We start from the raw sequence: 72,089 nt of genomic DNA, 5'->3' as shown, positions 1-72,089 counted from the left end.
CTTTGGGTGTGATGTTGACGTTTAACTATAGCTTGTATAAAGATTATACAAATATAAAATATGGTAATATGATGGTGTCAAAAGTAAGATGCCAGTTACTAAAAAGCACTGCTGATCGTGAATTTGTGCTATAAATCAGCAGACACCCCCTGGCAAAGAGCTCCCAGTCTTTGATTGCAAACTGTAGTCTGGATTTTTTTTAAATCAGTAACTAAGTGACATAGCACTTTGTCTTCCAAATCCCCTACTTATCGTAAGGCTGAGGTTTTGTTATGCAAATCTTTAGTCAGAACAAAATGACAGCAGTTCCATAAAAGAATAAAAGGTCTTGTTTTCAATACAGAGTCCATAAAACTGACACTGCAGTAATCAAAGTGAATACTTACATGAACAGTTATGATTATATCACATAAGGCACCTTTAAAAGTCATATTTCTCTCTCACTCTTTCTCTCCCAGCAAAAATAATCCAATTGCAATCAAAAATATTCCTTTATTCTGAGTAAATTGGGTTTACAATGTTACTCTGCACCCTAAATTGAAAAGGCAAACAGCGTTTTCTTTTGAAGACCTGCACATGTCTGAGCTTGACGGCACGATCAGGCATTTGGAAGGGATGCTGCACTGACAACCAAACAATCAGACTGCCAAAGCCAGAATGGCTTTGGTAACCCATGAATGGATCAAGGACAGTGATCTTATTTTATCTCTTTCTTTTTTAAAAAAAAAATCTAGATCCGAGGAATATACTGACAACATATTAACAGGCAGCGATTTTGCTGTGTTTCTTTCTTGTCCTTCCAGGAACCCACTGACATTCTTTCAACATCTAAAAATGTTATATCTGGTTAGTTGGATGCAGAAACCTCAAGACAAATTCAATAAAAAGAAAGAACTTGCATTTATATAGTGCCTCCGCTACTTCAGAACATCCCAAAGCACTTCACAGTCAATTAAGTACTTTTTTAAAGTGTAGTCACTGTTGTAATGTAGGAAATACGGCAGTCAATTTGTGCACAGCAAGGTTCCTCAAACAGCAATGAAATAAATGACATGATAATCTGTTTTAGTGATGTTGATTGAGGGATAAATGTTATCCATGACACTGGGAGAACTCCTTTGCTCTCCTTCCAATAGGGCCATGGAATCTCTTATGTCCACCCAAGAAGGAAAATATGGCCTCAGTTTAACATCTCCTCCAAAAGATGGCAACTCCAATAATACAGTGCACCCTCTGCACTTACATGTAAGCCTGGATTATGTGCTCGAGCCTCTGTAGTAGAGCTTGAGCCTCTGACCTCCACACTTATAGGCGAGAATGGTACCACTGCACTCAGGCTGATGCAGGATCAAGGTAATAGGCCTGGGTGCCTCACTTTTTGAGTTCAAACATAAATGGTGTAAATAATTGTTTTTATCGTTTGTTCTCCTTTTCTCCCCATCACTCCTGAAGGTAGTGATTCGGGTTAGTATATGGTTCTAAACGCATCAGTAACCCCTTCTGTATCTCACCCAAATGGTCATTCTGCATGTGCAAGTCGAAACAGGCTGTATTGACAGGTTATTTTTCCGCAGGGGGCATCACAGGCAGGTTCTGCTCCTATACTGAGCTGTGGCTCAGTCTGCAGCACTCTCGCCTCTGAGTCAGACGGTTGTGGGTTCAGTGCAGTATTGAGGGAGTGCTGCACTGTTGGAGGTGCTGTCTTTTGGATAAGATATTAAACCGAGGCCCCATCTGCTCTCTCAGGTGAATGTAAAAGATCCCACAGCACTATTTTGAAGAAGAGCAGGGGAGTTATCCCCGGTATCCTGGCCAATATTTATCCATCAGTAAAAAAAAGCAGATTATCTGGTCATTATCACAGTGCTGTTTGTGGCACCTTGCTGTGCACAAATTGGCTGCCACATTTCCTACATTACAACAGTGACTACACTTCAAAAGTACCTCATTGGCTGTTATGTGCTTTGTGATGTCCTGAGGTCATGAAAGATGCTATATAAATGCTCGCCTTTCTTTCTTTTTACTTGCCCAACACTAATTCATATAACATTTCCAGCAGGAGTCACTGGTTAGTGATCAGGAGTACAAATCTGGCTGTTTTTTGTCTTTCGTCGCTCAGTAGCACTGAAGCCAATTGCAATGCTTTACCAAAGCTTCAACATCATTTAGAAGCAGCTCTGCATCTCACTCCAAACTATAACGTATGACTTTTCACAGGAATGTATACATTCTAGAGTAGATTCATGATGCCTGATCCAAATCTTTGTGGTATTAGTAGCATTAGCTTATTGCTGGGTTTGATAGCTTCTATGTAATCCAATTCTTACAATAAATTCTCCAGAGGTTTTAGCCTGAATGATGAAGTCTGATAAGATAGGGTTTTCTATCCATTCAAGAGGGAAGGAGTACACGGTGGGCATCCTGTATGACCTCTGTTGCAAAATATCTCAGTAAAAGAGTAATTATTTGACCTGAGGCTTGTTTCTCCTATTCACAACATGCCTAAAGTTTGCACATTTCAGGTCAGAGATTGATGACTTGTGGGAAATACAATTCATGTGAATGTCAAAGTGTTGTGAGAAACCCCAAATTGTAATTCAGAGCACAGATTAAATGAATTTGTATTCAAATTTTCTTCAATTTACCACCAATACTCTATGAAGGAGTACAGTATTTTATGGCATAGTCATGACACATTCATGTCTTGTCAAATCGATCTCCATATCCTTCCTTTACAACGTGCCTCAAAACATAGCTGCATTGACACGTCTTTTGGCAATGTATCTAATTACAGTGCAGGTTAATGTGAATTCTTTGCCATCAGATAATTACACTGTTAAGAGACAGTGCATTGGCTCCAAAATGATTACTTGGATATAGATTAAGTATTAGCAAGCGCACAGTTAACAGGAATCCACTGCAGTCTGCCAGGTGTTCTGTATGATTTGTTAAAAATAAAGCTTACGAGTTCGGTCCCATTCATAACATTTTGAAGAGAACCCACTTGACCTGCCAGCTGATGTAAGTTATTAGATGATTTAAGAGCACATATTCCTTCATTTCCATATCTTCTGTAATGGATGTGAATAAAGAAGTTTCTTCCACAACCTCTCCTGCATTTGTTTTGTAGCTCATCTTGCTCATTTGTAATTGTCTGTATACACTTCTGCCCTTAAATTAGGGAGTAAGATATTGGCAGATGAACACATACTTAATGCGATTGCTTAGAGTTGCTCTGCTATTTCAGCAAACATGATAATCTATTCAAAATAAATGGGTTAACAGTAACAGAGAACAATTTCAGGTGAATGTCTTAACTATTTGTCTGTTAGTATCCAAGGTATAATATCAGGGGCCTTCCCTTTCTATCCAGCATTCCATTACAACAACAACTTGCATTTATATAGTGCCTTTAACATAATAAAAATGTCCCAAGGTGCTTCACAGGAGCATCATCAGACAAAATTTGATACCGAGCCACATAAAGAGATATTAGGACAGGGCCTGGTCACAGAGGTTTTAAGGAGCATCTTAAAGGAGGAAAGAGAGGTAGAGGGGTGGAGAGGTTTAGGGAGGGAATTCCAGAGCTTAGGTTCTAGGCAACAGAAGGCACGGCCGCCAATGGTTGAGCGATGGAAATCAGGGTTGTGCATGAGACAGGCCATGTTCCATATATTTTACCTCAGACAAGAAACAGTAAAAAGCCACTGCATTAAACTGGGTGCTTCAGATTGAATTCACCTTTCAATGTCAAGGCATTCCACAGCATCCCACTTCTGGATCTTCCAACACTTTGATATTTTAGTAAATTAATACTGAACCATAGCTTTAAAGGGGCATCGTCTTCGTAAATGTGTTTGACAAAGAAAGGAGACCCTTCCATCATTTTCGCACAACGTAGTCACGCACAAGTGACGCAAGATGCAGCTCAACAAAATTTATGTCAGCACATTTTGGGTTTGCAAACAAATAAAAAACAACAGGGTTGCCAAATACTCTTTTCATGAATATGGTGTTCCTTTTCAGCACAGACCAGTTGAAGTTGCCACTTTGCTCACAGCTGCCTGCATGTTGCTTGTGTCCTGTCCTGTCTTGTCAAGATGATCCCTAATGGTTCAAAAACTGTGAAATAAATTCCCTCTGGTGTTGTGAGAGTTTTGCTCTCCTACTGTGTGCAGTAGCTGCTGTTTCTTTCCAGCTCTGGCCAGTCTTGGATCTTCATATAAGTGCCATTTTAAAAAGTCAATAACGCTCTGCTATCTTACAGCTCTAATGTTTTTTACATTGAATAGTATCATGTGCACTTCTGTTTCTTTTCCAATTCTTTTCCATTTCCCTTCTGATTCAAACTCAGGTTTGGCTCTGTGGGTGATGGAGCTCTGCTGGGACTACACCATACTCTGGCAGGCTATATGACTGTAGGGGCTACAACAGCCAAAAAGCAAAAAAGAGACTTGCATTTATATAGCACCTTTCACAACCTCAGGATATCCCAAAGCACTTTACAGCCAATGAAGTACTTTTCTTTGAAGTGTAGTCACTGTTGTAATGTAGGAAACACGGCAGCCAATTTGCGCATGGCAAGCTCCCACAAACAGTAATACGATAATGATCAGGTAATCTGTTTTTGTTACATTGATTGAGGGATAAATATTGGCCAGGACACCGGGGATTAACTCCCCTGCTCTTCTTCGAAATAGTGCCACCTGAAAGAGCAGACGGGGCCTCAGTTTAACGTCTCATCTGAAAAGTGGCACCTCCGACAGAGCAGCACTCCCTCAGCATTGCAATGCAGTGTCAGCCTAGATTTTTGTGCTCACAAGTCTCTGGGGTGGGACTATGAACCCACAACCTCCTGACTCAGAGGCGAGAGTGCTACCCACTGAGCCAAGTCCAATCCAGTGCTCACCTGACGTCCATACAAATATTTTCCAGCCGGAGTAACTGGACAGCAATCTGGAACAGGAAACCGGTTGATTTTTCTCCTCCCTGAGCCAGGAATGCTAAATCTGAATGCAGCAGTGTTACTGCTACCCTACCTGAGATCAGGGGCTGGATTTTCATTGAGGAGGCGTGTAGGAAGCGGGACTACAATTTTCAGGGTTGTAGTCCCGCCTCCATCGAGTTGTGGCCAACCCACGCGATTTTCACTTGATTGACCTTGTTGGGCTCGCCCAGCGGGCTCAGCAAGCCAATTAAGGGCCACCCAGCAACAGATGACATCACAGATTGACATTTCATCTGTCAAAAGCTTCAAACAGCTGTCAAACACTGACAATCTGTACTCCAAGTTAATTCCTCTCAGGCTGATTTAGAGATCTCTCCAAAACAGAAAGCTGAATGCTGCAACTTTTGACAGCTCGCGGCCATTCTGCTTTCTGTGCCGGTGAGATGAGGGACTCCCGAGACCTGAAGGAAAAGAAGGCTGTAAAGGTAAGTAAATGTAAGTAAAACTTCTTTAAACACTTTACACACCAAACACACTTACCTCTGAACTCATGCACCCATCACTCACCTGAACACCGGACATCTCGAACCCTCCAAGCCCTTCAGCCCGACGGTCCGCCTCGCTAACTTGGCGCGGTTTGGAGCCATCGGGAATCCCACACTTCACCAATAAAAATAGGGATTAGGCTAAAAACTGCCTGTTAACTACCTGTTAACAGGCAGTTAATTGGCACTAATCCCCTTCCCGCCTCGGGGAGGCGGGTATCCAGTACAGGTCGGGTATCCGCCTCCTTTGAAACTGGCATGGAGGTGGGTTGGGGGCGGGATGGGTTCGTGCCCCCCGATTTCGAGATTTTAACCCCCCACACGCCTCCAATCCCGCCTCCACGGCCCAGTGATAATCCTGCCCCAGGTGTCTCAGCATCAACTGGGGATTGAATTTTAGACCTTGGTCACTCTGCATGCCTCAGTTCCACACTGGACAGTGTGTTTTACCAACTAAACCACTGGGTGAGTGGAGTAGCATAAATTTATACCAGTAATAAACTGTAACATGCTGTGACTATTATTTTCAACCGAGTTAATTATCACTTGATAAACTCACAGTAATTGCATCACCCTCATTAATTCTTTAGTATGGCCATCACCACGCATCAATAATACATAACATGCCTTAACTAATGTCCCACTGCTGGCAAAAGGAGACTGACACTGGAATAAAATCATCCTCATTAAATCCATAAATATATCCTTGATGCCTTATTTGTGTGCACAGTAAAAGAATTTTTAGGAATATCTCTGTTCACCTTCAGTATAAAAACACAAAGAGGTGCTGATGATCCTGAGTCAATAGCAGCAGCAAGGCTACCAATTCTTTTCTTGTCAAAAAACCTTCTCTGTGTCAGCTAACTCGCTGGCCACTTACTGCAGTGCATGGCTAGAACACATTGAGAAATCTTCATTCAGGTCATGCAAATCTTCTATTTTGCTGAGCTGCTGGGGAGCAGGCGAATACTAATATTCAAGTAATTTAACTCTCGTGACTAGAAGGTTTAATGAGTTACCACCAGGATGACATGAACTAATCTTAAAGGTTTTGATGACCTTTTAATTTTTTTCTTCTCCCCACCCACCGCTGTTTTTCTGACAACTTTCTTCTCTCCTCTTCAGAAGGTGCTGATTCCATGCTGCGGTATAGTTCCAGGGGCAAACCTTGACCTTTTGTACCCCTGCCAAGTCGCAGTTATTCATTGTGAGCCTCAACAACATGCTAGCACACTAGTCGACCAATCCCGTTCAGCAAGTAGAGTACTACAATTGGCCTTTGTGCCCTGGGTTCAGGTGTGGGGGGTGGGGGGAGGTGCAGTTAAGGTTGACCTAATTGATGTCTTTAATATTAAGAAATGTTTTGATAGAGTAGACATAGAGAGAGTGTCTCCACTTGTGGGGAAGAGCAAAACTAGAGGCCATCAATATAAGATAGTCATCAAGAAATCAAATAGGGAATTCAGAAGAAACTTCTTTACCCAGAGAGTGGTGAGAATGGGGAACTCGCTACTGTATTGATTTCTTTGTGGGTTCAATGATGAGACATTTATGAAAGAGAATGAGTTTTAATCTAAAGTCTGTTCAACTCTTTTATACAGCTTTTACAGGAGACACGATGCTGTGATGCATCTAGAACGAAACCGAAACTAAACTAACTGCCTTGCTTCTCTCGGTCACATGCCCTCTGCTGGTCAGGCACAAGCAATCAATACATGCAATCATGCTATTAAGGCATCATAATCGAACAGGCAAATACCATCTCTATTTGCTGATATCATTACAGCTACCACAGGGAGTGGTTGAGGCGAATAGTATAGATGCATTTAAGGGGAGGCTAGGTAAGCATATGAGGGAAAAGGGAATAGAGGGTTACGCTGATAGAGTTAGATGAGGAAAGATGAGAGGAGGCTGGAGTGGAGCATAAATGCCGCCATGGACTGGTTGTACTGAATGGCCTGTTTCTGTGTTGCATATCCTATGTAATTCTTTATAATATTCACTGCCTAAGCTTGAATCTGAAGAATGGCCACTCGAGTGAAGTATTGCAGGAGCTGACAGGGCCTGCGTAATTGTATCCCAGCAAGAGCCAGTCGATGTTATCTTCTCATGGTGCTGTTAGGGAGCAATTAGTGAGGAGTGCGCCAAAATATGGCCTGTTGGGACCAGGAGATGCATACCAAACTTGCTCTCAGGCCTAAAGAAGGTGCCACATGGGCACACTTCAGGGCGCAATTTTGGTTGCAGGCATCCATGCTTCCAGGAGAAAGTCTGGGTGCTTCCTGGGCCTTAAGGCAGCAGCCCTATTGAAGGGCAAGCACAGTTAAAGCCTCATTGGAGAGCCAGTAGGGTTTTTTTAAATCAGGTAATGAGGCAAGATTATTGCCTGGGCAGTTTCTGATGAAGACTAGAAAGTTTTTCATTAATGTATGTGTGCCAAAAGCTGTAAATTGCATGTCGGTGGTGTTTATGTTTATTTATAGGTTCCATCTCCTGCGAATGAGTGTGTGTTGCTGTACCATGGCAGCGATATTCCAAGTCTGGACACCCTTACAGTTTACTTTGGAGGGTGTTGCTGTGGTGCCAATCAGTAGGTGGAATGTAGGGACATGTGTGAGGCTTGTTTCTTTTATCCAGGTGGCATGGAGCAGGTGTTCCCTACTCAGGGTAAGGGAAACAGGTTTTTGTAACTCAGGAAATGCCCAGGCAAATTTCTTCAGAACTGGTAAAGGGGGCTTGTGGTCACTGCCCCTTGTCTGCCTCCAAATAACCCTAAAGGCTGGTGGCACAGTACTGAACACAGCCTCCATCATGAATTATCAAGGAATAGCAGCAGTCAAAATCAAGTTCAGAATTAGCAAAATCAATTATGCCAAAAGTCATTGGGCTGGATTTTCATTCAGGAGTCGGGTTGGAGGCGGGACTACATCTTTCGGGGTTGTAGTCCCGCCTCCATCGAGATGCGGCCAATCCACGCGATTTTAACTTGATTGACCTTGTTGAGCCCGCCCAGCGGGCTCAGCAGGTCAATTAAGGGCCACCCGGCAACAGGTGACATCACAGACTGAAATTTCATCTGTCAAGAGGTTTTGACAGATGAAATATCAGTGTTTCACAGCTGTTTGAAGCTGTCAAACACTGACAGTCTTACTTCTAATCTGAATCCTTCTCCACAGACTCAGTTAGAAATCTCTCCTGCACAGAAAGTTGCAGGCTGTCACTTTTGACAGTTTGCAGCCATTCTGCTTTCTGTGCCGGTGAGATGAGGGACTCCCCGAACCTAAAGGAAGGAAGGCTGAAAAGGTAAGAAAAGGTAATTTACACTTCTTTAATCACTTTAGACAGACCAAACACACTTACCTTTGCACTCATCACTCACCTGAACACCGACATCTCGACCCCTCCGAGCCCTTCAACCCGACGGCCTGACTCCTCTAACTTGGCATGGTTTGGAGCCGTCGGGAATCCCACAGTTCAAGCTTAAAAATAGGGATTAGGCTAAAAACTGCCTGTTAACTACCTGTTAACAGGCAGTTAATTGGCACTAATCCCTTCTCACCTCGGGTAGGCGGGTCCCAGTGCGGGGCGGGTACCCGCCTCCTTTGAAACTGGCATGGAGGCGGGTTGGGTGCGGCATGGGGTCGGGACCCCCGATTTCGGGATTTTAACCCCCTGCACGCCTCCAATCCCGACTCCACGGCACAATGAAAATCCTGCCCATTGTCTGGCAATATCTGCCTATCCCCTGAGACAGACAGAGGGTTATTTTGACTTTGCCCAATAGTGTAAAACAGGCACTATTGGGTCAGCCGCCCATTATACCTTGCTCCTGATTTTCATTTGAATTGACTTCAGCGGAAATAAAAATTGGGAGAGATGTGTTATGGGTAGCTGATCCACATAGCTCCGAAAAGTCAGCCCTGAGAACATAGGAAGGAACATAGGAACAGGAGTAGGCCATTCAGCCCCTTCAGCCTATTCCGCCATTCAATTAGATCATAGCTGATCAGTATCTTAACTCCACCTACCCGTAACCCATAATATCTTTGCCTAAAAGAAATCTACCAATCTCAGCTTTGAAACTTCCAAATTGACTTAGCCTCAACAGCTTTTTAGAGGATAGAGTTCCAGATTTGGGATCAGTGGCATGAGGATTTTCTGGGAACAGTTTGCTCCTGAACTGCACCTGGTGTTATGTGAGGAAGTTTGAGTGCAGATGTCTCTGCCATTCATTTGCATGTCAGATTCAGACGCCAGAAAAGCTATAAAGGAAGTTCACGTGATGTGCTGTTGAGGAGCAAAATGGGAGCGAGAGATTTCCTAGTTTTCCTCTGCATTTAATTCAGCATTTTAGATGCTATTTGGGAGCAAAGTAGTGGAAGAATCAGCCCCTCTTCAGGATGGGGAGGGAAGAAAATTGGCAAAAAGAATCAATAAAAATCTGTTTGACTGTGGAGAACCACTGCAACTCGGTAGAATATCAAGGATTGTACTACATAATTTCATAGTTTGTGCTCACAGCAGACATCTACCTAAAACAGCCAAAGTCTGACTTAGGAATTGTCATAACGATATGTGAGTTTGAAACTATGCTTGCTTATCCATCTCTGCTGGCCATACTTAATGAATAATGCCCATTGGCAATCTGAGATTTTAGTGTAATGTTCTTTCTACATTGCTGTACTTAGGTGGCCAGGAAAAGAAGTTTCAATGCACCAAGAGGAGTAACGCTTTTTGGAAAATGAATAAATAAAAGTCAAATTTAGCCATTAGCTCTTCAACAGGTCATGATGGAGCTGAACTATCAGCTATTTACAGTCCCAAGGGTGATAATTATGTATCAGCAACTCTAGACTTGCCTCGCTCTCCAAGAGGTATGACCTAATGCTCTATGATTATGGCTCCACCGTTGAAGTGGAGAGGAGCTAAAATGGACTGAAATCAATTACGTTCCTTACATCTGGTTCTCCATAAAGCAGTGCTGGTTCCTAAAGTGAAGTAATTAGTTCTTGCTGAACTTCTCAGATCCTAGATCTCAAAACTCAGTTTCCTTGTCATTCTGTGCACCACAAAGAGATTACGAGATGCATTCTGTTTGTGATCCAATTGCATGAATTTTGAACTCGTTACCATTCCAGCAACATTTAAAGTCGGCAACTGTGGCAGGGACAGTAAAAAAAAAAAATTGGCCAGGGTGCTACATAAATGAAATCTGTTTTGAACCACATAAATGGTGTCACACAGCGCTGTAAGAATGATCCTTTTCTGGCTATGAAGTTTCTTATGCATTTCACCAAAGTGTCATTATTTTAAATTGTGGGAGAACAGGATTCTCCAGAGCAAAGTTTTTATTTCAGCAGAGTGGTATCATAGCTCTATTTTTCCCTGATGTTTCAATGCACTGAGGGGTTATTACAGACCCAGTATTTTCTGGAGAACAATAGTAACTGAGCATAGGACTGATGTTAGAAGGTTCCTTTCATGTAAAGAGTGATCAACATATGGAATGGGCTTGTGGGCGAGGTAATGGGGGCAAAAACACTGAAATCATTTAAGAAACAGAGGCTGTGATGGGAGACTATAGGCTCTCTCTGGGTGAATGAGCTACAATTGAATCAATGAGCTAATATTGGATGAATGAACTCGTGTTGGATGAATAAGCTAGGATTGAATCATTGAGCTAAAATGGGATGAATAACATTTCCTTCTATGTGTCTACCTTATGATTTGAGAACATTCAGTCAACAGAATAGATTGTAATTGTTGGGCGAACTAAACTATATGATACATTTAATTTTCTTTGACAGCACCTCCCCAAGCCATGCCATCTACCACCTAGAGCTACAAGGGCAGCAGGTGCATGGGAACACCATCACTTCCAAGTTCCCCTCCAAGGCACACACCATCGAGACTTGGACATATACTGCCGTTCCTTCAACGTCGCTGGGTCATAATCCTGGAACTCCCCACTTCACAGCACTGTGGGAGAACCTTCAAGAAGAAACTCTGCAGTGGTCTGCTCTTAAGACAATTAAGATAAACAGCAGCAGAGGAAATGGAAAATAAAATATCCTTGATTTTATTTTCAACCGAACAGATTTAAAATGGCTGAACATTTGATTCTTATCTTTTTGTTTCAGGACATGCACATTCTGAAACATGCCAACAATTTAGACGATAAAATCGTGCAGTCAAGAACTTTAAATGCTAGGTCAATAAATTTCTCACATTTTTTTTTGAAACAAAGGCTAAATTAGCCATTTTGTTCTGCTCAGTTCTCAAGGGGAATTGAGTACATGTTTAAACAGATGAAGAGAAAGCGCAACGGGGCTTGTGAAATATTTACAAACACCAGGATTAAGATGGAATCTTGTTCCAAATCCCAAGGCAATGCAGTTACACACATTCCGCTATTTACTTAAGGCCCGCGCTGCTTCGATTCACATTCCCATTCTCAAACTTCACAATCAATTCAACCCAGCAGGTGGCTAAAGAACAGAGTCCAAATTAATCTGTGAAGTTTCGGAGAGAATAGAATACATTCACACCGAGCACAGCCATCTGAGATCTGACCACAGCACACAGACCATTTTGTTTACTTTGGAGCACGAATAATAGGTCCAGTGGCCAGTCATGCTTCTTAAAAGCCTCCACTGAAGCTACTTTACAGTGAAGAGATCAGCCAGCCCGCTAGCCCTCAGTTGTGAGAGGATCATTATCTGACCCAAAGTTTACTACTACCAAGGGTAGTCCATGGGCTCTCTAATTAGGGAACAATTACATTTTATGGATAATAAGACAAGGCTGAATACTTTTAATACCGGGTGGTATAATTATAGTAATTTTATCTATTCCAATTATATAGAGAGTAAACACTAGCTGGGAGTATGTTCTGTGAATAATGTACAGTTATGCACATTGGAATAGGAAACAGGAAACATGTTTCAAGTCCATTAACACAGGCGTGATTATTGAGCACAGAGACGGTGGTGGTAAAATTAAAATTCAATAGAGGCGCATAATGGGCGGGAGCAGATCGGCCGCCCATTATACATCCGCCCAGGTTTGCTTTTCATTTAAAGAAAGACAGACGTGCATTTATATAGCGCCTTTCACGACCACCGGACATCTCAAAGCGCTTTACAGCCAGTGAAGTACTTTCGAAGTCAATGGAAAGGACAATCAGTGGATGTATAACGAGCTGCCAATCCTGTTTTGCACCCCCGCCAAAGTAGAATTTTTTCCTCCCTGTGACCAACAGGATTAATCAAATATTGGGGCACATCTCAAATAAATCAGAACAGGCTCTTCTAAACTTGTATCGTTCTCTGGTGAAACTAGTTTTGAGGAGATTACTTTGAAAAACATTTATGTGTTAGAAAATATCATAGGGGAGTAACAGAATGATTCCAGGTTAGGACCCTCTGAACTGAACTTGTAAAGATTTTATATAAGCATTTACAGATGTCCCCTTACTTGAGTAAATATTAATGTTTCATAACAGTTTCCGTTTGTAGTTTAGAGACATTCCTTAACAATCAGTATTAAACAATGGCCCAGAAATTCAGGTCGGGGGCTTCCCGCGGGTGCAAGCCCCCGACCTGCACTTACCTAGCGCGCCGGCCATTGAGCTGTGGGCCCCCGTGGAATTCCGATCCAGGGTCTGCTCCAACCGCCGGTGCGCAGTGCTTGCATATCCCAGGGGTGCAGTTAGTTTGATACGTCCCCTGGGATCACATGGGCCATGGGGAGCCAATCGGAGCAGGGAATGCTCCATTCATAAGTTTGACAGGAAGAGCTGTCAAAACTTATAAATACTACAGGCCCCAAAACATCACTAAATCTTCAAATAAATTTTTTTTTAAATCACATTTTTTAAATAAACTATAAATTACATGAAATAACTATTTTAAACAATAATTTAAATTTTTGAAAAAAATAATTTTATTTTCTAACAGGGCTAAAAATAAATTTACCTTTCCTTAAAGTATTTAAAAATAATAAACCTGTGGAAAAAATGTTTTAATTTTAATTAATTCACCACTTACCTTGTAAAAAGCATGCCTTACGCCTGCTTTTTAAATGTATAACTTCTGGAGACTTACCTTCCTGGGAAAACCTGTAAAAAAAAACGTAAGTTCGATGCGTACGTGCAGCCTCTCCCGCGCACGCATTCGACCTCTGAACCCCTGCTTTCAGGGGAACGGAAGTACCGGTTTCCCGCGCATGCGCAGTGCATGCAGGAAACCGGCACTTCCATTGGGCCTACGGGTGAGTACCCCGTGCGTACTCACCCGTGGAGACCCGAATTCCTGGGCCAATGTATCAGGCAACGGATTTGATGCAGATTCTGTGTTAGGGGACTGATGCTGCTTGCTTACAGAGGCTGGATGGAGCTATATAGCACGGTGGCATAGTGGTTAGCACTGTTGCCTCACAGCGCCAGGGACCCGGGTTCAAATCCGGCCTCGGGTGACTGTCTGTGTGGAGTTTGCACATTCTCCCCATGTTTGCGTGGGTTTCCTCCCACGGTCCAAAGATGTGCGGGTTAGGTTGATTGGCCATGATAAAAAAATTGGCCCTTAGTGTTAGGGGGGATTAAGTACATGGGGTTACGGGGTTAAGAGGATAGGGCTTGGGTGGGATGGCTGTCGGTGTAGGGACCGGGTGCTAGGGTTTGGATGATCAGCCAGGATCTCGTTGTATGGCGGAGCAGGCTCGAAGGGCCGAATGGCCTACTCCTGCTCCTATCTTCTATGTTTCTATATACAAAACGGTTTTAAAACCAAAATCAAGTTAATCTTTTTCTTGCATTGCAGTGAACTTTAAAATAAGTTCAAAATCAAGGCAATGCTGATACATATACTGCAAGTATTTCACATGCTTTCAGGAATGGATAATGGTTTTGCAAACACAGAGGTACAAATGAATGAGCCTCAAGCTAGGCTCGAAGTTAAAAGGATTTGTTTTGCGTGAACGATATGTGGAAGGCTCCCTTTAAAAGTAATGCATTTTGTCCTGATTAACATTTTTGAAAAGGAAATAGATAAATATTTAGTTAGCAATGGGGTGAAGGTGTAAGGCTAGAGAGAGATATCTGAATACTTTATGGAACTTCATGGTGCTTGAGTTGCTGTGATCAAAGAAGTGTTATGCCATCAAGGGCAAATAGTCAGAATAAACAAGGCTAAGTGGATATTCTGGTTGTTTTACCTGTAGTGGGGCAAGGGGAAGCATTTTTGAACCTTAACTCAGGTTCAGTAGAGTCCATGATGGAGTGGAAAAACAGACTGAGCCTTTCCTCATTCCACACTTTCCTATATTCTAAAGAGGCTGAAACACACCCATGCACATAGTGAGAACAAGGCTGGAATGGTTTACACAGTCAATCAAACCCAGACATTCTACGCTAGATTTCAATAATTATTCCAAGAATTTACTTTTTTTTACATGATATGCAATTTCAAATTGTTTATCTTTTTGAAGTTTCACCTCTGAGCTTTACCATTAGAGAGTTCAGGTGTTTGTTTATTCTGACCATCACAACCAATGAGGTTTTCAACGCACATCACAACATTTTACAACGATGTGACACTAGGGAAAGCTTTATGATACCAGGCCAGCTGTCAAAAGGAAAGGGTTTGACTGACAAATAACATACTTTGTTTTAGGAATATATTGCAAATATACATTTTACAAATTATGAAAACATTGTAATCCTATTTCCCCCCACAATATAAAACATAACTGACATCAGTGAGCAATACTTCTCGTGAATGCTTTCAGCAGTCAACATAACTGAGCCTTTTTACTACATTACAAGTCACCTGGAAGAATTACACCTCACCTGTGACAACTCTTCAGTCCTAATAATGTTGATGGAAAAATCTGACTGCTGCATTCCATGGAATGGTGCAGTCAGGAGGTTTGCCTCAGCATTGGCAGTCCACAGCAAACGCAGACAGTATGGATAACCTTGGGTTTTCCTGGATAGATTGGGAGTCTTGAAAGTATACATTTTTTACCTTCTGTTATGATGACAGCCTATGCTTTATGACATGATCAGGCAACAGGCTCTGGTCATTGTCCAGTGATATCACCATTGGAAAATAGGAACAGGAGGAGGCCATTCAGCCCCTCAAGCCTGTTCTGCCATTCGATTAGATTATGGGTGATCTGTATCTTAACTCCATCTACCCGCCTTGGTTTCATAGCCCTTAATACCCTTGCCTAACAAAAATCTATCAATCTCAGTTTTGAAATTTTCAATTGACTGAGCCTCAACAGTTTTTTGGTGAGAGAGTTGCACATTTCCAGTACCCCTGAATGACCTAGCTCTAATTTTAAAGTTATGCTCCATCCCGCTCAGCTCCGCCCCCTTATTCTGGACTCCCCCACCAGAGGAAATAGTTTCTCTCTCTATCTACCCTATCAACTCCTTGAACACCTCAATTAGATCACCCCGTAATCTTAATCCAATTGGAAGCCTTGGGCCAATGGGATTCTGCGGGTGCTCAACTGGTTAAGGGAGTAAGTGGCTGAGCCATGGTGACCAGGATCAATCCTTAGTGTATGCTCTCTTCTTCTTCTTAGGCAGTCCCTCGGAACCGAGGATGACTTGCTTCCACATTAAAAATGAGTTCTCAGGTGACTGATGAGTCCAATGCGGGACCTACAGCCTCTGTCACAGGTGGGGCAGACGGTGGTTGAAGGGGCGGGTGGGTGGGGTGCTTGGGTTGACGTGAGCTCCTTGCGCTGCCTGCGCTTGGCTTCTGCTTGCTCCCGGCGAAGAGACTCGAGGTGTTCGGCGCCTTCCCGGATGCTTCTCCTCCACTTTGTGCGGTCTTGGGCCAGGGATTCCCAGGTGTCAGTGTATGCTCAGTTAGCTGATCTCAACCAGGACATCAGTAGGTCTCAGTATCCTGGGTTAGGGAGGTTAAAATCAGCTACAGTTCTGCCCCGAATCACTATTTAATTACCTCTGCCTGCATGCACCTTCATGAGAAGAACTGAAAATGTTTCCTGATTTTTACAATGCCTGACAGGACAGTCCCAATCTTCCTGCCTCTACCACTCTGTCTGGCTAATTATTCCAAGCATTTATCAATCTGAGTAACTATGTCCTTCCTAATATGTCTGGTATCTAATAGGAGTTGTGTATCATTTCTACCAGAGGGTTCTCCTTGAAGGTTACTTCTTCATATTCAGTAGCTAATTGGTAAGGTAAAGATGAGAAACACTAGGAAATCCACCCAAAATAAAAGTGAATTAAAAAAAATCTTTGTTTTACATTATTTTAGAACACACAAGAAAATAAATATATGAGCATTTATCCCATAAAACTCCCTCGGGTGTCCAAACTCAGGAATGTCTGAGGATTTGTCTTTGTGGGCTGCATAGGTGCATATTGTGGAACTTTGGGGCCACATATAAAGTTCAAATCCATGTTCCCATTAATTTGAATACTTGTCAATTGCTGACACTGACACATCTAGGTTTTCTCATTTAGGATTTATCCACCAATGAGGCGACAGTGTTAAAAAGAGTCCTTTCTAAACCTCCATCTCCACAAAATTCAAACAGTGAATAGGAAATATAAGCACAAATAGAACTCAGTCACCTCAAAGATTGTCAGGGCTTGGGGACTGTGAGGCAAGTTGGACACTTCTCCCTGTCACAACATCCAATTATAACTGAACAACCCTTGCGTCTACTACGCTGCCTGCTTGATTATTCCAAACATTTATCAATCTGAATAAAGACGTTCTTCCTAATAAGTTATAAATGCATTTTTCACTCATTTCCATTTATGTCCTTTAGTCCAACTTGCTTGGCTTACTTTATAATGGTAATGTCGGTTCTTCATAGCTATGCCATTTATCCTAATTCAATAAAGTTCCCCTTAATCTCCTTCCTTCTAGACGGTAAAACTCAACCTTCTCTAATCTTTTCTCATAGCTCATTCTTTTAATGTCCTTTTCTTGTTCTTCTCTGTATCATTTCCAGTGCAGTTATATATTTTTGTGGTGTTGTGATTAAGACAGAACACAATACTTCAAATATTGTCTTACCAGTCTATGAGAAAGTCTTTCTTTAGAGTTGTTTTCTACTGTTCTGGGTATTAATCCTAGCATTCTATTATTATTTTAAATTGTTTCCCCACATTGTCAAACACTGAAAATGATGTGTCTACTATGATCCCCATGTCCTTTTTTGAGTCTTCCTGTGTTAATTATATTATTTATATTACCCATATTTATCACCCATATTTATTCAACCTATATACATTACTGTTATCAATGTTAAATTTAATTTATCATTCATCTGCCCAATCACCTTAACCAGGAGAAAGAAAACAAGACACTTTCTCAACTGTTATGTTTGAGACTGAGAATTTATAGAGAAATCTGCATTGAGGTCCTGAATATACAAATGGCTAGAGTCATCACTCAGATGGAGTAAGAATTACAAGATATCACCTGCTTAGTCACCTTGATGTTCCTCCTGCTCTTAATTGTAGCCATGATTTGAGGTGTAATTTGGTGCCAGTTCAGATGACAATTTGGTGTGACTGGTCAAGCCAAAAGTTAATTCCAACCTTTTGGGTGACGGAAATAAGAATCATGATAGCCCAAATTGACAAGTTATTTAGCATGGGCCTTTCAGTGTTACTTTGACATTTAACATTGAATCTGGAAATCAAGTTGCTGGAAATCCTTCCTTAGCTTGCACTGAAGATCAAGGAAAGGGCTTTTCCACTTCCTGGAGTGACCAGGCACATAATACTGGAGATGTAAACATGCTATCTTCACACTGTTGGCAAACAGTTTCTAATTCCCACCAACTTCAAAATGGAAGACAACACTTTTAGGTCTGTCACAAATTCAGAGACCAGTCACATTACTTGATTTCAGAAGATTACAATTGAAGAGGTAAACTGGTTATTTATCTTAAATTATAATTGCAGAACTAGAAGATACTAGTCCAAAGATTGTCTAACCTGAACCATGAAATCAGATCTTTTCCCTATCCCTCCAGTATGGTATATAGTTAGAGAATAGACTCCTAGCAAAAGCTATCAAAGTTATCTTGACTAAGTCCCACGAAAAGGAGTTGGGATGAACATCTGATTAAAAGCAAGACTGAAGTTTTTGAAGATAAGTACGGACATCACTGATCAAACATTTGATGAAATACAATAGTTTCTGTACAGCAGGAGCCATGGAAATCTCATCTATGGAATGTGATCTGTCATGGTTGAATATTATAGATTATAAAAGCGGTCTGATATCCCTTCAAATTTCTACCATTTCATTACAGGAATTAAGGAGAAATGTCAGTTTTATTTTCTTGGGCTTTCTACCAGTGGTTACTCGCCTTCCTCAGGAGATTAAATAAATTGAAGAGAGTCTGTGATGTGCATGTTATACACGGTCTCTTATAAGAAGTAGCTATGATGGACATATAGGCCATTCCTTGTTCCTTTCTGGTGTATAATCCTCTGACTATTGTCTAGCAGACACAGGAGAGAGAGGAAGAAAAAAGAAGGCAAAATCTAAGTTGAAATGGTCGAAGCATATTTCTCCAATAATTAGGGGGGCCTTCCGTATTACATGAGTTGTTTGAAATCATGTTACACAAAGACACGGTGGCATAGTGGTTAGCACTGTTGCCTCACAGCACCAGGGACCCGGGTTCGAATCCGGCCTCGGGCGACTGTCTGTGTGGAGTTTGCACATTCTCCCCGTGTTTGCGTGGGTTTCCTCCGGGTGCTCCGGTTTCCTCCCACAGTCCAAAGATGTGCGGGTTAGGTTGATTGGCTATGATAAATTGACCCTTAGTGTTAGGGGGATTAAATACGTGGGGTTACGGGGATAGGGTGGGATATGTGTTGGTGTAGGGGTTACAGTGATCGGGTGGGATATGTGTCGGTGCAGGCTCGATGGGCCGAAATGGCCTCTATCTGCATTGTGGGGTTTCTGTGATTTCTGTGATTCTGTGACTCCTGTGCTTTTCAATTAAAACAAACAGGCATTTGTCTCACAGCCTGAGCTGCAATAACGTCACTGCATTTGTTTCAATGATGTCAAGAGTTTAGCTCGCCGAGGTCTCCTGTGAAGATGTTCCAGAATGGAGATGACAAAAAATATTCACAAGGGCCTTGAGTGTACTCTGCATCTCTCTGAAGTGAAGAGTCAGAAGAGCTTCGCTGCTGATCTGATTAAATCTCCAGCACACCAAAACATGTTGCTGGCAGTGGGAGTCACTGGGGGTCATTTTAGCAACCCCCACCCCCTCACAATGGGTGGGAGATGGTCGGAGGGAGGGGGGTGGGGTCGGTTAAATCGGTAAATATGTGAAACCCAACCCCAAACCGCTGCAAATGCGTCTATTTCCGGTTTAACTGCAGCAGGTTTGGGGACGTCCAAGTAACCCGCTCTGGAGAGGCGGGTCAGTAATTATAATATTTAAATGAGGCTCCGCTCCTCAACCATTTAAATTTAACGCTTTTTAATCAGGTAAGAAGGCAAATGGTATGTTGGCCTTCGTAGCGAGAGGGTTTGAGTACAGGAACAAGGATGTCTTGCTGCAGTTGTACAGGGCCTTGGTGAGACCACATCTTGAGTATTGTGTGCAGTTTTGGTCGCCTTATCTGAGGAAGGGTGTTCTTGCCATGGAAGGAGTTCAGCGAAGATTCACCAGGCTGATACCTGGGATGGCAGGAATGACGTATGAGGAGGGATTGGGCTTGTACTCGCTGGAGTTTAGAAGAATGAGAGGGGATCTCATTGAAACTTATAAAATTCTGACAGGACTGGACAGACTAGATGCAGGAAGGATGTTCCCGATGGTTGGGGAGTCCAGAACCAGGGGTCATAGTCTAAGGATAAGGGGTAAGCCATTTAGGACAGAAATGAGGAGGAATTTCTTCACCCAGAGAGTGGTGAACCTATGGAATTCTCTACCACAGAAGGCAGTAGAGGCCAATTCATTAAATATATTCAAGAAGGAGTTGGATATATTTCTTAAGGCTAAAGGCATTAAGGGGTGTGGGGAAGAAGCAGGGACAGGGTACTGAATTTGGATGATCAACCATGATCTCATTAAATGGCGGAGCAGGCTCGAGGGGCCGAATGGCCTACTCCTGCTCCTATCTTCTATGTTTCTATATTTATCCCGACTCCTTTTCAGGATAAATAGCTGCAGCCGGCGAGAGATGCCGGCTTGAGCAGGTAAGTGCTTTTTAGAGCACTGCTCATTGACCAGGAGGTGCAGGAGGTGCATTCCCCCGGCCTCGCAAACAAACCTGCTGGTGCGATTTGCTACCCTGCCCATGATTTTCCGCCCTCACCGCGATCTGCCTCTTTCCCCGTGATCTTCCGTAGCCCCCACGCCCCCCCCCCCGTGTCCTTCAGAACCCTCGCGCTCTGTCGACACCCCTCCCCATCTAGCCCCAATCTCTTCCTCCCGCCCTCCCTCCTTGCTGCCATACTCTGAGCACCCCCCCCCCACACACTATGCCCCGACCTTCTCTGATTACTGCGGCCTTTTACTGCTGCCTTTCCCAACCGGCAGCCAGACAGCCTATCAGTCGGGCCGGCTGCTAGGCGGGAAATGGTATTAAAAAATACTAATGAGGTCCTGCCGTTAATTTCGACAGGGCCTCCGTGTTCTCGGCATTCCTGGGTGTCCCCCCACAAACATGTGCCCTTGCTCCCTCTCCGCCTCCCTGTAAATATCGGGGCCACTATCTGTGTTTTGGCCTTCTTTCCTATATTCACTGCATTATGTATTGCCAAAGTCTCTACATGCTTGATTTGAATATGACATTGCGCCATACTGTTTTCTCCTACCATAACAGCAGCTAACACAAATGTATTTTCATTTACGAAACAAAAATTACGAATTATAATTAACTGCTAGTGATTTCATAATGGACTTGCACTCAGTGCGAAAGTACTCCCCTCGTCATCATGCAGTCTTCATCTAGAACAACACATTAGGCCATATGTTGTATTTCAGAAGTTGGATTTCAGTATCTGAGGAATAGGCGTAATGTGCAATCGCCTTTTTCCCCAGGTACTCAGCCTGGTCTACTCAGAGGAACACTGCATTCTCTTTACCCAGAGTGTGTTTAGAATGTGGAACTCGCTACCACAGGAGTAGTTGAGGGGAATAGCATAGATGTTATTAAGGGGAAGCTAGGTAAGTAGATGAGGGAGAAAGGAATAAAAGGATATGTTGATAGGGTGAGATGAAGTAGGGTGGGAGGGGGCTCGTGTGGAGCATAAACACCAGCATAGGCCTGTTGGGCTGAATGGCCTGTTTCTCTGTGTATGTGTAATTCTAAGCACTCTTGTAAAGTCAGCTAAATAGGATTCATTGCATTGCCAGGAGGCACGATGACCAGACTACACAATGTCTGAATTTGCAGAATCTGCAACCTGCATGGAATTTACTTTTTATTAATTTGTGGCACAGTTATTTTTAATGCACATAACCCCATTTCTATATTTCTGTCATAATTAGGATACCCTCTGGCAAGTTGTTTCACTAGCCTGCTGGAAGCAACTGGATTCATAACTGTGATTTCTTGCACCCAGCTTCCACATCTTGGAGAAGCCATTTTTGGAAGGCTTCCAATGGACAATGAAAAATTATGGAGCAAATTGCATGAGGATGTTCTTGCACACCTCCTCTAAACTGGTTGCAAAGAAGTCTGACAGAAACCTGGGAAAATAAAATGGGATTGGAAAGGGGGAGAGGAAGACAAACTAAAACAGTTACTGAAAATTCAATAAAAAGCATATCGTAATATTTGTACCCAGGATAGGTTCGACTAAATGTCATCAACAATTGTGAATGTAACAAGGGTTATCATAACGCTTGAAACATTTCACATGTAAAATGCACATTACCTATTTATTGTATGCTTTCTGTAATAATTGCGACACATTGTAGCAAACGTGGGCTGGTTTACTGTCCTGTTCATGGTACAGATCGAGTACCCCTCACTATTCCCTTTGAAGTTGTACAATTGTTTACATGCCTGAACAGAGTCAAAATATGCCTTTCTAAAATCTGTAGCTGCACGCAGGGGTATTGTCTTCCTCTGCTCACTAATGTTAGTGCAAAAGTTGGCATAAAGTGAAGCAACCTGCACTTTTGCAGTAATCAGCGGGCACCACTAGATGTTGCCAGTCAGTCCTGTGACCACTGACACCTATTGGCAGAAATTGGGAATTGCAATATTACCACAATCCATTGGTCCATTCACAGAAGTCTTTTAAATGGTCAAGATTCACCCAAACCCCTCCGACAACGACAATTCAGAAAAACAACATTGTATTTACAGTATGTGGAAAATCACCATCATTCCCGTAACTGTGGTTGGGATCCTCCTTTTTAAGACATGCCTAAAAACTATCCAGATTAGGGCATTGTGGAGAATTGAAAGACAGAAAGATTATTTTCCCTCCTCTCAGTCCTCTTTCCCCGGAGGTGTCACTTAACGTTTAGCATGTGCCCCAAAGATAACAACATTTCTCAATGACATTTTTTTCAAAAAGTAAAATGAACCTAAAACTCCTTGGCAGTGTGGCAGGAGAGACTGTACCTTAAGAATAGCATTTTTAAAAATCTGCAGCGGTAAAATAACACAGAGTTCAGACCGGCAAGGGACAACAGATGACTAAATTGGCTGGGGGCTCCCAATAGCCGAAGCCCGGCTCTGACAGTCATTGTGATTTAAGTGACACATATTATCGGTCAGTGACAAGATATGCCATGGTAGTTTCGTGCAGCAAGACACCCTAATGCACTCGAACACAGTAACAGTGCACGGCCCATATCTAATTCACCCTTATCCACAGGAGGAAGAGAAAAGAAGTAGCTCTGACAAAAGGAGGATCTTCATTTCTCCACACAACTGAATTGCATCGCATCTAACAATGATTCATTTCTGTTTTCCCTGCAGGAGGCCTGAACAGAAGATTGACATCATGCAACAGCCCTGCTTGCATTTGCCTTTAAAATTGTATCACTACAACATCTTGATTTGATCAACATCACTCCATAAAGATATAATACAAATAAATTGGAACATCATACAAATATGCGTCTATATGCAACCACAAATCAGCATGTCATACAAACATATTTTCCAGCAATCTGTCTCCCAAGATATTGCTCCAAGGGTAACAAGAGTAACTGATGGTGTCTTCAGCTTTGGGCACTAAAAACGACTAAAGGTTATGTTTGCAGTATGATGAACATTAACTATTCTTGAGTGGTTTCATCATATGGCAGAAAATATTGCTTTCCTCTAACCTTAGGCTACGTAGAACTCAGCAGTGCAAACACAAGGGTAGCTGTTAGTCAATAATCAGTCCACCAGACAGAAGTCTTTAATCTACATCTCCTGACAACATTCAGGGATGACAGCCTGCCTCTAGGGGGAGCTGGTGTTCAAAGCGCAAAGCTCTTTCCACCACTCCGATTATTAATGTAACCCCAGGAAGAGCTGTGTGCTGGGAGCAGAAAATTAATTAAGTGAAGGGTTTCACCTACAGTAAGGAGCGTACAAAGCAAACAGGCTTCTTGTGCAGTTCATTCACATCCTACCTTCTTTGCAATCTGCTCCAGCAGCGCAGGTCAGGAATGTTTTCAGATGTCTTCCTTAACTGTCAATGAAACTGCTTTTATGGAGTAGTTACACAAATGCTAGGGAGCACAGCAAGCAGCCGCTGCAATTTGGACCGGCATGCTGACTGTGCGCTAACCCATGTTGACTTCGTTTGTTATTTTGATCATTTTAATGAAGTGCCAAGTTTGTTTTATTCGTTCCTGGCCAGCATTTATTGCCCATCCCTAATTGAGGTGGTGAGCCGCCTTCTTGGGCCGCTGCAGTCCTTACTGCAAAGCTCCTGTTTCACAGAAATCACAGAAACCCCACAGTGCAGATAGAGGCCATTTCGGCCCATCGAGCCTGCACCGACACATATCCCAACTGATCCCCGTAACCCCTACACCAACACATATCCCACCCTATCCCCGTAACCCCATGTATTTAATCCCCCTAACACTAAGGGTCAATTTATCATAGCCAATCATCCTAACCCGCACATCTTTGGACTGTGGGAGGAAACCGGAGCACCCGAAGGAAACCCACGCAAACACGGGGAGAATGTGCAAACTCCGCACAGACAGTCACCCGAGGCCGGATTCGAACCCGGGTCCCTGGCGCTGTGAGGCAACAGTGCTAACCACTATGCCACCGTGCCCTCAACTCTCAACTGAGCATTAAGCAGGCTATCGGACAGAGTCAAAGAACTTCACCAATCATAATATGGAAGGCTACTGTGGGAATGGAGACATCAATGTTACATTGGATTTAATTTACGTGGAGCAAAATAAGAACTTTGTATCAGTTTCCAGATGAGTGAAAAGTTCCACGTGGGAAAAGACTTTATGAGCTTTCCCAGTATGAGTCATAAATGGAAGTAGACATTACCAGTTATTTACAACAGTGTAATATGATAGTGTCTTAGCTAAGGCTTAGGTATGTTGGACAAGCGGCAAAGTATACTGGGGTAGCTGTTGACTGTGCAATAGTGCAAAACGGCTGATAGTGAGTCGGCAGCCCGTTGTACACCTCTCCCGATTTTTATTTCAATTGACTTCAACTCGCTTTCACCCGCTTTACACTATCGGACAGAATCAGGATCTACCCCATTGTCACGGCCCAGGATTCTGTGGCCCCTTTTTATTCCACGAATAGGACTCAAGACAAGTTGCCTTGAAATACTTTTGAGCGGAACTTTGCCTAAAAGCCGTTAGCTACACCAGACAATCCCACGCTGATCTGTCAATTCAGTGGCAGTCAAAATGTGTTTTAAATGTGGGATTAACCATTTTTCTAAAGCGTTTCCACACAATGGCCCATCCGTCAACAATGTCTGGTCATTCAGGTCTTTGGAACCTCAGTGGCGATAGGTTTCTTTCATCACTGCTGGCTTTTGAACAGAGGCTTTTTAAAAATCGATACTGACTCCAGAAGTAAAACAAAACCCGAGAAAAGCTACAAAAGGAGTAAAGCAAGAGATAGGCTGCAAATTGAGAAGGCAACATTACGACTGAGAAGGCGAAATAACCGCTGCAGGACAGATATCAGATCGAATATACCTTTCAACATTAAGTAAGAATCACCAGTGACTATTGCACGTGGGTTTTTATTTTGTAACTGGACACAAACTGAAGTTGTGCTGATTGTACCAAGTGATTTTTCATCATACCCAGTCTGCTGTATGTTTTGTCTACTATGGAATAAAGCAGTCTATGAACCTCTCCTGGTGTTGACTCACTCCGCCTTCGGAGTGATGAGAAAATAAATGCCGGATTTTGCTGTAGCAGGGCATCTAATGATGTCTGCCGTTAGTTAGACCTGCCCCAGCACCCTTCAGATCAAACCAGCTGATAGTGCGAGCTGCTAACGGCGCAGAGAGGGAAACCTGGCGTCTGGGACCTGAGTGACCAGGCAACAGCCTTGGTATCTCCTTCACCAATCAGGTTAAGGATTGGGAACTAAACAGGGGAAGGACGGAGAAGAAGGGTAAATTAGAGTGGGTGAATTCAATGCCAAATCAAGAACAGAAAAATAAATAGAGGGAGGAAGAAAGATTGCCCAAAGAGAGAGAGAGAGAAAAGAGACAGAATGGAAAAGTAAGAAAACAAATGTAAAAATTTTAAATTTGACATTTTAAAAATCTAAACTAATTTACAACCTGAAGGCATGAGACTCCACACTTATAATAGTTAATTCTCGGTGCCAGAGCGGTTGATTGGCAGCCATTAACACTTAACACATTGTTAAAAGGGTAATTAGGCATGTAATTACTAGCCCTAAATATCTGTGGTGGGTTTAGTTTGTATCTATCGCCCAAATACAGCATCTTCACGACATTCAATGCCTGTCAATGGTGAGGCAATCAGCGAGATACCGTTTTCGTGAAGTTAACGGCGGAGCGGTGCACCTCGCACAGCAACTTTTGGATATTCGCATTTAACCACGCATCGACTCCTCGCCTGAAATTGCTGTACCATTTACCCATCAATAACGGCAAGCACCATTAGGCTCACTGTTATTTTGACAGCAAAATCTGGCCCATTATGTTCTCAAAACAGAGATCCACTCCATATCATAGGGGTGTTTCACTGTTCCCTTGCGGGTCTCACGATTGTGCTACCAGATACAGGACAGTGGGTAACCAGACTGGTTAAGGGAACAACTGACACCATTGAACCTGAGTAGATACCTGTGGCAGACCAGAATTTGTAACAATATTTTATCATTTTTTAAATATTTAACTCTTAAATTTAAAAAAAACTAATCTAATGGTCTCCGAAGGAAGTTTTCTTTTGATGGACTTTGCTAAATCATATTAAATGGCTGTCTGTGTCTTATAAAGGGAACAGTGTATACTTGGGAGAGACGACAACATAGAAATCTAATTGGTTAATTTATAACCATTGTCTAAAACTCAACGTGAAATTACAGCCTTGAGATCGTTACAACAACTTTGCATTTGTTTTTTCAATGTATGTTTTTGTGCCAATCCAGATGAGGAATATCAGTACAGATGACTTTTGATTTCAGGTGCCTGGTGTCAGCATCAAGTATTCCTTAGCCAGTTGTAGTACAATCAAATGGAAAGTAAAACTCCATCTCCTCTACTCAACCCCAATTTGTAAAAGGAACTCCTGGTGCACAAGTGTGACATTTCCATCTGTCAGGTCGCTAAGATTGAGTGCGTCAGATTGAGGGCAACTTGTTGCTGTGGAGTCATGACCATGAAGCACTGCCTTGAGACTGCGCACACTTATTTCTTGTCGGACACGTAATGCCAGCAAAGAGAAAGGAGATTTTCACCCTCCAGCTTGAATGGACTTGAACGTCTGCCAGAGGTGAAGGAACGTCAGTTTAGAAATTATTGTTGGCAGTATTAGTGGACAATGTTTAATCTGTTTCAGGAAAATTTTTAGTTCACTGTTTTATTTAAAGTATGTTAATATTCCACTAAAATAACATAGATAACATTAAGCATTCATCTGCCAATAAAAGTAATTTCTACACAATTGTTCCAATCACCTATGCCACTCACATAGTCAATTACAAATGGTCACTCAGTCAATTGCAAGTCACTCAGTTCCTTTATTGCTAATAATTTTATGACATAAATGGTGAACCCAGTGGGACTATGGTGTTATTTTTGTTGAAAGCGATCTCGGTATTCACATGGTAGGATTAATAATTGTAAAAACCACTGCAACTTGATCGAGTAGCAATGTTGGGTTGATTACTGGGAAATAATACTGTCAGCATATATTACATGTCTATTATTTTCTCAAGAGAGGCTGGCAATACAACTAGCATGTAACAAAATCATAAGTTGTCGTCAGACTCACAAATGGAAATGGAAAAATAACAGAATGTGGACATCCCCCCGGTATTCAATTAATAATGTTTGTTATGGATCTCTCTTCTAGTCAGTACATGGGGCAGGCAGCATTTCACAGATTTCTATTAACACAGCAAATGCTAAATCCAATAGTAGTCAGTAAGAGGCACAACTCAAGTGAGTCTCCTTTGTCAGTGCATTCATTTCAATCATATTTTGTTCAAATCACTTGCTTCAACAGTTGGCATAGTTAGTCGTGTCCACTTGTAATTGAGTGCGGGCCATTATTGCTAGTGGTGGCCACTTGTAATCAAGTGAAAGCCATTATATCAATTGCTGACAATTCATAAAGAGATGCCAGCCCCAAGATTTAATTGTGGTCGCTTGTAATCGAGTGCTGGCCATTTGTACGTGGTGGGCATTAGTGTGATTACTTGTGCAACAGTCGAAATAAGGTGGTCAATCTTCATGGTATTATCTTCTACAGAAAGCACTTTATTTGCTTACGAATACACAATGCTGTACTATATACCACCTCAAAACACATCATTGTCTTGTGTGTTTATGATATTATCATGATGAAAATAACACATGGCTCTTATGCCTCCCCAAACTATTATTATTGTTATATGAAGACTCTGTCCCCTGAGCTAGATCTAACCGTAACATTCACTTCCAGTTTCTTAGTCCCATCTACTCTCTGGGTCACGTATTAATCACTGGTCGTATTTTCTTTTTAAGGTCATGGACCATAATCCTGAAATTTCCAAGTTTGGTGATCTGAAGCTCGGCAGGGCAGGAATTAACTGCCCAGTCTGGAGTTAGGTGAGTTCCTAGCCAAGCAAACTGACCCATTTGGATTTAAGCTCATTGGAATATTGCTGGTGGGGAATTGGTCGGGACTGTTGCCAGCAACATGGCAGAAGCGCCCCATTGGGGGGCGGGGGAGGAGTTGGAATGTGGTGACATTTGAAGGCAGCCTGCACTTAAAGTGAGTGTCCTCAATCCTTAACTGGCCACAGCAGAAGCAAGTGAAGGAAAGAGGAGAACAGGTAATTTTTACAATGAGTTAGAGTGCCTCTTAAATGAGGTAAAGCTGAGGAAAGATACACTTTTTGGTGTTAAACTTAAGGGAAATTGCCTGAAAACTGTGCTGTAAGAGCAGCCTGTAAGGAAGCAGCAGCAGCTGTTGGTAGAATCCTGCTGACCACCAGGATAGCTGACAAGGGTAAGCAGGGTAGATGCTTGGGAGGAAATATTTGGTTGCTTTGCGCATCCCGTTAGCGCCCTGAGGGGGCGCAAACAAGGCAGAAAGCACCTAGTGCCTGGGTGCGGTGCTGTTAACACCTCCCGTGAAATTCAGCGGGAGGTTAGCGGTGGCGGTAGCCGGTAGCGCCCCGCGGTGCTGCGCCTCTGGCGGTGATGTCTTCGCTGTACGCAACGCCCTGGCCGCAAACTTGGCTCGTGCCCCCTGACCTATCACCGGACGCTGTGTCTGACAGGGTCAGGGTGGCGTTTTTGTGGCCAGGGTAGCGCAAATTATAGGGCAGGTGTCAGGCCGCCATTTTTTTTGGGCCGCCTGCAAGCACCTGCCCCCTCTGGCCTCCTCTTGTGGGGTGCCAGCCACGATCCGTCAGCCCGGCACTCCTCTTGAGTGCCAGGCTCTTTTGCCGGCTTCCCGGTGCTCCAGCAGGGCCCCAGCGTGCGCTGCGCTAGGCCCCTCCCCTTTAATCAGGGGAGGGAGGTGTGAGGGTGCCGGTCAGTTCCTTCAGTAACCCCTAGATGGCACCTTCACTGGTTGGTTCCTCTTTTTGCGAGACAAATAAGTTAAACAAATAAACTGTAAACAAAACTCTAATAACCCTTTAAATAAACCTTAACAAATCAAATTAAAATTTGGTTGTTTGAACTAATTATGCACTCCAGTCCCCGCGGCGCCCACTGGTCACGAAATTGCTCGAGCGCGCCGGTGGACACCGCGTGCTCCATCTCTAGGGCCACCCGGGCGCAAACATGGCCACGGAAGAGAGGGAGGCAATCCGGTCGGACGACCCCCTCGACCGCCCGCTGCCTGGACCAATTAATGGCCTTCTTGGCCAGGCCCAGGAGCAGACCCACGAGGAGGTCCTCCAACCTGCCCGCTCCCCTCCGCACCGGGTGACCGTAGATCAAGAGCGTGGGACTGAAGTGCAACCAAAACTTGAGGAGCAGCCCCTTCAAATAATGAAAGAGGGGCTGCAACCTCTCACACTCACTATATGCGTGAAACACGGACTCCTCCAGACCGCAAAACAAACAGGCAGCCTGGGAGTCCGTAAACAAACTTAAGAGTCTATTGCACGGGACTGCTCTGTGCAACACCCTCCAGGCCAAGTCCCCAATAGAACAAGGGAGGACTCCCGCATAGAGAGCCCCCCATTGGGGACCTCCGCCTCCGTCGGAAGGTAAAACGGCACGCCACGGCGTGTCCGGACGGCAGGCGAAGATGGCAAAGTGGAAGGTGTGCAGGAGCAGCCCGTACAGGAAACCCCTCCGTGCGGAATGAAAAGGCACGGAGGGCATTTCCTCGAGACGGCTCAGGTTGTGAGGCGCCGATCCCCGAGGGGAGTTTCGGGGCAGGGCGCCGATAAGGAACTCCGTCCGAACGGGGGTAAGCTCGGACGGAATCGCCCCACGTGCCTGAGCCGCCTCGATACATCTCGTGGCGCCGGGGGGCAGCATCGCTTTCACCGCCCCGATGGCATTGGCCGCGAGCCGGACGCTGTTCCAGGACATGCGCCACGCCAACTCCTCTGGCGCCATCCAGCCCGCTCCTCCGCCATCGAGTAGGTCCCCGACTCTAGTCAACCTGGCAGGCACAGCCCTGCGCTCCGCCAGCCACCCGAACCCGCGGACGTGGAGGTGCGGATTCCTGAACAGCGGCTCCCGGAGGACAGCCGCCATTCCTGACGGGGGAGAGCTCCGCCTGGAGGCGACGCAGCTCCAAACCCATAGTAGTTCCTGGTAGAAGACAGGCAGCTCCCGCAGGCTGGCATGCCTGCCGCTCAGTTCCAAAAACAGGAGCTGCATGTCGTAATTGAGGCCGTGCAGCTGGCGGAAAAAATACGTCGCCAGCGCACACCATCTCGGAGGATTCTCGACGTACAGGTATCTCTGCAGCGTCTGAAGATGGAAAGTCGCAGCCTGGGTGCGGAGGCACACCAACGCCTGACCGCCCTCCCTAAGCGGGAGACTCAGAACCGCGGCAGAGACCCAGTGCTTCCTTTTGTCCCAGAAGAAGTCGACGAGCTTCTTCTGTATCTTGGCGACAAACGCAGGGGGAGGGATCAAAGTGACGAACCGGTACCACAACATGGCGGCCACCAGTTGGTTTATGACCATCGCTCGACCCCTGTAGGACAACACTCGGAGTAATCCTGTCCAGCGTCCTAAGCGAGCGGTGACTTTGGCCTCCAACTCTTGCCAGTTCGCCGGCCAGGCATCCTCGGCAGGACTGAGGTAGACTCCCAAGTAGAGGAGGTGTGTAGTGCTCCAGGCAAAGGGCCTGAACTCCTCCAGCAGGGAGTCCACCCGCCACTGACCCACCAGGAGTCCGGAACATTTCTCCCAGTTGATCCTGGTGGAGGATGCGTCCGAGTAAATCTGCTGGCATTCCCGCATCCTCCGCAAGTCAACGGGATCCGTGACCATGAGGAGCACGTCATCGGCGTAAGCCGAGAGGACCACCTCCATGCCCGGCCCTTGCAGAGCCAGTCCCGCCAACCTCTTCCGCAAGAGGCGCAGGAAAGGCTCTACGCAAATGGCATATAACTGGCCGGACATGGGGCATCCCTGACGCACCCCCCTCCCGAAGCGAAGGGGCGCCGTCAAGGACCCGTTAACTTTAATCAGACACTCCGCAGCAGCGTACAGAAGTCGGATCCGGGCGACAAAATGCGTCCCGAACCCGAATGCGCGCAGAGTCCCGAAAAGATACTCGTGATCCACCCTGTCGAACGCCTTCTCCTGATCCAAGGAAAGGAAGGCGACCGACAGACAAGCCCTCTGGGAATGGTGGACCAGGTCCCGGACCAGATGGATGTTATCATGGATGGTCCGGCCCGGGACCGTGTAGGACTGGTCGGGGTGGATCATGTGGGCCAGCACGGCGCCAAGGCGAACAGACATGGCCCTGGCAAAGATTTTGTAATCCGTGCTGAGGAGGGAGACCGGGCGCCAGTTCTTAAGGAGGCGGAGATCACCCCTCTTAGGCAGCAGGACAATCACCGCCCTGCGCCAAGAGAGGGGCATCTCCCCGGTCGCCAAACATTCACCCAGGACCCGCGCGTAGTCGCCCCCCAGGACGCCCCAGAACGCCCTGTGGAACTCCACGGTCAGCCCGTCCAGCCCCGGGGACTTCCCCCTAGAGAGCTGGCGGAGGGCGCCGGACAGCTCCTCCAAACTCAGAGGAGCGTCCAATTTTTTTGCGCCCTCCAGGCCGACCTTCGGCAGGTCCTCCCACAAAACTCTGCGCGCGTCCTCGCTGGACGGATCCGGAGAGAACAGAGCCCCGTAATAGGCGCGGGTCTCCGCGCGGATTCCCTCCAGATCCGAGACCAGAGATCCGTCGTCGGCCAGCAGCTCCAAGAGCTGCTTACGGACCCCCCGTCTTTTTTCCAGCGAGTAGAAGAAGGGGGAGCCGCGGTCCAGGTCCCGCAGGAACTGGATCCGCGACCTCACGTACGCGCCTCGGGACCCGACGAGCTGCAGGTCCTTCAGCACGCCCTTCTTCTCTTCGTACACCAGCCGCAGGGCCGGGTCCTCGACGACTTGACCGAGACGGGACTCCAGGTCGAGCACCTCCTTCTCCAACTGCCCGACCCGGGCCTCCCGCCTCTTGGTCGACCCCTTCGCGTACTCCTGGCAGAAGAGATGGATGTGAGCCTTGCCCACATCCCACCATAGCCTCAAGGAGGGGAAGCCCCCCTGCTTCCTTCTCCAGCCGGCCCAGAACCGACCGAACGAATCCCGGAACCGTGCGTCCTCCAGCAGCAGGTTGTTAAAGTGCCAATACGCGGACCCCCCCCGTGCGCGCAGCAGAACGAGCTCCGCCCACACCAGGTGGTGGTCCGTGCACGGCACCGGCCGCATGGAAGCCGCCGGAACGCAGGAGACGTATGCCCGAGAAATGTAGAGGCAGTCGATCCTGGACGCTCCTCTCCCAGACCTCACGCAAGTGAAGGCGCTGGAGTCGGGATGGAGATTTCGCCAGACGTCCACCAAGTCGAGGGACCCGACCAGGTCCCTCAACTTCTCCATCGCCGCCGGGCAAGGCAGGGCGCCCGTGCGGTCCCTCGCCTCGAGGGTACAATTAAAATCCCCCCCGAGGATAACGCACTCGCCCGCGTCGATGGAGCCCAAAAGAGTGGACACTTCTTCAAAGAAGCGCGCCTGCTGTGCACCGGCCTGAGGGGCGTACACGTTCACTAGATGGAGCGGCACGCCCCCCAGGCGAACAGTGACCTGGAGCAAGCGGCCCGGCACGAGCTCCTTGACCCCCAAGATCTCCGGCTGAAAATGCGGGGCCAACAAGATAGCCACCCCACTGGAAACACTGGAGAGGTGACTCATGTTGACCCCTCCTTGCCACTCCAGGAGCCACGTGGCCTCGTCTCCCGGAACGGTGTGGGTTTCTTGCAGGAAGCACACCGCATACTTCCCGTCCCGAAGGACCGAAAAGTTATTAAATCTGCGGCTAGCTTCCCTGCTGCCGTTGATGTTGAGGCTCGCTATGGTTATCTTCATTTCAGAAGCATAAACCAACCCCTACTTATCACTAACGGGGGAAGGAAGGGCGGCCGCTAGTCGACCGCCACTTCCTTAGCAGCCCAGTGAGGAACAACCGGAACTGACGCAGCTCGAGCGGGCTCACGCCCGCGTCCTCGCCCATGGTCTTGTAGGCGACGCGGGCCGACCCGATGAGCAGCGCCAGCTCCGACCATCTGTCAAGGGCCCGCCGGGTGCCCTGGCGACCCTGGCACGCGGCCACAAAGTCCCGGAGCTCCCTGATGGGAATAAGAATGAGGGGGGTCCCGGCGAGGGGCGCGAGGTCATCCATCGCCTCATCGGCGAAGGAATCTAAGTCCTCCTCCGCCCCTACCACCGAGTCCCCGTCCTCCTCCGGGGGGTCGCCACTGGCGGCCGAACCGTCCGCCACGCAGTGCGCATCGGGCGGCTCGGCCGCGACGGCCGGCCCCGCCTCCGCCCGGATCCCACCCCCAGGATCGGTAGCGGAGGATTCCTCCCTGGGCTCCTCTAGGGGGGCCGGGCCAGAAGACGGCGGCAGTCCGGAGACCCCCTCCGCCCCAGGCGCCAGGACGACCGGAGAGACCGGAAAGACGGGAGAATACGTGGACCCGACCCCCTCCAAGTCACCCGGCGCCGGAGACACAGACAGAGGGCCCTCCTCCACCACGCCACCGGCCTCCGACCCAGCAGATGGGGTAAATTGTTGACAGACCTCGACGAAGTCGAGCAGCACCTGGGAAAAGTCCGGGCCGCTCTGGGCGAGCTCATCTTCCGCGAGGCCGCCCGACCCGTCGAGGGGCAGTTCCACCGTTAAGGGGTCAATCCCCGCCGCAGGTTGTTCCGCGACCCCCCCCACGGGCAGGGTCTCGTCCCCATCCCCGGGAGGCACAAACTGGGCAGACGCCTCTGCCTCAGCCTCCCCAGGGACAGGCGACCCCTGCCGTTCGCCCGCGATGGTGTCAGCGGTGGGGTGGGGCGCAGTATCCGCGGCGGGCGACGACTCCCCCCGACTGGAGGGACCTTCCTCCTCCCGGTCCTCCTCCTCGTCCAGGGGGTCGTGCCTTCTCTTGAGCGTGGAGGGGTAGAGGGAGGCCTCCATTTCCTCAGGGGCCTCCCCTGCTCCCTGCGGTGGAGCGAGTTCTTTGGGTCCCCCGGGCCCGAGCCCGGCCACAGGTTCTAGCGTACCCGCCTCGGCGGTCGCGGCCACGGGCTCAGGCACGAGGTCCCCCTCACCTCCGCACTCCGCGATCAGCGCGATGACGCGCTCGGGCGTCAGGGGCTCCAAATCAAGTGGGACACCCTCCACGGGGGGACCCACCCTGCGGTTTTTGGTCTTGTACCGCGCCTTCTTTCCGACTGGACCTCCCTCCTCCCCCCCGCCGGAGGCCTGGATGGCGATGGCCTCCGACGACGACCGCGCCCCGGTGGCATTTGTTTGGGAGGGGGCACGGCTAGACCCGGAGGGAGGAGCGGCGGCGGCGCCAGCCTTGGCCACGCCAGTCACCCTGGCGGCTTTGGAGGCGGGGCAGTTTTTCCGAACGTGCCCCACCTCCTTACAGGCGTGGCACCGCACGCCGTCCGTCGTCCAGAAGACGCGGTACGGGGTCCCCTCGTGGAGGACCGTGAAGGCCCCGTCCGTCTCCCCCTCCCGCGCCAGCTGGATAAAGGCCTGGCGCCGGAAGGAGAAGACATGGCGAAGGCTGCTCTCCCGGAATCCGAGCGGGATCGGAGAAATCCCCGACCTCACCTCCCCAAGTTGGTATAAGTGGGGGAGGAGGAGCTCACCGGCGATAAAGGGCGGGACGTTTGATAGAACGACCCTCTGCGCGGTGGCCTCAAGAGGGTCCACCGGCAGGAAGGTCCCGCCCACGGTGAGCCCCTTGGCGATGGCCAGGGCCACCGCCCGCTCGGACTCCAGGAAGAATACAGCCTTCCCATACATTTTCGAGGCGGCCACTATGGCCGGAGGGCCGACTACCCCAGCCATAGCCTTGACGCACGCCTCGACGGTCATGTTGGGGTGGGTGTAGCTCTTCACCCCAAGCTTCTTAGTCATTAGCCGGAACGGCGATGGGGCAGCGGCAGCAGCGGGAGCGGCCGTGGCTTTGGCCGCCGCCGCCGCGTAAGTCATCGCCGGCCCCGTCACCGCCGAAGAAGTACTGGCCATCATGGGGTGGTTCTTAAAAAAGAGCTACACACACCCCAACTTTGTCGCAGGCCTGGAGGTTTTTAATGGCCTCGGTAAGAGAGTCCTGAGCAGAGGGAGTGTAAATGTACTGGGCCACCTCTCCCCTTAATGGTATAAATTGGGAGGGGGCCCTTTCCTCCCTCTGCTCAATTAGTAATAATAAACAGGAAAGGAGGTGCCTTTTGGAGAGGCAGAGAGAGGACAAAGAGAGAGAGAGAGAGGGGGGGTGGGAAGGAGGGGGGGGCCGCAAAGGCAGGGTCCCCACTCAACGATGGTAGACGGTGGGTGGGTTTCGGCAGGGTGTACTCCCCCGATGGTAACTCACAAAGTCTTTAAGCTATAAGCTGGTCTTCGGGCAGGGGGAGAGGATGTCTTCGCCTGGGCAGACCGGAGAACGCCCAAGGTCAGCCCACACCAGGTCTTCACGATGCGCAGGAACAAGCTTCACCTGGGCAGGCTCCAGCCAACCCAGGCCAGGCTTTCGGCCCGTCTTCTTTTCCTCCCCCCGCCTAGAATGCAAAAGTCTTTAGGGGGAATACACAGAGACACCCACCTGCAGATGTTTGAGTTGCAGCTCCTCCCCTCCTTCCAAGTGGAGCTGTTTGTATCCTCTCTCCCCCTCTCCCTCTCCTGGGCTGGAGGCCGAATTGGGAGGCAGTGCTGGAAAAGGCCTCACCTGTTCTAATGCTGGCCTCCTCCTCTGTCCTCCACTCCTTCCTCTCCAGGCACCTCTGTCGATGATATAGATGGGTTGGTGTGGGAAGGTTGTAGTGGTGGTGGCCTGGGGTCACTCCTTCCTTCCACTTTACTCCCAGGCCAAGGCAACCACACACTCTCTCCCCACAGCAGCAGCAGCAGCAGCTGAGCAACACAACCTGCTCCTCTGGCTGCAAGGAACAGACTGAGCTTGTCAGGGGGCCAGTCAATCCCTTCAATCAACCTCTAGATCGCACCTTTACTGGTTGGTTTCCCTTTGTTAATTGTTACTTGTTTCTCCTGTTTATTACTTAACTGCCTTTTATCTGGTTTATTGGTTTCACCTGTTTTTGCTTGTATTTAAGTTCTGTGGTTTCTTCCCTCTGGGTTCAGTCCCGACAAGGTGCTCAGTTTTGGACAAGCCGGTTGCCCTGTGGTAGCTTGTCTTGAGCTCAGTTTGGACAAGCCGGTTGCCTCATGGTAGCTTGTCTTGAGTTCCTATCTTGACAAGCCGGTTGCCCTAAGGTAGCTTGTCTTGAGCTCAGTCTGGACAAGCCGGTTGCCTCACGGTAGCTTGTCTAGAGTTCCTATCTTGACTAGCCGTTTGCCTATGTGGTAGCTTGTCTTGAGCTCTTATGTTTTGCAACTGTTTACCTGTGTGATTCTAGTAAAGTACTGTTATTTAAGACTGCATATCTGCTTCTCGCCTCATCTGTCTGCACTTGGGTCCAGAACCAGCCTCGCCCGGACAGCATGGCCCTGTGTCTACACGGCCCCGTGACAGCAACCCTGACAGGAGGCCTGCAGTTCCGCGGCACTATGTGCCGACATGCATGGCGCTGCTGCATGTAGCGCCACGATATTCAATGGTAGTGCCCCAGGAAGGAAGGGGAGTGCTTCCAGAAACACCCCGCCTCCTGCTTGGGGCGCTACCAATCAATTTTGGGCCCGGGGGTGCTAACTTTTTCGGGGCGCTAATTTTTCCCCCTTGGATTCAACACCCAATCAGTGCAATGGAATCACGGAGACATGTGTGCACTTTGATGTTCTTGTACACTTGTAATTCATCTATTTCAGGAGGTGAAAGATTACATAAATGAAAGAAGGAATATGAGAATGTAACACAGCACTGTATCTACACAGCCCTCATGCAGGAGAAGATTGCCTTTAACATCCATGAACGAAGGGCTACAGGTGGTGGACTACCTGTTAACACCCCAGAGGGAAAACACATTGGAGGCACCTGAAATAAATATTCCCCAATTGGTTTAAGGCCAGCAATGATTGAAATACTTTATCGGGTGCCAACTTTTGTGTGTTGCTGTAATTTAAAAAAAAATGTACTTCTTTCTATTCCATAATAAATATTTTTCAGTACTTTATTTCTTTAAACAAAGATAAACTATCCCTCCTCGTCCTTCTTGACTTGTCTGCAGCCTTTGACACGGTTAACCACTCCATCCTCCTCCAATGCCTCTCCACAGTCGTCCAGCTGGGTGGGACTGCACTCGCCTGGTTCCATTCTTATCTATCTAATCATAGCCAATGGCTTCTTTTCCCACTCCTGCATCAAAACCTCTGGTGTCCCCCAAGGATCTATCCCTGTCCCCCTCCTATTTCTCATCTACATGCTGCCTCTTGGCAACATCATCCGAAAACACAGCGTCAGTTTCCACATGTACACTGACGACACCCAGCTCTACCTCACCACCACTTCTCGCGACCCCGCCACGGTCTCTAAATTGTCAGACTGCTTGTCCGACATCCAGTTCTGGATGAGCAGAAATTTTCTCTAATTAAATATTGGGAAGACCGAAGCCATTGTTTTCGGTCCCCGCCACAAACTCCGTTCCCTAGCCACTGACTCCATCCCTCTCCCTAACATCTGTCTGAGGCTGAACCACACTGTTTGCAACCTTGGTGTCATATTTGACCCTGAAATGAGCTTCCGACCACATATCCATGGCATAACTAAGACTGCCTATTTCCACCTCCGTAACATCGCCCGTCTCCGCCCTTGCCTCAGCTCATCCGTTGCTGAAACCCTCATCCATGCCTTTGTTACCTCTAGACTTGACTATTCTAATGCATTCCTGGCTGTTCTCCCATGTTCTACCCTTTGTAAACTTGAGGTCATCCAAAACTCGACTGCTCATGCCCGTGTCCCGTTAACCCATCACCCCTGTGCTCGCTGACCTACATTGGCTCCCAGTTAAGCAATGCCTCGATTTTAAAATTCTCATCCTTGTTTTCAAATCCCTCCATGGCCTCGCCCCTTCCTATCTCTGTAAACTCCTTCAGCCCCACAACAAATCCCCCCCCACCCTGAGATATCTGCGCTCCTCTAATTCTGTCCTCTTGAGCATCCCTGATTATAATCGCTCAAACATTGGTGATCGTGTCTTCTTTTGCCTAGGCCCTAAGCTCTGGAATTCCCTTCCTAAACCTCTCCACCTCTCTTTTAAGACACTCCTCTCCACCTCTCCTTTAAGACACTCCTTAAAACTCACCTCTTTGACCAAATCTGCCCTAATTTCTCTTTATGTGACTCGGTGTCAAATTTGTTTTCTTATAATACTCCTGTGAAGCGCCTTGGGACTTTTTACCACATTAAACTCGCTATATAAATACACGTTGTTGTTGTTGTTAAATTAATGGGTATAGCTTTAAAAGGAATAATGATGTGATGCTGTAATGATAGCGGGCCCCTTGGTGCACAGCTTACTGTATAGGAGGTAAGCAGAGTGCGCCCCAAACCAAGCTGCTGAGCTGGGTCCGCTGGACTTCGAGACACTGATACTCCCAACAGACATCCATTTGGTCTACTTTTCGATATTGTAGTTCACTTATTGGCGCAAGTATAAAGCAAAACAGAAGAGGATACCCAATGATCAGGAAAGAGGCTACCACATGTTCAAGAACCTAAGAACAGAAGAAATAGGAGCAGGAGTAGGCCATACAGCCCATCGAGCCTGCACCACCGCTCAATAAAATCATGGCTGAACTTTTACATCAACTCCACTTTCCTGCCCTATCCCCATACCCCTTGATTCACTTAATGCCCAAAAATCTATCGATTTCAGTCTTGAATATACTCAGTGCTGAGCATCTACAGCCCTCTGAAGTGGAGAATCCCGAAGATTCACAACTCTCTGAGTGAAGAAATGTATCCTCATCTCAGTCCTAAAAGGCCAACCCCTTATCTTGAGACTATGACCCATTGTTCTAGACTCTCCAGCCAGGGGAAACAGCCTCTCAGCATCTACCCAGCCTTTTCAGAATTTTATACGTTTCAGTTAGGTCACCTCTCATTCTTCTAAGCCTCAGAGAATATAGGCCCAATCTACTCAATCTCTCCTCATAGGACAGCCCTCTCATCCCAATCAATCTAGTGAACCTCCATTGCACCACTTCTAAGGCAAGTATATCCTTCCTTAGGTAAGGAGACCAAAACTGTACACGGTACTCCAGGTGTGGTCTCACCAAAGCTCTATATAATTGGAGCAAGACTTCCTTACTCTTATACTGCAATCCCTTTGTAATAAAGGCTAACATACCATTTGCCTTCTTAATTGCGTGCTGTGCCTGTGTGTGTTTACTTTCCGTGATTCATGTACAAGGACACCCAAATCCCTCTAAATCTCAACATTTACTAATCCCTCACCTTTTAAAAAATATTCTGCTGTTCCATTCTTCCGACCAAAGTGGATAAATTCACACTTCCCCACATTATACTCCATCTGCCACCTTCTTTCCCAATCACTTAACCTGTCTATATCCCTTTGCAGCCTCCTTACATCCTCCTCACAGCTTACTTTCCCACCTAGCTTTGTATCGTCAGCAAACATGGGTATATTACACTCGGTCCCCTCGTCTAAGCCATTGATATAGATTGTAAATAGCTGAAGCACAAGCACTGATCCTTGTGGCACTTCACTATTTATAGCCTGCCGTCCCAAAAATGACCCATTTATTCCTGTTTTCTGTCTGCTAATCAATCCTTAATCCATTCTAATATATTACCCCCAATCCCGTGAGCCCTAATTTTGTGTTACAACCTATTGTGTGGCACAATATTGAAAGCCTTCTGAAAATCCAAATATACAACATCCATTGGTTCCCCATTGTCTACTCTGCTAGTTACATCCACAAAAACCTCTAATAGATTTGTCAAACACAATTTCCCTTTCATAATCCGTGTTGACTCTGCCTAATCATATTGTGATTTCCCAAGTGCCCTGTTACCATGTCCTGGCCTGTCATTCCCTGTTTTCTCTCTCCCTCCTTTCTTGAACAGCGGGGTTATATTTGCTACCTTCCAATCCACGGGGATCAGTCTAGAATCTAGGGAATTCTGGGAGATCAAAACCAATGCATCCACTATCACTGCAGCCAACTCTTTTAGAGCCCTGGGATATAGGCCCTCAGGTCAAGAGATTTGTTGGCTTTTAGTCCCAGTAATTTTTCCAGTACATTTTCTTTACTAATATTAATTACTTTAAGTTCCTTACTCTCATTAGACCCCTCATTCCCCACACATTACGATATGTGCTTTGTGTCTTCTACTATGAAGACAGACACAAAATATTTGTTTAACATCTCTGCCATTTCCTATTCTCCATTATAATTTCACCAGCCTCTAAGGGACCAATGTTTACTTTTGCTACTGTCTTCCTTTTTACATACTTGTAGAAGCTCTTAAAATCTGTTTTTATATTTAGTTTAATCTCATATTCTATGTTCTCCCTCTTTATCACTTTCTTGGTCATTCTTTGTGATTTTTAAAACCCTCCCAATCCTTAGAATTACTACCCTTTATGGCAACATTGCAAGCCCTTCTTTTAATCTAAAGTTATCCTGAACGTCTCTAGTTAGCCACAGTTGTATCACTTTTCCAGTGGAGTTTATATTCCTCAAGGGAATGTATATTCATTGAGAATTATGAATTCTTTCTTTAAATTTTTGCCATTGCTTATCTACCATCATATCTTTTAATCTAATTTCTCAGTCTAACTCAGCCAACTCACCTCTCATACCTTCATAATTGCCTTTTTTTTAAGACCCTACTTTTAGACTTAACCACATCGCTCTCAAACTTAATATGAAATTCTATCATGTTATGATCGCTCTTTCCTAGAGGATCCTTTACTATAAGATTACTAATTAACCCTGTCTCATTACACAATACTAGATAGCCTGCTCCCTAGTTGGTTCCTCGACATATTGTTCTAGAAACTGTCTCGGGTGCATTCCATGAACTCGTCCTCCAAGCTACTTTTGCCAATTTGCCCAGTTTATATGAAGATTAAACCCCCCAGGACTATTGCATTACCCTTGTTACATGCTCCTCTAATTTCTTGATTTATACTCTGTCCAACACCATGCTTACTGTTAGGAGACCTAAAACCACTCCCACCAGTGTTTTCTGCCTTTGTTATTTCTTAGCTCCACCCATACTGATTCTACATCCTGATTTTCTGGGCTAAGATCCTTTCTCAATATTGCCTTTATCTCATCCTTTATTATCAGGGCTACCCAACCTCCTTTTCCACTTTGCCTACTTTTTCTAAAAGTCAAGTACACTGGAATATTTAGTTTCCAACTTTGGTCACCCTGCAACCATGTCTCAACAATGACTACTAGATCAAACCCATGTTTCTCTATTTCTGCCATTAATTCATCTATCTTGTTATGAATCCTTCGTTCAGTCATATATAGCACCTTTAATTTTAACTTTTTACTATTTTTCCCTGATGTGGCCTCAGTCACTAATGTCTTATTGCCATTATTAAACTCTTTGGCCTAGAAATTAACTATGGCCCCGCCAGCTGGCTAACGGCCAAAAGTTAGCGCTGGGCGCGGAGCCATGTGCGACCGTCAAATATTCACTTTTCGCGCCCCAAGTCGGAACCGGGCGCTATTCCAGGGTGTGCCCGCCACCGCTTGGGGCACTGAAACTGAATATCAGCGCTCTAAGTGCCGCTGCGCCACCCGATGCGGTGCGGCAGGCTGCGGTACTGCAGGCCTCCTCCTTCTCTTAAGGTGGAGGTGCCTGCAACGGGGAGATCGCCGCTGGATCGTGCCGGCAAATGAGCCCGGCACCACGGAGAAGTGCCGGGCTCGCGGAAAGCAGCCGGCAATGCCGCGGGGGGGGGGTGGAGGAGGCCGGGGAAGGAGGTGCGGGCAGGCGGCCGCCGAAAAAGCGGCCGGCCGCACCTCCACCTTAAAGCGCCCCAGTAGCGCAGCAGTACGGCCCCGTTTTTCAATCGCTGTTTGCGGCCGCTGCAGAAGAGGCGGCCGCAACTAAATATGGGGTTTGGGCCGGAAGCGGGGCGGAACCGGGGCACTGCGCACACCGATGACGTCATCGGTGTCGGCGCAGCGCTACCGGCTACCGCCGCCATTACCGCAGTGCTGAATATCAGCGCACCCTCTTACACTGGCGCAGAAACCCTATTTGGGCGGTAACTGGGCGCAAAGCCCACTGAATTTCTAGCCCTTTGTCCCTTCCTGACACAATCTGCTTGATTTTACCCAAATCGCTACTCTGCTCTATAGACTTAACTTTTCTATTCAAACTGATAGATTTAACCTTACCTGGACCCTCCATTTCCTTATTAATTTAAAGGCCTAGCTACCACCCTAGTTATTCGATTCGCCAGGACACTGGTCTCAGCCCGGTTTAAGTGGGGTCTGTCCCAATGGAACGGTTCCCTCTTTCCCCAGTACTGGTGCCAGTTCCCCATGAATTGAAACCCCTGCCTCCCACACCACTCTTTGAGCCCTGCATTTAAACCTCGAATCTGATATTCCCTATGCCAATTTGCACGTGACTCAGGTAGTAATCCAGAGTTTATTACCTTTGAGGTTCTGCTTTTTAATTTGTACCCTAGCTCCTCAAACTCCCTCAGCAGGACCTCATTCTACCTATGCCATTGGTTCTTACATGGACCACAACAACGGGACCCTCCCCTTCCTTCTTCAAGTTCTCATCCAGCTGCAAGGAGATGTCCTTAACCCTGGCACCGGGTAGGCAACACAGCCTTCAGGACTCCTGGTTGCGGCTGCAGGGAATAGCATCTATCCTCCTGACTGTACTATCTCCTACAACTGCCACATTCCATTCACTCCCCCCACTTATACAATGTTGCCATGGTCAATTTGCCCATCTTCCCTATTGTCTTTGTTCTCTTCCACACTAGTAGCAAGTACCTTGTACCTGTTAGACAAGGGCAAAGGCTGAGTCTCCTCCACCATGCATCTGAGGCCCCCTTACCTGCCTGAGTCGCAGTCACATCCTCCTGTCCCTGACCACTAACCAAATCTAAACTACTGCCTAAGCTAAGGTGTGTGACTGCCTCCTGGGTCAAAATGTCCAGGTGACTCTCTCCCTCCCTAATGCATCGCAATGTCTGCACCTCAGACTCCAGCTCAACAACTTTGAGCTGAAGTTCCTTGAATTGCAGACATTTACTGCAGATGTGGTTGCCTAGGATCACACTTGTCTCCACAATCTCCCACATGCTGTAGATACAGCACACCTCCTGCACTGCCATTTCTATACCTTGTTTTATATATTTATATACTAAAGTTTCATGTAATTAATTCACTTAGTTTACTTTTAATCTTTTTAATTAATTAATTTAACTAGTTTAAGTTATTAATTTAATAAAGTTTTAGTTATAAAATATAACAACAGAAAATGCTGGAAACACTCAGCAGGTCAGGCAGCATCCGTGGAGAGAGAAAAACAAAGTTAACGTTTCAGGTCGATGACTCTTCCTCAGAACTGGAAAAAGTTAGAGATGTAACAGATTTTTAAGCAAGTGTAGGGGCTGGGAAAGGGAGGAGGGGAGGAAAGAACAAAAGGGAAGGTCTGTGATAGGATGGAAGGCAGGAAAGATTAACAGACAAGAGGGATGATGGTGCAAGGCAAAAGGAGATGGTAATGGGACAAGTTAAGAAACAAAAGATGACTCTAGATGAGGTGTAAATGGGAATGACAAAATCATCAACAACTGCCATGCGAGAGAGAAAAAAAGTATTAGGTATAGGTTCCTAGTTTCTAGTTCCCACCACTATTCATTTATAGGTAATTACCTTTAGTCAGTTTTAAGTTTTTTTTTAACTTGCACTAAGCACTATAACACTGACAATATTTTTAATACTTACTGCCTCAGGCTTACACAAACCACCACAAGTGTTAAAGGCAAAAAGGAATACCTCCTTCCTCATCTGCACCAACTTCCCTCTCTGTTCACAATCCACTCAGTTAACGTTGCGATCTACGATTACACTCTGTGCTGTAGCTAAGTAACTAGACCCTTTGAGAGAGGTGTTAATTATTTCCTTGCCTCGGGAGAGAGAGGTGAGCCACCTATGTTTCTCGAGCCCTTTCAGACTGCGTAGAGCACAAGTGAGTTTTCCATACCTATTCGAACCTGAAAAGACACCGCCGATCTCACTACACGTGCAGCGAGTATCTGTTTCTTTGAAAAAAATTCAGCCCAAACGCTCAGTGCAGGAAGGCTCAGGTTCCTGCACATCCATTTATGCACATCCTAAATGTCACATTCATAAGCTGGCCAGGTATTTGGAAACCATCCATTTGTTGCTTTTTCAGGAGGGCAGGAAGGCAACACAGATCGGGAGTGGATGAAAACAGGCAAGTTTGTTATTTGGCAAATAATCAAGAAGGTCTTTGATGAACTTCCATCGACATTGGATTTAACATTTTAGTGACATAATCAGACTACCAAATGATTGCTACATTTTATTACTGTACAATTGATGGTTGGGTTACCCCCCCCCCCCCAACCCCAACCAATTGCCGAGTTGGATGTGGAACTATGTCACGTAGACCAGGAAGGTCGTAAGTTCAATCACAAACTTGCACTGAATGATCTGACCTCAGAAGGGGCAGTGGTAAGAACACTACAGTGGGATTTAGTATCCCTACATTCGAGAATGTGTAAAGAAAACCAGGATTCTGAGTTCAATTTGCGACCCAGTGACCCCTACTGAAAAGTGGATGTGTGTGTGTTTGAGAGGGCAGGGTTGAGCTTATTTATGATTCCCCTATCACATCCTATGCTCTAATGTCTAGTGCCAGTAGCACTCTCGCTTCTGAGGCAGAAGGTTATGGGTTCAAGTCCCACTCCAGAGACTTGATCACACAATCTAGGCTGGAAGTGGTGATGCCTTTTGGATGAGACGTTAAATTGAGGCCCCATCTGCCCTCTTAGGTGAACGTAAAAGATCACATCGCACTACTTTGAAGAAGAGCCAAGGATTTGTCCCAGTGTCCTGGCCAATATTTATACCTCAACTAACATCACTAAAAAACAAATTGATAGGTCTTTTATCTCATTGTTGTTTGTGGGAGCTTGCTGTGCGCAAATTGGCTGCAACGTTTCCTACATTACAACAGTGACCACACTTCAAAAGTACTTCATTGGCTGTGAAGTGTTTTGGGGCGTCCTAATGTCGTGAAAGGCGCTATATAGATGCAAGTCTTTCTTTATTTCTCTAATGGCTTGTTCGCGCCATCTCGGCTCAAACATGAATAATTGGCAGTTCCAACTAGGTTGTGGAGGGCAGTCAATGTGTACAGAACAATGCTGCAAAATGTATCAGCACTTTCAGGGTGAGGAACTTGGGAAGCAGAAAAAAAATCGGCAGTCAGCACCATTTTGGAATAATCCATTCAAGTCATAGGTTTGAAGCATTTCTTCTATCGTCTTTCAGATGATCATGTTCCTCCTGGAAGTACACAATGATTTCCTGTCCCAAATGTGTACTAACTCTATCCGTATTACTCTACAGGACACTTTGGCAGTTTCAGTCGATTGGGGTTATGACATTCATGTTCAGTCAAACAGCAGAAGAACAGGCTTATGGAATCATGTCTGCAAATAAATACCATGCTGGCTGTTGCAATTACTAATTTGATGTTTCTCTTCAGATTAATTTGTCATGCATAATCATAAATTTTCAACTAAACGTGGATGAATTGCCACAAGAACATCCCTAATTTTAACATTATTCCGTAGACAGTTAATTTCCATTTTCATTACAAGGCAGAAACAAAATTGCCACCTAATAGTTTATACTGACATCACAATGAACCTTAAATGAAGGTATAAAGGTGGCTACTGGTTTTAATCCCAGAATCACAGCAATTAGTAGGACAGCAAAAGGGCAAGTATATCCCCGGGCGGTCAACCTTATCAAAGTGATATACGGGCAATGAGATAGCATTCAGTTCACTGGTTCAGTCTCACACGTGTCATTTACAAAAAGAACTACAAATTCGTAAAAAGGACTCATTATGTTCATAAAATAAAATGTTGCAGTAACTATCGCATTTATTGTCTTTAGCTAAAACTGGAAACGCCAAGGTATATATTTCACTCTTTAAACATTAGTAGGGCTTTTCTGAAAGACCATTCATTATTTCATTCTAATTGGTGCCAATAGCCTTTCAACTTCTTCTAATGTGGTGACTGCTTTGTTCATATATAATTAGATAGCCTGTGAAAGCGCTAAACCACTATCACTCTTCCTATAGCTCCCAGTGTACAAAGACAAAGCAACAGTCAGTGTATTAAGAAGCATTTACAAACTGTAGACTTGGGGGGGAAAAATTGGGTTGATTTGCACCTCTCGTTAGCACCCCGCTCGCACCCCGACCGTAACCGTGGGTTGCGCCCCCTGACCTATCGCTGGACGATATGTCCGACAGGGTCAGAGGACGTTTTGGCAGCCATGGTGGCACTACTTAAAGGGCAGGTGTCGGGCAGCCATTTTTTTTTGGCCAACTGCCAGCACCTGCCCCCTGCCCCTTTTTTCTTCGGTGTGCCGGCTACGATCGCTCAGCCCGGCATTCCTCTTGAGTGCCGGGCTGTTTTCCCAGCACCTCACTCCCTGGTGGTCCAGCAGGGCCCCGGTGCGCGCAGTGCTAGGCCCCTCCCTGTTAATCAGGGGAGGGAGGCCTGCAATGGTGCGGCGCTACGTACCGACACGTGTGGGCTGTTGCACATAGCGACGTGAAATTCACTGGTAGCGCCCCAAGAAGGAGGTGGAGCGCTTCCGGTCGTACCCCGCCTCCTGCTTGGGGTGCTACTACTGAAGTTACCCAAAGGAGGTGCCACCGAATTTTCCCCGTTTTGATAATTAGACCAAATAGCACCCAAAAACTGCACCTTCCTGCGAGACAGACTCAAGTCTGTCTCTCCAAAAAAGTGCATCAATATTGTAATAAATAGAACCCATACATCCATATCCTGATTATCAAAATGTTTTTAACACTCCTTGATTAGATTGGATGAATAATGAAAACATAAATTAAAATTAGGACAATTTTCAGTACAAAATAACTGCATGCAACAGATCTGTGATTGTAATATGGACTCAGCCACATAAGTACAGTTATTACCTCAAGCAGGTTGTCCAATGGTGACTAACTGCGTGAGCATTTTCAGATTTGATGATGTGTGGAGCATCTCCCTTAAGTAATGGTCGCAGCTCGAAATGATCTATAACCTTCTAGTCTGCTGATGTAACTATCAAATTACAGAAGAAACAGTCCATGCCAGAAGCTCAGCTTTGAAGCTTCTGCATTGGAACACCTTTCTTCTCACCGGGAGGCTACTTTGTTAGCTGTGAGACTGGCTCGTTAATGATTCATTTTTGCTTTTCTTAAATTAAAACAAAGATAAGTGAAAATGAGGAAAGTTATTCAGCCCATCTAATACATCCTTGCATAGATAGTATCCAACTGCCTCGAGAAAGATTCCAGAGTAATTGCTCAGAAGAAGAAAAGAAAGAAGGAGGGAAGGAAAGAAAGAAAGAAGTGGAAGGAAAGTGTGGTGTATGTAACCTGTTCCACCTTAAGAGAACTTAAGCCTGTTCCACCTTAAGAGATGTACTACTTTCTCTGGCTGCTGTATATGTAATACCGGTGGTGACCACCGGTATATAAGTACTGTGTAGTGATATTGCTGTTAGTATTAGCCCTGACCTCCAACTAGTAAAGACCTGTTGAAACGTTATTCTTGTAGTCTGTGTCAGTAATTAATCTTAAATACAACTAGAACACACAGGCTTAACAGTGGCGACGAGTCCGATTCTTACCCTGCGGCAGTTTATATCCACGGCGGCTTCGTCCACAGAGCGGGCGTTGAAGAGAGGCATCCACCCTCATCACCCTGCTGGAAGACACGTCGCGCGACAGGCATCGAGAACCCGGAGTGCAGAAGATATCCTGAACTCGAAGCCTCCATCAGCGGCAGTCAGCTATCTTCCTTCTACCTCGGTGGTGGGTAAGCCGGTCAGCGACGCGAGCAGAAAGTCGGCTGCGTTGGCTGTACAGACGGGGAGGGAAGACGGAGGAATAAGGGCGGTGAGATCGATCGCGACCGGAGATAAGGGCCGGGCCGCATTCGGGCCAAAAGGCGCAGCGCGGGGACATCGATCACGGCTGGTGATAAGGGCCGGGCCGCATTCGGGCCAAAAAGGCGCAGCGTCTGGGGGCGACTGAAGGCGCGAGAGCCGTGGTGAAGGCGAACGCAGCCGGTGCTAATAACCGGGCTGCAAGAAGGGCTGCGAGGCGCGACATCGGGGAAGCGCGAATGCCCGAGGGAGCCGCGGTGAAGCGGAGACAGCGTCGGGGGAGTTACTAACCGCTGGGAAAGGGGAGCAGCAGCGGCACGCCAAACGCCATTGCAGCCAGCGGGTGAAGAAGGCGAGCGCGGGAAAGACCGCCAAGCGCGGGAAAAGGCCATTTTGTAGGCGGAGGACGAAGACAAGAGCGGGAATCCGCCATCGTGGAAAAAGGGAAATCACTAAAAAAATTGCAACGATGCCTAAACATGGGAACATTAATACCTTTGATAGCGACATCGAAGATTGGGCCACGTATGTAGAACGCATACAAAATTATTGTAAAGCAAATAAAATCCCAGATGATGAGAAAGCACTAACTTTATTAAACTTAATGGGTGCGAAGAAATACGGGCAATTGAAACACCTTTTATCACCAGATGAACCGGCGGAGAAGACGTTCGAGGAGATTGTTACTGTCCTGAGAAATCATCTAAACCCCACGCCGCTGATGCTAGCGGAACGAATAAAATTTTACAGCAGAAAGCAGCTGAAAGATGAAAGCAATGCTGAATATTTAATAGAATTGCGTAAGCTAGCAAAGTACTGTCAGTTTGGAACGGGACTAACAGATGCGCTAAGAGATAAATTTGTGTGTGGATTATTAAAAGAAGATACACAAAAGCGACTGCTCGAGGAGAATGAGCTGACGCTTGAGAAAGCGGTCACTATGGCAGCATCACACGAAGCTGCAGCGAGAGGCACGGCAGTAATGCAGCTACGGTCACCGGAACTCAGTACAAATCAATTGGTTTTGAGTACTGTAAAATGTTATCGTTGTGGAAAGACAATGCACGATCAGAACCAGTGTTGGTTAAAAAACCAAGAATGCAGAACGTGTGGCAGGCTTGGCCACATAGCTAAAGTATGCCGGTCAGGAAAGAAGACCAGCAACAAAAAGTCACCGCAAGGAAAATACATAAAGGTACAGAAGGTGACAAAGAACAGTTCGAACGAACAGAAGTCAGATTCAGACGCCAGCAGTAATGAACTGGGTAGCTTAAGAGTACACAACGTTGGTAAGGATGCAGATCTCCAGACAATTTGGGTCACTCTTCAGATAACAGGAGTCCAAGTAAAGATGGAATTGGACACTGGATCGGCATTGACGGTCATGAATAAGAAAGATTACAAAAGGTTATTCCAACATATTCCCCTACGGGATACGGAGATTATATTGAAAACATACACGGGGCAAAGAGTGTACCCCATCGGGAAGATAGAGGTAAAAGTGGTCCACAAGGGCAAAGAAAGCCAAGTAATGGACTTATATGTGCTACCTGAAGGAGGTCCACCACTACTGGGACGGGAGTGGATTAGGAAAATGAATATGGACTGGCACTCCTTAAAGGCACGAACGGTAGATTCCGGGGAAACAGATGTCAAACCTAAACGATTGTCCAGAATATTGGATGATGCTAAAGAGGTGTTCCAGCAGGGACTGGGAACACTGAGAGGAATTACGGCAAACATCAAGATTGATGAACATGCACACCCAAAATTTTTCAAAGCCAGACCGGTACCCTATGCAATACGACCTGCTGTAGAAGCGGAACTGGAAGCGCTAGAACGTTCAGGTGTACTGTCTAAGGTAGATTGGAGTGAGTGGGCTACGCCCATTGTTCCTGTTATGAAACGTCCTTCGAGCAACAAGCCAGGAGAACCAGGGAAGGTTCGCATCTGTGGAGACTTCAAGATCACCGTTAATCCGGTGCTTCACACGGTGCAGTATCCGCTTCCGCGGATTGAGGATATTTTTGCTTCGTTGTCTGGCGGGAAACACTTCACCACGATAGACCTGGCGCAGGCGTACTTGCAGATGGAGGTTGAAGAAGAGTCACGCCAGTACCTCATGATCAACACGCATAGAGGTTTGTACCGGTATAATAGGCTGGTTTTTGGAGTGGCATCGGCTCCAGCAATTTGGCAGAGGGCCATGGAGCAGGTATTACAGGGAATTCCAGGCACACAATGTTACCTGGACGATATTCTGATTACAGGAGATGGTGATGAAGAACACCTCGCAAACTTGGAACTGGTGCTCAACAGACTGAAAGAGTATGGACTTCAAGTTAATCGGCAGAAATGTGAGTTCTTTCAGAAGCGGATCTCGTACTGTGGTCATGTCATTGACCGGGAGGGGCTTCATAAGTCTCCTGACAAGATAGGGGCAGTTGTAAAGGCTCCCGCTCCGGATAATGTCTCTCAGTTGAGGTCGTTTCTAGGATTGATTAACTATTACCATAAGTTTCTACCGAATCTATCCACGGTACTGCACCCGCTGAACGCTCTTTTACAGAAGGGGGTACCATGGGAATGGAGCGAAAACTGTAATAATAATAATAATAATTCAACTTTATTGTCATTGCACAAGTACATGAACAACGAAATGTGATCTTGCAAGCTCCCATGACTGGGAGAAGCAAAGCCGCTGCGTCGGTGCGCGCCGCCATTCCATTTCCACCATTCCTCCTGTCCGACAATCTTCAGCCCAACGCCCGGGCCTGCTCACCAGCCGCTCCTTCTTCCGTGACCTTCTCACCAACCGCCCCTCCTCGGGGCTCTTTCCGTGACCTTCTGCACCTGGTCTTCCCTGATGGTCACCCCTCCAGGTACTAACCAGGCCTGGCTCTGCTTAACTTCCAAGCCTTCCCAGTGACCCTGTCCCTAGTCCATTTCGCAAAAGCAAAGAATTGATCACCTCAGAGGAAGTGTTGGCTCACTTCAAACTGACACTACCTATTCGGTTGGCTTCTGATGCTTCTCCATATGGTATTGGGGCAGTACTCTCACACAAGTTGCCAAATGGCACGGAAAGGCCAGTCGCGTTTGCATCCAGATCATTGACCTCCGCTGAGCGCAACTATGTGCAGATCGATAGGGAGGCTCTCAGCCTTGTATGGGAAGTGAAGAAGTTTAATCATTACCTGCAGGGCCAAAAATTCACACTTCTGACAGACCATCAGCCATTGGTATCCATTTTTAACCCTAAGAAGGGTGTTTCGGTGATGACAGCACAGAGACTCCAGAGATGGTCCCTTTTCCTAGGGGCACATCAATATCAAATAGAATTCAAAGGTACAAAGCAGCATGGCACTGCTGATGGGCTGTCGCGCCTGCCACTACCTGAAGAAGAAGACGACGAAAGTTGACCCTGTTGAGTTATTTCATTCGACCATCATCGAGTGTTTACCAGTCACCAATGCAAGTATTGAAAGAGAAACCAGGAATGACCCGACACTGTCCCGAGTCTACGAGGTGACAGTGAAGGGATGGCCAACACATGGTGATCCTCTGTTACCGGCATTCTCGGCAAGGCGAGACCAGCTGTCCGTCTGCCATGGTACTTTGATGTACGGGACAAGAGTGATTATTCCTCCCAAGTTAAGAGAAAGAGTTCTAAAGGAACTGCATGAAGGTCATCTGGGGGGAGTTAAGATGAAAAGTCTTGCTAGGGCTTATGTATGGTGGCCGGGTATTGACCAACAGATAGAGGAGTTGACGAAAAGCTGCGCTGGGTGCCAAAAAGTGCAAAATGCACCCCCGATCGCACCGCTACACCCATGGGAATGGCCTTCAGCCCCATGGCAACACGTACATATTGACTTTGCTGGTCCATTCATGGACTCCATGTTCCTAATTGCGGTGGACGCACATTCCAAATGGCCAGAAGTGATCAAGATGAATACCACTACTTCAGAAAAGACAATTGCGGTGTTAAGAACAATATTCGCAAGGAACGGATTGCCAGAACAGATATGTTCGGACAACGGACCACAGTTCGTGTCGGAAGAATTCCAAAAATTCTTAAAGAAGAATGGGGTGAAACATTATACCTCTGCCGCATGTCATCCAGCGACAAACGGGTTGGCCGAGAGATTTGTCCAAACATTCAAAAAGGCAATAAAGGCCTTGAACGATGATCAGATTCCGCTACAGCACAAGGTGGACAATTTCCTAATGGCATATCGAAACGCCGCTCATGCAGTGACTAACCAAAGTCCTGCCATGATGTTTTATAACAGGAGGTTGCGGTCCAGGTTGGACTTGTTAAAACCAAATGTGCGGAGGGAAGTGGAAAACAAACAGTTCCGGCATATTAATAACAAGACCACTCGAAGTTTCGATGTAGGACAACCAGTGTTGGCAAGGGGCTATGGAAATGAAAAATGGCAGTCCGGAACAATTCGGGCCAGACAAGGACCTCTGATGTACACAGTAGATATTGGTAACAATGTGATAAGGCGTCATGCGGATCAACTGGTAGAATCGAGAGCAAGGGTCGAACCCATGGTTGCGACAGAGACAACTGTGGAAGACGTTAATGAACCTGAAGCATCTACCTCGGCAGGGAATGTACCTGATGATGACGTCCAATACATAGGAAACCAACTAGAGGAGTCACCTCAGCAACAAGAATCAGAGACCACTGAAAGGCGTTATCCAACCTGAATCAGAAGGCCTCCTGAGAGACTGAACCTTTGAACTGTTTATACCTGAAGTTATATATGTATATATGTTATTATGTTATGTTAAATGGGGATATGACTGTTAAGCTAAAAAGGGAGGATTGTGGTGTATGTAACCTGTTCCACCTTAAGAGAACTTAAGCCTGTTCCACCTTAAGAGATGTACTACTTTCTCTGGCTGCTGTATATGTAATACCGGTGGTGACCACCGGTATATAAGTACTGTGTAGTGATATTGCTGTTAGTATTAGCCCTGACCTCCAACTAGTAAAGATCTGTTGAAACGTTATTCTTGTAGTCTGTGTCAGTAATTAATCTTAAATACAACTTGAACACACAGACTTAACAGAAAAAAAGAAGGGGAAGGAAAGAAAGAAGGGGAAGGAAAGAAAGAAGGAAGGGGAAGGAAAGAAAGAAGGAAGGGGAAGGAAAGAAAGAAGGAAGGAAAGGAGGAAAGAAAGAAGGGAAGAAAGAACGAACGAACTTGCATTTATATAGTGCTTTTCATGACCTCAGAATAGATTATATACTTTTTCTCTTCAGGGCATCCCAGAGTGCTTCACGGGCAATGAATTGCTATTTGAAGTGCACTCACTGTGGTTATGTAGACAAATGTGGTAGCTATATTGTGCACAGCAAGGTCTCACTAACAGCAATTAGATAAATGACCAGATAATCTGCTTCTGCTTAAGGGGTGAATATTGGCCAGAGCAGCAGGAGAACTCCCCCCAGTGTTATTCAATTACAGCCCTGGGGTGTTTTATGCCCACCGGAACAGACAGAGGGGGGCCTTGGTTTAATGTTTCATCCAACAACACAGCACTCCCTCAATACTACACTCTTCAAAAGGCCCCGGTTTGAACTCCGAGCGAGTGGATAGTGATGAACTCAGCCCCTACTCCAGAAATGAGGTTGGTATTTTAACTCCAAAGCCTCATTTAACTCTCGTTTCATAGGGTGGAATTCAGCAGGAAATGGTGGGAAATTGCGCAGCCCAGAGGCCACCTGTGGACATCAGGAATGTGGTGGGATTGGCTTTGAGGAGCCGTCTTGCGGGTGTCTCGCATTCAGGAAGGGGGGCATGGGGACCAGAGAAGCACTCTTAAAACATAAGAAATAGTAGCAGGAGTAGGCCATTCGGCTCCTCAAGCCTGCTCTGCCATTCAATAAGATCATGGCTGATCTTCTACCTCATCACCACTTTCCTGCACTATCCCCATATCCCTTGATTCCCTTAATATTCAAAAATCTATCGCTCTCTGTCTTGAAAAACTCAACGACTGAGCCTCCAAAGATTCACCACCCTTTGAGTGAAGAAATTTCTCCTCATCTCAGTCCTAAATGGCCGACTCCTTATTCTGAGGCTGTGACCCCCGGTTCTAGACTCCTCAGCCAGGGGAAACATCCTCCCTGCATCTACCCTGTCAAGCCCTGTAAGAATTTTATATGTTTCAATGAGATCACCTCTCATTCTTCTGAACTCTAGAGAATATAGGCCTAGTCTGCTCAATCTGCTCTTGCTCCTCCTGGCCCCACATGGAATGTAAAACATAAACTTTTTTTGGCCCAGGCTCCTCCTCCCGCTGTCTTCACCAGGCGGTTCCCCGCTAAGCCAGCAGTTAAATTTGCAGGCAGGTCCCCAGTGATGTCATGGGGGCCTGACATGCATATGCAAACCAGCTTTGGGCAGGTGTCCTCTCCGTCTGCTCAGTACAGCAGTTTAAAATTCGGAACAGTGAGATCCGAGCAGCTGTCCAGTGGGTCAGTAACCTAGGCGATTTTAACTCTCCACCCGCCTGGTTTGCACTGGGTTAAAATAAGCTGCCAAAGTGCCAGCTTAGATTTGGTGCTCAAGTTCTGGAGTGGGACTTGAACCCACAACCTTCTGACTCATAGACAAAGAGCGCTGCTGCTGAGACAAGCTGACAATCATTTTATCTGAAGAAGTGTTGTTGTCAGATTTTGGAGGAACATGAATGCTAGCTGTCAGCTGAGAGTGCGCTACTTTTACTTTCAGCTTCAATACTCTAAAAAGAACTGTGGGAGCGGGGGGAGGAAGAGAATTAAATTGTTTTTCTCAATGTCGACAAAGCAAAGCAAACCAATCTCAGTCACTTGGAAATGACAGTTCAATGTTAGTGTATCAATATTTATTTGAAATGACTTCATTAAATAGCAGAGAAAAGAATTTCAGATATATGCGTTGGAAGTATTCATAATGGTAATGTCACACCATGTAATTTTAAGGCCATTGAGTGGTATTTTTATTCTTGTCTTGCCTGTATAGTGCACAGGTTTCCCAATGATTGATGTACTGCTCAGTAAGTTCTGTGGATTGTGCAAGAGAGCATCGTTATTGTTCCAAGGTCTTGGCCCCATGGATTTCTTAAATATGTTCCTGATCTTCAATTCCTAATAGTCTTTACCTCCCTCAGCCTTTCCTTCCTCTTCCGATCTAAAGGCTTTTTAAAAGAAAAAGAAAGAGCTTGCATTTATATAGCACCTTTCATGACCTCAGGACGTCCCAAAGTGCTTTACAGCCAATGAAGTCCTTTTGAAATGTAGTCACTTGTTGTAATGTAGGGAACCCAGGATGACATCACTTAATTACTTCCTTATTTTACTTCACTCCTATTCTTCTGAACTTTGATGGTTTTCTGTACCCTATCGGCCCTTCACATTGGCTTTTCAACAAAGAAAAGTCACAAACTCAAACACCAGGCTGATCTTCACGCATTGTAAATCACTTTTCTGATGGGTTTGTCACATCTTTTCGATTGCCACAATTTAGTCACAAGCCTATTGAAAATATCAGGACTGACCAGCCTGTTACGCTGTAAGTGGAGATGTGATAAAATGTCAGAAAGTGTACAGCATTTTGTTAAAACAGACCCAGTTTGCTTTATAGAATTGCAGTCGATGAAATACTGTCAAAACCATGAGCCAATGATACCGTGGTGAATTAAAATTACAATTCACAAGCAGTCGGCTTCATTTGCACCTTTCCTTTTATGAATATCACAGCTGACTTTGAACAATAGGAAGAAAACACCACTGATTTTTAGTGGGGGCTTTAATTATTCTGGCGATAGTGACTTTCGTCCTGTGTATTTTACAGAATGTAAATGAAAGTGAAGAATGCGTCAAGGAGAATAATAAAGGCAAATCTATAAAGGCTAGGAACACTGACGTCTCTCCGTATGTGTGACTCACACTCTAGTAAAAGTTAACAACTGCCCTCGTGTCTTGGTGGTGCGTCCACCTCACGTCCAGAGCCACCCGAAGGACGAAGTCTGTGCTAGGCCCTGACTCAGCACGGTGTATCGAGGAGGCTCAGGTTCGTGGAGTGCTCCCTTCCGACCTCATCCCGGTTCGGATGGAGCTGTTTATTGGCGCGGTGCCCCGAAGCCTCCCTCAGGAGATTCCGCCTCACAACTTGAGCCTTCTCTTAGAGCAGAGTGGAGTGGCACGGAGGGATGTCCTGTATAAAATGCTGCTGCACACTCCCTAAGTCTTCACCGTCGCCTTCTGCCCAAATACACCGTGGCGAAACCTTTTGCAAATCGGTCGCAAGATGGGTCCTCAGTGGAGAGCCCTGTATACGGGAATCCATCCCGGCACCACTGGGGACTTGGGATGGAGAGTGTTGTATGGGATAGTGGGATCGAAAAGATTCCTGAGCCACTTCACCAATACTCCAACACCCACACAGTGGAGTGGATGAAATGTGTGGTTCCAGAGCCTGCTGTCCCTGTTTGACCAGCTAAAGGAGCTGCTCCTGAGGTCCTGGCTGAATTTCTCACCTATGCTCATCTTTGGTCACCTGGAGGATGGGGGTTGGGCAAATAGGCCGGAGGACCTCCTGGTCAGCCTGCTCCAGGGTCTGGTGAAAGTCACCATCCACAGGTTCACGATGCATACAATCGATGGGAGGGGGGAGGATGCTTGCCCCTCTTCCGTTGACTCGTACGTGCCAAGTGAGCCTGGCGCAGGATCATGTGGTGCCCACTGATTGGCTTCTAGCATTTCGCGACCGGTGGGCACTGCTGGGCACACCGGTTTTCACTGAAGGTCAAAACAGAGTAATGTTTTATACTCGCATGCACTTTTAGTTTGTTGTGTGTTCATTGGTAGAATGGTACCCTCCTGGTAAAAGGTGATAACTGTCAGGAATTGCAAGCTATTATGTGACAAATGCCACTTGTTGATTCAAACATAAAGAAGACAACTCTTTTGAATGTTTTCAGTCTTTTTTTTAACTTCAGTATGTATGAGGATTTTATCTGTGAGAGTTATACTCCATACCAGTTCATGCATTGGTCACTAATCCCCAAAGGCTGAGTAATCTCACTGGAAAGAGGGAGGTGTGGAAAACCAAAATGAGTTGTGTGCCAGAGGATCGATTTACAGATAGGAAGCTTGAGCTGGCCTATTAATTACACACCACAAATCAAGGATCACATTAACAATGTAAGTCTTTTTCTTGTTAAATTGAATTGGACATTGAAATTTGCATTACATTTTAAATAAAATATTGCTAGTGTCTCTGAGGCAACAGGTTTAGGAGTCCACATTTTCAAAGAGAAAACTGCAAGTCATAAACATCTGGCCACAGCAATACAATTTAATGCATGTGATTTAAAAAATCCTAAAGTAAGTACTTAGACGACTGTTTTAATAGCATAATGGGTTGCTGAATGATTTGTGCATTTACTTATTCATACACCCCTCCCTCACTATAATGTTCTTGCTCACAGCAGTATCTGCATTTGAACACAATCACCGTGTGGATTCCAAATGCAGACCGAAGTAAGCAGGAGCCAGTCAGTATTCCAGTCAACTTCCACTGGAAGCCAAAGACCCATAACTTCCATTGTAAAAAGGACTATAGAAAGAAAGAAAGACTTGCATCTATATAGCACCTTTAATCACCTCAGGATGTCCCAAAGAAATTTACAGCCAATGAAGTACTATTGTAATGCAGAAAACATGGCAGCCAATTTGCACACAGCAAGCTCCCACAAACAGCAATAAAATAATGACCAGATAATCTGTTTCAGTGATGATGGTTGAGGGATAAATATTAGCCAGGACACTGCGGAGAACTAACCTGCTCTTCTTCAAATAATGCCGTGGGACCTTTTACGCTCACCTGAGTGGGCTGACGGGGCCTCAGTTTAACATTTCACCTGAAAGACGGCACCGCCGACAGTGCAGCACTGAAGTGTCAGCCTGGATTTTGTGCTCAAGTCTCTGGAGTGGGGCTTGAACCCACTACCTCCTACATTACAACAGTGACTGCACTTCAAAAAGCACTTCATTGGCTGTAAAGCTCTTTGGGACGTCCTGTGGTCATGAAAGGCACCATATAAATGCAAGACCTTCTTCTTCTTCTTCTTTTACTTCTGACTCAGAGGCATGAATGCTATCAACTGAGCCACAGCTGACACCTGTTCTGCAGTTTTTACATTTAAGTGAAGACTCAGGAACAGCTCCTGAGATGGGAAAAGCTGGGCTTGTGATGCCATTGAATCTCCAGAGTTCACTCGCTTTATTTCACGGAGTGACACCAACTGTGGAACTACCACACATCTGCAGTCAAGAGACCTTAAAAGGAGGTGTCTTATCAACATAAATAATATAATAAATGATACAGAAAAGGTAAATTTGGAAAATTGCTCAAAGTTAAATGAAATTGTGAGAGGAGGACAAGGGGACACAGATTAAAAATAGCAATAGGTAAACTTTCAACTGATATTAGAATGTACATCACACAAAGAGTGGTTAACACAGGAAATGGACTCACAAAATAGGAGAAGCAAAAAGCTTGGAATCATTTAAGACACAATTGGATGCTGCAATTGGGAGACTTTAGGGTCATTCTGGATAGAGGAACTAAATTGGACCAAATAGTCTTCCTCATCTGCAATTATCTAGTGATAAAAGCATTTTTAGATTGCAGAACTGCCTCTTGGAAAGGTTCTGTCACACTGCCCAAGGCTTTTATTGCTGTGACAAAATAGTGTGGGGTGTATTCAGCACTGGAATAAAACATTGACAGACGGGCAGTTGTGTTTAAGTTGTCATTTAACATTTTTGAGTTGAAATTATATTAGATACAAAAATGTTAACAATTACATATGGAATTTCGTTGCCTGCTATTTTAATTGGGGAATAGTGTACATAAACATTTCATACAAACATGTTAATATATCTGTTACTAATGTATTGCATCAAAAAGTTTCAAACTATTTGGAACAATTTTACCCTAACCTGCCCGTTGAGAAACTGACGAGATCGGGTGCAACCTTGCCCAATTTGACTTGCCATTTGTAGAGTAATATTGGACAGAGCGGAAAAGCAACATTCTACCCAATCCCGTTGGTTGCCCACCCAGAGTATTAAATTAAAATGAGCCCCTTTGTTTCTGGCTACACTATGCCTTCTACTTGTCAGCGTGGCTCAGTGGTAACACTCTTGTCTCTAAGTCAGAAGGTCATTGGTTCATGCTCCACGGCAGGACTTAAGCACATAACAGACGCTGAAACTTCAGTGCAGCACTGAGGGAGTACAGCATTGTCAGAGGTGCCGTCTTTTGGATCAAACGTTAAACCAAGGCCCCATCTATCTGTTAAGGTAGATATTAAAGATCCCATAGCACTACTCGAATATAAATGGCTAACATTCATCCCTTAAACAACACCACCAAAACCAATTAAATGGCCTGGCGAGTGGGTCAATAACTAGAAGTCATAGATTTAAAATCATTGGCAAAAAATCTAGAGGAGAGATGAGGGGAATTTTTTCAGTCAGAGTTGACAGGATCTGGAACGCTCTACCTGAAAAGGTGGTGGAAGCTGATTGCATAAATAATTTTAAAAGCTGGACAGGTACTTGAGGATGAGGAACTTACTGGGTGAGGCACAATAAGTGGAGGTGTGGGACTAAGCACGACTGCTCTTTCAAAGAGCCAGCACGGGCATGACAGGCCGAATGGCCTCCTTCTGTGCTGTACGTTTCTATGATTCGCTATTACTACTGATTGCAGGGCCTTGCTGTGGGCAAATTGGTTGCCATGTGGGTCTACATAACAACAGTGACTACACTTCAAATGTAATTCAAGGGCTGAGGAGCACTTTGGGATTCCTGAGGATGTCAAAGATGCTTTAGAAGTGTTTGTTTCTTTTCCCAGGTGGATGGGGAATATACGTGCAGGCCAGGAGCACAAAACCACCTTTATGACTGGGCTGAGACTCCAGCGCCAATGTTTATTTTGCCGCTTGGGATGTTGCTTCAGAAGCAGCAACAAACTCATTACTTCAGATGGAACAAGACTGAAGGCTTTGGGCAGGATTTTCATTGGGCCATGGAGTCGGGATTGGAGGCATGGGGGGGGCTTAAAATCTCGAAATCAGGGGTCCTGACCCCATCCCGCACCCAAACCCGCCTCCATGCCAGTTTCAAAGGAGGCGGGTACCCGCCCTGCACTGGGACCTGCCTACCCGAGGCGGGAAGGGATTAGTGACCATTAACTGCCTGTTAACAGGTAGTTAACAGGTAGTTTTTAGCCTAATCCCAATTTTTAAGGTTGAAGTGTTGGATTCCCGATGGCTCCAAACCACACCAAGTTAGAGGAGGTGGGCCATTGGGTTGAAGGGTTTGGAGGGGTCGAGATGTTGGTGTTCAGGTGAGTGATGTGTGCATGAGTGCAAAGGTAAGTGTGTTTGGTGTGTCTAAAGTGATTAAAGAAATTAAAAATACCTTTTCTTGCCTTTTCAGCTTTCCTTCCTTTAGGTCCCGGGAGTCCCTCATCTCACCGGCACAGAAAGCAGAATGGCTGTGAACTGTCAAAAGTGACAGCCTTCAGCTTTCTCTGCAGAAGAGATTTCTAACTGAGTCTGTGGAGAAGGACTCAGGTTCGAAGTAAGACTGTCAGTGTTTGACAGCTTCAAACAGCTGTGAAACACTGATATTTGATCTGTCAAAACCTCTTGACAGATGAAATTTCAGTCTGTGACATCACCTGTTGCCGGGTGGCCCTTGATTGGCCTGCTGAGCCCGCTGGGCGGGCTCAACAAGGCCAATCAAGTTAAAATTGTGTGGATTGGCCGCATCTCGATGGAGGCAGGAGTACAACCCCGAAAGTTGTAGTCCCGCCTCCTACCCGACTCCTGAGTTAAAATCCTGCCCTTTGTGTCTTAATGCGAGGAGCATTCATAATAAGGTGGATGAATTAGCTTCGCAAATAGATGTAAACGGATAAGATGTAATTGGAATTATGGAGACATGGCTCCAGGGTGACCAAGCCTGGGAATTCAACATCCAGGGGTATTCAATATTCAGGAAGAACAGGCAAAAAGGAAAAGGAGGTAGGGTAGCATTACTGGTTAAAGAGGAGATTAACACAATAGTAAGGAAGGACATTAGCTCTGACGATGTGGAATCTGTATGGGTAGAGCTGAGAAATACCAAGGGGCAGAAAACATTAGTGGGAGTTGTATACAGGCCCCCAAACAGTAATGCTGGGGAAATTAGAGACGCATGCAATAAGGGCACAGCAGTTATCATGGGTGACTTTAATCTACATATAGATTGGGCTAACCAAATTAGTAACAATACTGTGGAGGAGGAATTCCTAGAGTGTATACAGGATGGTTTCCTGGACCAATATGTCGAGGAACCAACTAGAGATCAGGCCATCTTAGATTGGGTATTATGTAATGAGAAAGGATTAATTAGCAATGTTGTTGTGCGAGGCCCCTTGGGGAAGAGCAATCATAATATGATGGAATTCTTCATTAAGATGGAGAGTGAAGTAGTTGACTCAGAGACTAGGGTCCTGAACATAAATAAAGGAAACTACGATGGTATGAGGCGCGAGTTGGCTAGGATGGATTGGGGAACGTTACTTAAAGGGTTGACAGTGGATAGGCAATGGCAAACATTTAAAGATCGCATGGATGAACAACAGAATTTGTTCATCCCTGTTTGGCATAAAAATAAAATAAAAAAGGTGACTCAACCGTCGCTAACAAGAGAAATTAGGGATAGCATAAGATCCAAGGAGAGGACATATAAATTGGCCAGAAAAAGCAGCAAACCTGAGGAATGGGAGCAGTTTAGCATTCAACAAAGGAGGACAAAGGGATTAATTAAGAGGGGGAAAATAGAATATGAGAGTAAGCTTTCAGGGAACATAAAAACTGACTGTAAAAGCTTCTATAGACATGTGAAGAGAAAAAGATTGGTGAAGTCAAGCGTAGGTCCCTTGCAGTCAGAATCAGGGGAATTTATAATGGGGAACAAAGAAATGGCAGACCAATTAAATACATACTTTGGTTCTGTCTTCACAAAGGAGGACACAAATAACCTTCCAGAGATGTCGGGTCTAATGAGAGGGAGGAATTGAATGAAATCAGTATTTGCAGGGTAATGGTGTTAGGGAAATTGACGGAATTGAAGGCCGATAAATCACCAGGGCCTGATAATCTATATCCTAGGGTACTTAAGGAAGTGGCCCTAGAAATAGTAGATGCATTGCTGGTCATCTTCCAAAATTCTATAGACTCTGGAATAGTTCCCATGGATTGGAGGGTAACTAATTTAACCCCACTATTTAAAAAAGGTGGTAGAGAGAAAACGGGGTAAGCCTGACATCGGTAGTGGGGAAAATGCTAGAGTCCATTATAAAAGATGTAAAAGCAGAGCACTTGGAAAACAGTGACAGGATCGGACAAAGTCAACATGGATTTACAAAAGGTAAATCGTGCTTGACTAATCTACTGGAATTTATTGAGGATGTAACTGGTAGAATAGATAAGGGAGAACCAGTGGATGTGGTGTATTTGGACTTTCAGAAGGCTTTCGTTAAGGTCCCGCATAAGAGATTGGCGTGCAAAGTTAAAGCACATGGGATTGGGGGTAAGTTACTGACTTGGATAGAGAACTGGTTGGCAGACAGGAAGCAAAGAGTTGGAATAAATGGGTCTTTTTCCGAGTCGCAAGCCGCAGGGATCCGCAGTGGGGTACCGCAGGGATCGGTGCTAGGACCCCAGCTATTCACAATACATATTAATGATCTAGACGAGGGAACTAGATGTAATATCTCCAAGTTTGCAGACAACACAAAGCTAGGTGGGCGTGTGTGCTGTGTGGAGGATGCAGAGAAACTCCAGTATGATTTTGACAGGTTGGGTGATTGGGCAGATGCATGGCAGATGCAGTATAATGTGGATAAATGCGAGGTTATCCACTTCGGTGGCAAAAACAGGAAGACAGATTATTATCTGAACAGCAATAGATTGGGAAAAGGGGAAGTGCAACGAGACCTGGGTGTCCTTGTGCACCAGTCGCTGAAGGTAAGCATGCAGGTGCAGCAGGCGGTTAAGAAGGCAAATAGTATGTTGGCCTTCATAGCGAGAGGATTTGAGTACAGGAGCAAGGATGTCTTGCTGCAGTTGTACAGGGCCTTGGTGAGGCCACACCTTGAGTATTGTGTGCAGTTTTGGTCGCTTTATCTGAGGAAGGATGTTCTTGCCATGGAGGGAGTGCAGCGAAGGTTTACCAGACTGATACCTGGGATGGCAGGAATGACATATGAAGAGAGATTGGGTCGATTAGGCTTATATTCGCTAGAGTTTAGAAGAATGAGAGGGGATCTCATGAAACTTATAAAATTCTAACAGGACTAGACAGACTAGATGCAGGAAGGATGTTCCCGATGGCGGGGGAGTCCAGAACCAGGGGTCACAGTCTAAGGATAAGGGGTAAGCCATTTAGGACTGAGATGAGGAGGAATTTCTTCACCTAGAGAGTGGTGAACCTGTGGAGTTCTCTACCACAGAAGGCAGTTGAGGCCAATTCATTAAATATATTCAAGAAGGAGTTAGATATATTTCTTAAGGCTAAAGGGATATGGGGAGAAAGCAGGGACAGGGTACTGAATTTGGATGATCAGCCATGATCTCATTAAATGGCAGAGCAGGCTCGAGGGGCCGAATGGCCTACTCCTGCTCCTATCTTCTATGTTTCTATGTTTCTGTGGATCTTGGCATCTCCAGAAGAAGCAGTGCCACCTCATTCACGATACAGTGCTGTCACTAAAGTTGGGGGCGCTGTCAGCACTACTGCTACAACCTGATTGGGGCGGCAGTCAGCTGTAACACTGCTCGACGCAGCACAGCGACCAAAACATTTCAAGTTAGTTTATCCTTACTTTGATCTCCTGTCATATTAGTGAGGATCCTGTAAAAGCATCAGCTTGAACCAGAATCTGAGATCTTCTGAAACAAGGTTACCTATTCATTTCCCTAGCCTGTTGCGAATTTTATCTCGCTAGCAGGATAAGTGAAAACAGTCTTAAGGAGTTAGGGCTGACTTACAAGAGTTTTATGAAACATGGAAGCCAAAAAAATAACTGCAGTGAAAAGGCAAAGAGAAACCCCAAAATGTAACACTCCCCACAAACAAGATTCTGGAAAGATTTTGACTCCTGGCTGGAAAGCAAGGGGCATCCGTTGAACCTCCCACCTGGGTGACTGGGTGGGTGGCCTGGCGGATGTTAACGACGAGGCCTCATTAACACCCTGGCCAGCCAGCTGTCCGCCGTGAACCTTGCAAAGAGGCAGCTGCCCACGAGCCAGCAGGAAAACATGGTGCGGCCTCGAGGCTGCCGACAGATTGCAAATCATAGAATAGTACAGCACAGAAGGAGGCCATTCGGCCCATTGAAACTGCACCAGCTCTTTCGAAGAGCAATCCAGTTGGTCTCACTCCCCTGCTCTTTCCCCATATCCCTGCAAAAAATGTTCTCCTTAAGTATTTATCTAATTCCCTTCTGAAAGCTACTATTAAATCTGTATCCACCGCCCTCTTGGGCAGTGCATTCCAAATCCTTAACCACCCATTGCGCAAAATTATTTTTCATCATGTCGCATCTGGTTCTTCTGCCAATCACCTTAAATCTGTGCCCTCTGGTTATCGACCCTTCAGTCGTTGGAAATAGTTTCTCTTTATTTACTCTATCTAAACCCTTCATGATCTTGAACACCTCTATCAAATCTCCTCTTCGTGGAGGCAGCGGTCCCTTTGAAATGCTGAAAGGGGAGGGGAAGATGTGTTTGGTGGTGGGATCATGCTGGAGGTGGCAGAGGATGTTACGTTGAATGTGGAGGCTGGTGGGGTGAACCCCATCGTGGTTCTGGGAGGGGAGGGGAAGGGGTGTGAGCAGAAGTGCGGGAGATAGAACTGACACGGTCGAGGGCCCTGTCAACCACGGTGCGACGGGACCGCTCCCTCCGCGACACCCTGGTCCTCTCCTCAATCACCCCCAGCACCCCTTCCCCTTCCCACAGCACAACTATTTCCAATGGCTGAAGGGTCGATAACCAGAGGGCACAGATTTAAGGTGATTGGCAGAAGAACCAGATGCGACATGATGAAAAATAATTTTGCGCAATGGGTGGTTAAGGATTTGGAATGCACTGCCCGAGAGGGTGGTGGATACAGATTTAATTGTAGCTTTCAGGAGATGCAGCGCCTGCCCTTTTACCTCCTCCCTTCCCTCTGTCCAAGGGCCCCAAACACTCCTTCCAGGTGAAACAGCTGTAAGAAATCGTGGATTGGAAGAAATAATAGTTTGTTACAGGTTCTCTAGATCAGCAGTTTGCCTAAGTTGATGACACAGAAGGATTCCAATCATGTCAGAAAAAGAGTTGCATATAGAGCTGAATTACAAGGTCAAAACTCAAAAACAGGCCTTCAAGGCACAGCTATGGAGCCTTAAAGATAAACAAGCTGTCTCTTGAAAGGGCAACAAGACATTCAGACAGAGATAAGGAGCTAAATGACGACAAGAGGCTGGGAGGGGGTTGTCACAGGTACCTACTCCTCTGTAATTGGACAATTGAATGGGTAAAAATAATTGATGCGAGGTAGCCACCGGCCCACCGAAATAAGGTGTATAAATGGGCAGCCGAAGCCAAAAAACGGCAAAAGCAGGGGAGAGCTTCCTCTGGGGCAGATCTCATGCTAGCTTTGGCTTAACACCTTGTTCAAGCTCAACCTCTGAGGTGGATTCCATGCTGGCTTCGGCCTAACATCTCCATCAGCCTCAGTAGACGACCAAAGAGGAAGAAATCGCTACCGCGGGCTGCAGGGACCTGATCTGAGACCACCGTTCTGCCTCAACATCCGTCCGTCTGTTCCGGGGCCGGTAAACCGCACTCATCAGTTACGGGTTGTATGTCTATTATTTCATGCTGTACTTAACTTAAACTGCTGTTCCTTAATAAAGTGACCTGTGACTTCTAAGACCCTTTGGATAATCCGTGTGTGACCTGTGATCCAAATCTTACAAGCAATTTACTTGTACTTCTTGCAATTTAGTATGCTGTATTTGCTGCTCACGATGCGGCCTCCTCTACATTAGGGAGACCAAACGCAGATTGGATGACCGCTTTGCGGAACACCTCCATTCAGTCCATAAGGGTGACCCTGAGCTTCCGGTCGCCTGTCACTTTAATTCTCCGCTCCACTCCCACTCTGACCTCTCTGTCCTCGGCCTCGTACACTGTTCCAATGAAGCTCAACGTAAGCTCGAGAAACAGCACCTCATCTTTCAGTTAGACACTTTACAGCCTTCTGGACTCAACATTGAGTTCAACAATTTCAGACCATAACCGCTGCCCCTATTTTTTTTCACATGGCAGCTGTTGATGATTCTGCTATTCCCATTTACACCTCTTCTGGACTCATCTTTTGTTTCTTAACTTATCCCATTACCATCCCCTTTTGCCTTGCACCATCATCCCTTTTGTCTTTTAATCACTCCTGCCTCCCACCCTATCACAGACCTTCCTTTTTGTTCTTTCCTCTCCTCCCCCTTTCCCTGCCCCGACACTTGCTTAAAACCCGTTATAGCTCTAACTCTTTCCAGTTCTGACGAAGGGTCATCGACCTGAAACGTTAACTCTGTTTCTCTCTCCACAGATGCTGCCTGACCTGCTGAGTATTTCCAGCATTTTGTGTACTCATTTAGTACCTCAGCCATGCCTTCTGCCTCCACCAATAGTTCTCCATTTTGGTCCCGAATCAGCCCCACCGCTCCTCTGACAACTCTTTTACTGTTAATATGCCTATAGAAGACCTTTGGATTCCACTTTATGTTAGCCGCCAATCTATTCTCATACTGTCTCTTTGCCCCTCTTATTTCCTTTTGCATTTCTCCTCTGTATTTTTTATATTCAGCTTGATTCTCCCTTGTATTATCAAACTGACATCTGTCATACACCCTCTTTTGCTGCTTCATCCTACTCTCTAACTTCTTCATCATCCAGGGAGCTCTGCCTTTGGTTGCCCCCCCGCCCTTTGTGAGAGGATTTGAGTATAAGAGTAAAGACATCTTACTGCAATTATATAGGGCCCTGGTGAGACCACACCTGGAGTATTGTGTACAGTTTTGGTCTCCTTACTTAAGGAAGGATATACTTGCCATAGAGGGAGTGCAACGAAGATTCTCCAGACTGATTCCTGGGATGGAGGGATTGTCCTATGAGGAGAGATTGAGTAGACTAGGCCCATATTCTCCAGAGTTTAGAAGGATGAGAGGTGATCTCATTGAAACATACAAAATTCTTATAGGGCTTGACAGGGTAGATGCAGGGAGGATGTTCCCCCTGGCTGGGGAGTCTAAAACCAGGGGTCACAGTCTCAGAATAAGGGGTCGGCCATTTAGGACTGAGATGAGGAGAAATGTCTTCACTCAGAGGGTGGTGAATCTTTGGAACTCTCTACCCCAGAGGGCTGTGGAGGCTCAGTCGTTGAGTATATTCAAGACAGAGATCGATAGATTTTTGAATATTAAGGGAATCAAGGGATAGGGGGATAGTGCAGGAAAGTGGAGATGAGGTAGAAGATCAACCACGATCTTATTGAATGGCGGCGCAGGCTCGAGGGGCCGAATGGCCTACTCCTGCTCCTATTTCTTATGTTCTTATGTACCTAGACTGTACCCGGACCCTCTCCTCTTTAAAGGCTGCTCAGTGCTTCATTAAATATCACCCTGCCAGTCTTTGACTCCAATTTACCCAGGCCAGAACCCTCCGCAATTCTCTAAAATTAGCCCTCCTCGAGTTGAGTATTTTTATTCTAGATTGCACCTTGTCCTTCTCCATAACTAATCTAAACCTTACGATACTATGATCACTATTCCCGAGAATCTCCCTGACTGTTACACTCTGCACTTAACCCACTTCATGCCCCAGGATTAGATCCCGCCATGGCTCCTTCCTTGTTGGGCAGGAAACCTACTGATCAAGAAATTTCTCCTGAGCACACCTAAGGAATTCCTCCCCTTCTCTGCCCTTAACACAATCACTGCCCCATTCAATATCAGTGTAGTTAAAGTCTCCCATTATCACTGCTCTATAGTTCTTGCACCTTTCATTATTTTCTTTGCAAATCTGCTCCTCTATCTGCTTCCCACTATTTGTTGGTCTATAAAATACACCAAGTAGCGTAATAGCTCCTTTATTGTTTCTTAACTCTAAACAAATAGATTCTGACTTTGACTCCTCAAGGACATTCTCTCTTTCTAGCACTGTTACATTTTCCTTAATCAAAACTGCTTCCCCTCCTACTTTTTTTCCTTCCCTGTCTTTCCTGAATACCTTGTACCCAGGAATATTAAGCATTTAATCCTTCCCCTTTTTGAGCCAGGTCTCAGTTATCGCCACTATATCATATTCCCAAGTGGCTATTTGCGCCTGCAGTTCACCAACCTCATTAATCACACTTGGTGCATTTACACACATGCACTCCAAACCTAACTTAGGTTTTTCTATGTATTTTCTATGATCCCACCTAATTCTGTATTATTTCCAACTCTAACTGTCTCTTCCAGTCCACTTTGCACCTTGTTTCTACTTTTTAATACTACATCATAGTGACCAACCCCGTCAAATTAGTTTATACCCTCTCCCACAGCACTAGTTAATCTCCCAGCTCTGTTCAGGTGCAACCCATTCATCTTGAACAGGTCCCTCCTGCCAAGAACTGGTCTCAATGTCCCAGGAATCTGAAGCCCTCCCTCCTGCACCATATCTCTAGCCACAAATTAACCTGCCCTATCCTCCTATTTCTACGCTCACCAGCATGTAGCACTGGGAGTAGTCCAGAAATTACTACCTTTGAGGCCCTGCGCTTTAACTTCCTCCCTAGCTCCTTAAACTCTGATTGCACGACCTCAACCCTCTTCCTCCCTATGTCATTGGTTCTGACATGGACCACGACTTCTGTGTCTTCCCCTTCCCCCCTCAAAATGTTCTGCATCCTCTCTGTGGTGTCCCTTACCCTGGCACCAGGGAGGCCACGTAACATACGGATCTCATGTCGACGGTAACAGAACTGCCTGCCTGTCCTCTTCACTATCGAATCCCCAAATACTACTGCATTCCTACACTTTGCTTTATCCCCCTCTGCAATCCTGAAGCAAGAATAGCATTGTCTTAAAGCGAGGCTGTCATTTTAGAAAGCAGTTTCAGTCTCTTAAAGGGGAACTGCCTTCTAAAATGAAAAAAAATCATTTAAAATAGGCCATTTTCATCCCTTTTGAAAAAAAATAAACATTAAAAATAATTCCCAAATGGCAGTCTTCAGTTCTTAAAGCTCAATTGCCTTCCGCATCTAAATAATGGTAAAAGTGCTTCAGCAATAACACAATTGGCTCAGCAAGCCAGGGAAGGGGCACCCAGGGTCTCACACGCAGCACTCCAGCCTTGTGCAGAGTGTCAACACTGCAAGAGAGGTCCTCTACCCACAGGGGCCAGGAGGCACTCCAGAAAGAACGATGTGGGACCAGATCACCTGGCTCCAGTGCCCAAAGAAGTTTCATGACCTCAAACCAGTGGCCAAGGTCAGTGAATGCATCATCAAAAGTTGTCTCCTACCAACTGCACCACTAGCCTCACACACTGTTCATTGAACGACAACTTCCCATCACTCACCTACCAACAATTTCTACCAAAAAAGAGGCACACCTCACATTCCTAGCTTCACCTCACCCCCTGAAGGAGACGGTGTTGGCCATTCTTGGCAGGGGCACGGCTGAGCTCTTGGCCGGCAGCGGGGTTGAAAGAATATGAGTTTCTTGTTCCCTCATACATGATCCTCTTTCTCACATCCCACTTCCCCCTCATCCCACAATACTTTCTGATCTACAAGGTACGCATGGTGTAAGCATGCAGCTCCTGCTTTCCCGTTCTCCCCTCACCATAACTCTACCCTTGTGCCGTCCTCATTTCACACAGCAGCCAGTAGTTGACCAAGAAGAGGGAGTGGAGAGTGAAGAAGAAGAAGAAGGAGAAGAAGAAATAGAAACACTGTCACTCGATTTGACACTCCCAGCCACCAGTTCTTCGAGGTTGTCCTGCAAGGCCATCTGCAGTGTCCTGCATTGAAAGTCAGCAGCCTTCCACCAGCCATGCTGCAGCCACCGGGGTAGCACTGCATAACATCACTAGGAGAGGCAAAGGCACACACAAGACAGTCACTAAGGGAATGCACAAGGGTGATGAGTAATTTCTTGATGTCATATTTGATGGATAGATGTATAAAGTTGGATTGGAAAGTTTGCTTTGTGGTGGCTTTTATTTCAGCATCGTGGCCAAATGGACGCTCTGATGGTCAAGTAAGGTGTGGGACAAATGTTGAAAGGGGAATTGGGGTTGTGTTCACTGGTACCACAGGTGGATGATTCCATCCCAGATAGCCCGGCCAGAAAGGGACTGTCTGGGTTGCATTCTTCCTTCCGCTTCCTCCTCTTCTGCGTCTTCCTCTTCTGCTTTTCCTCTTCCCTCTGTGGGTAGCTTGGCCCCTTTGCTGCCTCTGCTTCATCTCCATGTGCCCCCTAAGACTGTGTGCAAGTGGTCTTCTCAGAGACAAAATACTGCAGATGCTGAAAATCTGAAATAAAAGCATAAAATGCTGGAAATACTCAGCAGGTCAGGCAGCATCTCGACCTGAGACGTGAGCTCTGTTTCTCTCGCCATGGATGCTGTCTGACCTGCTGAGTATTTCCAGCATTTTCTGTCTTCTCGGAGGCCTTTCTTTACCAACCAGAGTCTTGCAAGCATCCAGCAGCATGCCATGCATGCTTTAAAAACTGTTTTAATCTATTGCATCAAGCCACTACTTCAATAAATTATAAAAAGCCAGTCCAAAAGCTAAAATCCAAACTTACCTAAAAGATGTGTGTTTCCCTTTAAGAAGCGCTGACAGCGCCTCGCAGGGCTCTTCACACATGCATATTCAGGACGCAGCGTAATTGAGAGTGAGAAC

The 72,089-nt window shown here is 46.0% G+C and overlaps 1 long non-coding RNA gene across 1 annotated transcript; it reads left to right on the top strand.

Moving 5' to 3' along the window:
- Positions 1 to 25,457: 25,457 nt before the first annotated feature.
- Positions 25,458 to 38,078, top strand: LOC147081774 (uncharacterized). The gene is made up of 3 exons (XR_015076448.1): positions 25,458 to 25,690; positions 28,692 to 28,775; positions 37,699 to 38,078. It is a non-coding gene; the product is annotated as an uncharacterized LOC147081774 (long non-coding RNA).
- The last annotated feature ends 34,011 nt before the right edge of the window (positions 38,079 to 72,089 follow it).

Source organism: Somniosus microcephalus, unplaced genomic scaffold (assembly GCF_052327205.1).
Source record: "Somniosus microcephalus isolate GS21.2 unplaced genomic scaffold, FLI_Smic_1.0 scaffold424, whole genome shotgun sequence".
NCBI classification, from domain to species: Eukaryota; Metazoa; Chordata; class Chondrichthyes; order Squaliformes; family Somniosidae; genus Somniosus; species Somniosus microcephalus.
This window is presented reverse-complemented; position numbering and strand designations above follow the sequence as displayed.